The sequence below is a fragment of the Sparus aurata genome, chromosome 9 (assembly GCF_900880675.1).
Source record: "Sparus aurata chromosome 9, fSpaAur1.1, whole genome shotgun sequence".
In the NCBI taxonomy this organism is placed as follows: domain Eukaryota; kingdom Metazoa; phylum Chordata; class Actinopteri; order Spariformes; family Sparidae; genus Sparus; species Sparus aurata.
The window spans coordinates 19,354,040-19,415,072 of NC_044195.1; the positions used below are offsets into that span (position 1 = coordinate 19,354,040).

At 39.7% G+C, this 61,033-nt stretch overlaps 10 protein-coding genes across 20 annotated transcripts in view; 3 read left to right on the forward strand and 7 right to left on the reverse strand.

Moving 5' to 3' along the window:
* ubr3 (ubiquitin protein ligase E3 component n-recognin 3) overlaps positions 1 to 1,412 on the reverse strand; it is a 46,230-nt gene extending 44,818 nt beyond the window's left edge. For both annotated transcript variants that reach the window (XM_030428154.1, XM_030428153.1), the window contains exon 1: positions 772 to 1,412. In XM_030428154.1, the coding sequence (XP_030284014.1) occupies positions 772 to 1,205 (434 nt within the window). In that variant the 5' untranslated portion in view covers positions 1,206 to 1,412. The remainder of the gene's footprint in view (positions 1 to 771) is intronic.
* A 722-nt stretch (positions 1,413 to 2,134) lies between these two features.
* On the forward strand, positions 2,135 to 12,576 carry mettl5 (methyltransferase 5, N6-adenosine). 6 transcript variants are annotated; one of them, XR_003985284.1, is made up of 8 exons: positions 2,135 to 2,390; positions 2,476 to 2,590; positions 2,676 to 2,860; positions 3,449 to 3,531; positions 4,073 to 4,124; positions 4,417 to 4,466; positions 10,050 to 10,145; positions 12,393 to 12,576. XR_003985284.1 is itself a non-coding variant. In XM_030428607.1 (8 exons), exons 1-7 carry the CDS (start codon positions 2,291 to 2,293, stop codon positions 4,420 to 4,422), a joined length of 564 nt encoding a protein of 187 aa, XP_030284467.1. In that variant the 5' UTR covers positions 2,135 to 2,290; the 3' UTR covers positions 4,423 to 4,466; positions 4,879 to 4,985. The 6 variants fall into 6 exon arrangements, 3 of the variants coding, with proteins under 3 accessions (XP_030284467.1, XP_030284466.1, XP_030284465.1); XM_030428607.1 differs by lacking the exons at positions 10,050 to 10,145; positions 12,393 to 12,576 and adding exons at positions 4,267 to 4,289; positions 4,879 to 4,985; XR_003985286.1 differs by lacking the exon at positions 12,393 to 12,576 and having other exon boundaries at positions 4,267 to 4,466; positions 10,050 to 10,866.
* ssb (small RNA binding exonuclease protection factor La) lies at positions 4,548 to 12,058 on the reverse strand. Its single transcript, XM_030428604.1, has 12 exons — positions 11,909 to 12,058; positions 10,654 to 10,720; positions 10,464 to 10,567; positions 7,606 to 7,780; positions 6,955 to 7,062; positions 6,770 to 6,873; positions 6,093 to 6,164; positions 5,943 to 5,985; positions 5,716 to 5,856; positions 5,445 to 5,628; positions 5,177 to 5,323; positions 4,548 to 5,062 (listed from the first exon to the last, which is right to left on the reverse strand). Exons 2-12 carry the CDS (start codon positions 10,711 to 10,713, stop codon positions 5,022 to 5,024), a joined length of 1,179 nt encoding a protein of 392 aa, XP_030284464.1. The 5' UTR covers positions 10,714 to 10,720; positions 11,909 to 12,058; the 3' UTR covers positions 4,548 to 5,021.
* A 954-nt stretch (positions 12,577 to 13,530) lies between the features above and the next one.
* Positions 13,531 to 18,146, reverse strand: klhl23 (kelch-like family member 23). Its single transcript, XM_030428603.1, has 4 exons — positions 17,535 to 18,146; positions 16,168 to 17,391; positions 14,326 to 14,478; positions 13,531 to 14,247 (listed from the first exon to the last, which is right to left on the reverse strand). Exons 1-4 carry the CDS (start codon positions 17,539 to 17,541, stop codon positions 13,937 to 13,939), a joined length of 1,695 nt encoding a protein of 564 aa, XP_030284463.1. The 5' UTR covers positions 17,542 to 18,146; the 3' UTR covers positions 13,531 to 13,936.
* Positions 18,147 to 20,118: 1,972 nt separating this feature from the next.
* Positions 20,119 to 28,544, reverse strand: phgdh (phosphoglycerate dehydrogenase). The gene is made up of 12 exons (XM_030429440.1): positions 28,273 to 28,544; positions 25,162 to 25,313; positions 25,022 to 25,087; positions 24,862 to 24,916; positions 24,583 to 24,681; positions 23,710 to 23,842; positions 23,466 to 23,614; positions 23,194 to 23,346; positions 22,444 to 22,582; positions 21,950 to 22,074; positions 21,630 to 21,852; positions 20,119 to 20,545 (listed from the first exon to the last, which is right to left on the reverse strand). The coding sequence occupies exons 1-12, from the start codon at positions 28,408 to 28,410 to the stop codon at positions 20,391 to 20,393; spliced, it is 1,587 nt and encodes a 528-aa protein (XP_030285300.1). The 5' UTR covers positions 28,411 to 28,544; the 3' UTR covers positions 20,119 to 20,390.
* Positions 28,545 to 30,514: 1,970 nt separating this feature from the next.
* On the forward strand, positions 30,515 to 39,149 carry cfap210 (cilia and flagella associated protein 210). Of its 2 annotated transcripts, XM_030428357.1 has the most exons (11): positions 30,515 to 30,587; positions 30,660 to 30,726; positions 31,956 to 32,155; positions 32,252 to 32,425; positions 32,513 to 32,718; positions 32,973 to 33,129; positions 33,209 to 33,348; positions 33,437 to 33,629; positions 34,138 to 34,302; positions 34,400 to 34,662; positions 38,976 to 39,149. In XM_030428357.1, exons 2-11 carry the CDS (start codon positions 30,678 to 30,680, stop codon positions 38,986 to 38,988), a joined length of 1,560 nt encoding a protein of 519 aa, XP_030284217.1. In that variant the 5' UTR covers positions 30,515 to 30,587; positions 30,660 to 30,677; the 3' UTR covers positions 38,989 to 39,149. The 2 variants fall into 2 exon arrangements, with proteins under 2 accessions (XP_030284217.1, XP_030284216.1); XM_030428356.1 differs by lacking the exon at positions 38,976 to 39,149 and having other exon boundaries at positions 34,400 to 35,979.
* On the reverse strand, positions 35,969 to 42,445 carry ppig (peptidylprolyl isomerase G (cyclophilin G)). Its single transcript, XM_030428355.1, has 13 exons — positions 42,303 to 42,445; positions 41,576 to 41,659; positions 41,068 to 41,142; positions 40,868 to 40,975; positions 40,577 to 40,621; positions 40,401 to 40,488; positions 40,264 to 40,293; positions 40,014 to 40,153; positions 39,675 to 39,849; positions 39,406 to 39,591; positions 39,230 to 39,320; positions 38,958 to 39,097; positions 35,969 to 37,897 (listed from the first exon to the last, which is right to left on the reverse strand). The coding sequence occupies exons 2-13, from the start codon at positions 41,634 to 41,636 to the stop codon at positions 36,910 to 36,912; spliced, it is 2,127 nt and encodes a 708-aa protein (XP_030284215.1). The 5' UTR covers positions 41,637 to 41,659; positions 42,303 to 42,445; the 3' UTR covers positions 35,969 to 36,909.
* fastkd1 (FAST kinase domains 1) lies at positions 41,652 to 50,157 on the forward strand. 3 transcript variants are annotated; one of them, XM_030428354.1, is made up of 15 exons: positions 41,652 to 41,785; positions 43,438 to 43,949; positions 44,510 to 44,578; positions 45,201 to 45,326; positions 45,416 to 45,814; positions 45,900 to 46,010; positions 46,727 to 46,858; positions 46,943 to 47,429; positions 47,512 to 47,626; positions 47,705 to 47,833; positions 48,643 to 48,774; positions 48,887 to 49,000; positions 49,358 to 49,502; positions 49,602 to 49,716; positions 49,839 to 50,157. In XM_030428354.1, exons 2-15 carry the CDS (start codon positions 43,615 to 43,617, stop codon positions 49,932 to 49,934), a joined length of 2,505 nt encoding a protein of 834 aa, XP_030284214.1. In that variant the 5' UTR covers positions 41,652 to 41,785; positions 43,438 to 43,614; the 3' UTR covers positions 49,935 to 50,157. The 3 variants fall into 3 exon arrangements, with proteins under 3 accessions (XP_030284214.1, XP_030284212.1, XP_030284213.1); XM_030428352.1 differs by lacking the exon at positions 41,652 to 41,785 and adding an exon at positions 42,970 to 43,334; XM_030428353.1 differs by lacking the exon at positions 41,652 to 41,785 and adding an exon at positions 42,970 to 43,299.
* Positions 50,158 to 51,921: 1,764 nt separating this feature from the next.
* On the reverse strand, positions 51,922 to 54,828 carry klhl41a (kelch-like family member 41a). The gene is made up of 6 exons (XM_030427466.1): positions 53,652 to 54,828; positions 53,406 to 53,563; positions 53,213 to 53,320; positions 52,933 to 53,118; positions 52,581 to 52,727; positions 51,922 to 52,481 (listed from the first exon to the last, which is right to left on the reverse strand). Exons 1-6 carry the CDS (start codon positions 54,729 to 54,731, stop codon positions 52,370 to 52,372), a joined length of 1,791 nt encoding a protein of 596 aa, XP_030283326.1. The 5' UTR covers positions 54,732 to 54,828; the 3' UTR covers positions 51,922 to 52,369.
* A 1,201-nt stretch (positions 54,829 to 56,029) lies between these two features.
* bbs5 (Bardet-Biedl syndrome 5) lies at positions 56,030 to 60,539 on the reverse strand. 2 transcript variants are annotated; one of them, XM_030427419.1, is made up of 12 exons: positions 60,345 to 60,539; positions 59,942 to 60,024; positions 59,786 to 59,851; positions 59,387 to 59,436; positions 59,009 to 59,136; positions 58,779 to 58,914; positions 58,457 to 58,552; positions 57,324 to 57,386; positions 57,046 to 57,180; positions 56,741 to 56,824; positions 56,477 to 56,500; positions 56,030 to 56,374 (listed from the first exon to the last, which is right to left on the reverse strand). In XM_030427419.1, the coding sequence occupies exons 1-12, from the start codon at positions 60,404 to 60,406 to the stop codon at positions 56,276 to 56,278; spliced, it is 1,026 nt and encodes a 341-aa protein (XP_030283279.1). In that variant the 5' UTR covers positions 60,407 to 60,539; the 3' UTR covers positions 56,030 to 56,275. The 2 variants fall into 2 exon arrangements, with proteins under 2 accessions (XP_030283279.1, XP_030283278.1); XM_030427418.1 differs by having other exon boundaries at positions 56,030 to 56,377.
* Between the last annotated feature and the right edge of the window lie 494 nt (positions 60,540 to 61,033).

Sequence of the window (61,033 nt, forward strand, 5' to 3'; positions counted from 1 at the left end):
AGACTGTATACGAATGAGGCAAACCAGGGTGCAGCAAAGTGACTTTTAATGAAAGCACCAAAACTAAACTGTTAAGTTGGCCAATGCCATACTCTAACCTGCTAATACAGCTGCTTTACACCTACCAAATCTGATATCATTATGTTTTCTTTCACTCAAGGTAATAATAAAGGAATGCTTTGATAATAATGTGTGCATAAATTTTGACTCAGTCATTCAATATTTTATCTAGACTATGGTTGTGCATTAAGATTTCTGAGAGTAAAATATATCATGATGAATGGAGTAACTAACGATGGGCAATCAGACAGACACAAGACATAAGCATTCATCCCAGAGCAATTACATTAACATATAATTATAGCCATCACTCAACTGTAAATCAGTAATAAAAGAAGACACGTTTATATCACAATAATTATATTCCCGGACCACAGCTAAGCAGTCACATATCTTTATATAGATGCATAGAAATTACAGCTGCTGGTACGAGAAGGACTGTTATGGTTAGCAAGGCTGGCTAAGCCTCTGAGCAGAGCTGCTTAGTCCTATTAATAAATGACAGGAGCATCGTAATATTCAAAAGTGCGGCTGACTGTCGTATACATTTCTCAGACAGAATTAACTGGACACTGACACTGACCCTGACAACGTAGATCATGGTATTGCACAAGCTAACTTAGCTCATTTCCCACCAGGACCTGTCAAAACAATACTGGCTAACCCGTTAGTTAGCTTAGCCAGCTTAGCTAGCAGCTAGCTTGGACTTACCCACTCTCTCGCATGACATTACTGTCTCCACAGTCACAGGCCCCACCAGCCTGGCTCCTGAACATGTTGAAATCATGGCCCGTGTGGTCTCCGTTATTAAAACACTCAGCACACAGTGACATGCACGGAGAGATGCCACAGGTCCGGCATCGATATGCCACGAAATTGGCCGTCCAAACCAGTCCGCACAGAGTCGCGTTGTCATAGGACCGGACCGTTTTGCAGAACTCCTCGAAACCTTCGCCTCCTGCAATTAGACATTTACACCAGTCAAGAGCTTCTGTGTCCGCCGCTGGTTTTTCGGGATTTAGCACAGCGTCGAGCAGCTCCTGGAGTTGCCGGAGCCCAGAGCTATTGTCAGTCCGATTTAAGTCTGCCTTCAAGTGGGCGGCAGTGGCTTTCTTGTCCCGGCGCAGCAGCGACGCCGCCATCATGCACTCTGGCTTGTTGTCCACAAATTTATTTTTGTTGTCTTGTTTCCATGTTCTCGGGCTTTCTCGCGATAGCCGCCGTTACGTGGTTGCTGGCCAACGATTTCCAAATGTAATGCGCGCTGCGTGAGTGCAGTGAGTGAGCATAAATCAGGTGTGGGATTAGTGTTTGATCGAGCAGAGTCAGCGCCCTGCTTCCTGTTTAACCAGATCGGCACAGTCATAAATGCCGTACTTGTTTCAACGTAACAGATGGGACCGTATGGTATGGACCGTCCCCCCTACCATACCATACCTTTTTTTTTTTTTACTTTTTTTTTTATCAAAAACTGAAACAGTATGGCAAGGAAAACTAATTCTGCTTATGACACATTTCATATGGCTGACAATGCACAAGTGAAAACACGTATTAGTTTGTTTTGTTTTTTTAAACAAATGTTTCTAATTTGCCCCTATATTTAGTATTTTGTATGTAACGCTATCTCCTAGTAAAGACAGTTTTGTTGTGCATATGGTTAATCTACAAGTGTTATCTAAACGAAAACTTCTTTTAATATGCATGTATATATCTATTAAGTACCCATGAACTCATGATACATATGGTATAAATGTATATAGCATTGAGTAGTTATATTATAAGTCCAATTATCGAATTAAATTATTTATTTTTGTACACCTTTATTTTTATTTTCACGTTTTTAAAATGTATTATAATGTATTTAATCTTATAATTAAAACTTTAATTAAATTAAAAGATGTGATTTTATTCATGTCTTCGTATTGTTGTGAGTTGTATTGTTGTATTATATTGAATTAACCTATTCCACGAGAAGTGTTTGAAATTTTAAATTCAATAAATTATTTTCATAAAACCAACCAACTAACCAAAAATGTAAAGAGGAACTACTGTCACGCCCTTCGGAACCAAAGTCGGATTGTTTTGGTTGATGCGCACAATTCCGGAAGTCGTTTTCAACCATGCTCACTCCTCAAAGTATCAACTCACAGAGATTCTAGCTGAAAAATAACAATTAGAGAACGTTTATCGGGGTTGTCACCGAGAGTTTAGGACACCACAGTCGCTAGTAATGAAACTAAAGGAGTTAGAGAGCTGCCTGCAGCAGGTGGACGTGTTTGAAGAGCCAAAAATCCTTCTTGAACAATATCCAACCAGTCCTCATATTGCAGGTGAGGTGACAACATGTGATTATAAGAGAGGTAGTTTTTCATAGCGTTCATCTTTCTCGTTCACGTCCTGCCCTTTTCCCCTCAGCATGCATGCTTTATACGATCCAGAGTACGTTTGATGACATTGAGGGGAAACTGGTGGCTGATCTGGGATGTGGCTGTGGAGTCCTCAGCATCGGAGCTGCGATGCTCGATGCAGGGTAAGATCATTGACCAATCCATCCATCACGTTGTTTCATTCAGTCAAGTCAATATAACCAATTCCTTTATCTCTGTCTTATTCAGTTTGTGCGTCGGTTTCGACATTGACAACGACGCACTGGAGATTTTCAGGAGAAATGTGGAGGAATTTGAGATTTCCAACCTGGATCTGGTCCAGTGTGACCTGTGCTCTCTGGAGGAAAAGGCGTATGAGAAAAAGTTTGACACAGTAATAATGAACCCACCATTTGGGACGAAACACAATCAAGGTGAGCACTCAAGAGTAAATGGTGACTACTGTTGTTTCTACAAACGTGAGGGGCCACCAGAAGACAGATGTAACAGAAGACACAATTGACTCAGCAGAGGTCAAAATATATTTTTATAAGGGACAGAACAGAGGCTCTTTGGGGGGAAAACAATCCCAAGCACAATCCTAAATATCTGTAATGACATCATAAGGGGTTATCTTCATGTTGTTATGAGATGTTAAGGTAATATGGGACAGATTTTAGAGGTGGGAAAGATTACCCTGTTTACCACTTCGTGAGAAAACTTTAGACAGCTGCATCATCAAAGAATGTGGCTTTAAAAACAAAAAATAAAGCTCCACATACTGTCTTTTGACAAATTGGAGTTACACTGATTTTGACACAAAGTGTTTTAAGAAGTCAGAAACTGGTTTAATCCCTTATCGTCTGAATGTTGCTGTAGAAAGCTCTCCGAAGCCACAAGAGATTCAACAACAATTTTCGCGGGCTGTGCGTTTTTCCTTGTGACGTGTTTACTGATCTTAAGGTGTAAAAGTGTAGCCCAGTGAACTTGCATGTATTTTTACATTTGATTCTTTATTCAAGGCATGGACATGAGGTTCCTACGGACAGCTTTAACGATGGCAAAGACAGCCGTGTATTCACTCCATAAAACATCAACACGAGAGGTAAATTCAGTATCCTGATCTCTTACACCTACAGGAATTTGGTATAGGAGTCCAGATCTGATTCTAAGTCTTTAAGGTCTCTGGTTGCTTACCATTAAAATTACATTTGGGTATGTTCTGTTGAAAGCTTTTACCACTAAAAACTGTGCTTTTTCCATGAAAAGGCCAAAACCTGAGAAGAACACTTTTGCTTTCAAACCACAAATTATATAAATTCCGCAAAACTGGAGATCTAATTCGGATCTCAAGTCATTTCGTGTCTTTAAGTTAAATGTGTAGATCTGATATGGGGCCGTTGCGGTTGTGGATCAGGGGTAGAGCCGGCGTTTTGTTACTGGAGGGACGCTGGGTCGATTCCCCTATTTTGCATGTCAAAGTGTCCTTGGGCAAGATACTGAACACCGAACTGCTCAATATGCTGGTCGGCACCTTGCACGGCAGCCACCACCATCAGTGTATGAATGCATGTATGAATTACTGCAAGCATGTGCTAAATGTAAATGAGGAGGAGACTGAGAGCAGTGTACTCATCTGATTACAGCACATACAGAAGAAGGCTAATGACTGGGGAGTGAAGATGGAAGTAATAGCAGGTAAGAGGAACACAGTACATCTTAAATACGACAAGGTCTCTTACAGCTTTTTAATAGGAAAATTCAGGCACTTTCATACCCACAGCAATTCACGTATTTGTCACTTTTTTTTTCCTTTGACAACCAAATCGTTTAATTTCAGATATGATTTTTGGTTTACATGAGGTAAGTGTAGTTGAATTACCAGATAAACCTTGAAAAGTTGATGGTTAAAATGAGGCATTTTCTAAACTTTAAGACATTGTACAAACCCTATAAACATTTACACACACAGCATGTTCTCTTTTTACAGAACTGAGATACGACTTGCCAGCATCTTACAAGTTCCACAAAAAGAAATCGGTAAGCTCATGCACTGCATCATTCATACTTTCTCTGGGAACACGCTTTCGATCAGAAATTGAGAAAACCGTCAATCAGATCTCTACTTGTTTTTATAAATGTTTTATTTGCTATTCACATATGCAAACTTAAAAATAGCAAAGCAGATGATCTCATCAGTCAATGTAGGAAATCTACAGGGAAAACATAATGGCACACAGATTCTAGACATTACAGGTCTTACAAAATGCAACTAATCGTTCAGGTGAAATTAAATTAATGTCAGAGCGGATCTTTGTTGAATATGATAAAATCAAATACATGTTAAGAAGAGGGGGGGAAAAAAAAGGTACACAAATAATGTGAGAGGCACAATATACAGGGACTTAAAAAGGCTGAAAAGTAAAGCCAAGCTTTGCTGTTTGTTCTCTAGGTTGACATCCAGGTGGACTTCCTACGATTCTCCAACGCCTGACACTTTCAATGGAATGGATTTAAATTGCCTCTGCATTATTACTGTTTATAATAAACGTTTTCAAAAAAAAAAGAAAAAAAATCTGGGTGTGACGTTTTTGACTAAGATCCATTTTCTGTTTTGGCAACCTTTGCTGCGGGTTCTAGAGGAAAAAGAAGAGAAAAAAAAATAAAAATCACACAAAAGATACAATACGATTAAAAATGTCAATTGTTTAACGTCACCATAAAACCACATTTTGCAGCTCTGAACTTACCGTTGTCCTCATCGTCACTATCAAACTTTGTCTTTTTGCCCCTGAACTCGGTTCTGCCTCCATCTCTGCCACCTCTTCCCCTACGGCCTCCTCTTCCTCGTCCGCCTCCTCGTCCGCCACCTCGTCCACCTCCTCTTCCTCTGTTGCCTTTAAAGACACACAAGATACACCACCGAATCATTAATACTGCAAATAAATCATTGATGATCTAAAATAGTTGGATTTACATAGATTTTGATCAGCTGCCAGTTTAAAAAAAAAGTTTTACCTCTGCCTTTGGATCTGAACGTCTCTTGTTGAGCTTCAACTATCTTCTTCATCATCTCTTTCTCCTCATCTCCCTCGAGCAACTGCCATGTAACGCTGCTATCCTTGATGGTGAGTTCCCCTCCGTTTGCTTCCTTGGCCTTGTCGAATGCCTCCTTCGCATTCCCGTCGAAAAGGAGGGTGCCCTTGTTGTACACAAAGACACACAATTTTAACCAAAGCAGATCTTTTTACACTGAGTAGGACACTTGAGCGGTCAGAAGTTTACTCACCTCTTTGGCTCCTCGTGTAAAATCAACCCATTTTATCTTTCCGTGGCCAGAGAACAATTCATGGAAGTCCTCTCTTGAAACATCTTCAAGCCCTCCCGAAAACTTCAACAAACAGCCCGTCTGTTCATCCAAAAGCATTCCCTGCAAGACAAAAGACAATATTATAATTATTACTGTGACCAGGCCAGTTAGAAAACATCAGCTTGTAAGCTCTGAGGAAACCTTACCATTTCCTTCTCTTCTGCATTTTTCTGCTTTTGTTCCTTGTCCCTGGATAATATTTTTGGGGAAGGAGGGTCAGTATTTTTTTTTATTTTTACAAACTGTAAAGTATTTTTTTTAGAATAAAACAAAAAAAGCATTGCATGTGTACTCACTGTCTAGCTTTTGCTTTTGTCTCTGCTTTGAACTGTTTTCTTTCCTCTGCCTTCTTTGCATGATAGTCTTCTCTGAAAGCAAAACAGCAATTAAATGATTACCATATCCAGTGAAATTCAAAAGTTTGTACGGCCCTGGATGAATTAAACATGTTGATTTTTTCTTGATGAAAACTTCAACTTCAGACGTAAACTAACCCCATCAGAACATACCTTGTGAAAACACTACACACTTTGTTTCATGTAGACAGCCATTGAACGAGGCTGTGATCAGCTTGAATTCACATTGGTTTCCAAGTAAAATTCCAAGGCAGAGTAAAACTCAAAACATCTACCCCTGCTGTAGCATAAGTCATCTTTCTGCTGTCCGTTTGCATTGCTACTAATATCACTACTTCCATTATCTAGTTTCCCAGATGTGGTTAACAGTCAGCCCCCTGGAAAGTTCAAACAGTGAACAAATCTATAAAATTCAGAAAATATGGTAATCTGGTTTGGACAGACTAGAAGGGTGCAAAATGTACAGTTACTTTCTCCCTCTGAGTTGGTATCATTAAGCAGAGTATGTCACATTTTTTTGGCACCTGTTCAGATCTTGTGTGGACTTTATTTCTCAAGCAAAACACAGCATCTGTCCACTGTAGATAAATCTTAAATGAAGAAGCAGAACAACTTACCTCGCCAACACAAGCATCTCGTTGTCTTTGAACGATTTGATGTCTGAACGTTCTAGGAACTTCTTCGATGACTCCTCTGTGTCAAAACAGACAAACACTGATCCCTGTAAAGAAATTAATGTATTAGGACAAATCTCCTAAAATTCGCAGGGAAAACGATTGGAAATTAAATATATTCAACATACCTTGAACTGCCTTTGCAGGTTTCTCCTCATCTGGATGTTTTCTATGGCGCCTTTCCCATTCAGCCACTCCTGAATCTCATCAAGGGAGGTTTCGAGAGGAAAACCTTTCTGGATTAGAAGAGATATGAGAGTGTGAGATGACAATAATAGTATGCTCAAGGTTTAAGTCTGAATGTGCACAATTGAAATGTAAATTTAGCCCCAATACAGAGTGTCATGACACTGAGGAAATACCTGTATGGGAGAAAAAAAAAAAATACTTGCCTAGAGTATTCTTTTATATAAATACACACTCACACGTCAGTTTATTAGGCAACACCAATATAGTCTATACAACAATCCTGCCTTTTCTGAGGTTAAAGCATTCAGCTTTTATTGAAGCTGTGTAAGATAAGACATTTTGAGGGATGTAGGCTAAAAAACATACACAACTGTTGAACAGAACTATAAACTGCATCCTCCAGAAATTAAACATTATAACCTTCATGACTTACTAAGGAACATACATTTTAGACTGCATTAGCGATGGCAAAATGTACCGTATAAAGCTGCAACTGGGAATAAAGTTGCATACTAATTACCAAGATAAATGTATTGTAATGTAAATTCAAATTCTGAATTTGGGTGCAACCAAAAAAAACAAAAACTTACAATGTACACAGATTTGTGTTTGAGAGTGTCTTTGTATTCATCGTTCACTTCGGGTAAGGGCTTGTCTGGAGACCTTCTGACTTTGGTCTTGTCTTCGCTGATTTCCAAGAGGCCAGTCTTTGATTTCTGGAGAGCTGCAACGATGACGCTGGTTTCTGTAGTTAAAGATTTCAGTCTGGGGAAAAGAACACAGGTCTTAGTAAGTCCTCTACTCCTGACACAGAATAAAAAAGGTGGAGACAACGCACAGCATCTTATTTTAATCCGGCACCAAGATCAATCATCGCTGGTATTTTCCTGCCATCTATAGGGCTCAATTTTAAAGAATAAACTACAAAAATCTAATCACACTGGCAGCTGAATCACTACTGCACTCTTCTTTGGTGCAATTTGGCTTCATTAAAAGTAAAACAGCTGACTCACGCCGAAGTCCGTCTACACAAGACTCAAAATATGGGAGACTTTAACCAGCGGCATTTAGTCAAGCTGTCAATATGACTGCCTTCGAGTCTGATGGCCTTACATAAATACCTCTTCAGTCAGCATGATTGTGTTTTGTTAATGATGTCTTTTTTTGTGCGAGCATGCTGAGGCTAAATATAATCTGGCCGGTAACAAGTGCACTTCAGGGCAAGGGTGAGGGCTTTCACTAATCTTGTCATGAGTCACACAATGGGTACACAAAATAATCAGTCATCGCTCATCATTGTCTCTCTTCTAGCTCGGTCACACAACCTCAAACTGACCAACTTGTTTATAACTCTACATCTCACAATTACTTGGTGAACATTGCTTTAAGATGATTTTTGCCATCTTGTTTTTGAAACATCGGCATCTGATTTGATCAGCGAGGTCAAAGGAAATGTTTCCTCATCAGCTGTGAAATTTTGAAACTGCCTTTTTAGATGTTTACCATCATTTGGTGAGTATTTAAAAACATTGCTGAGATGTGACCTATTTTTATCAGCAATAACCAATGTAGATTACTTTTAGGACTGTGATCTCAGACACAGGTTGAGGGTGTGGTGGAAACAGCAGAAAGAGCCACCAAAACGATGCCATAACAGCAGTGTTGCTTCAGGTAAACACCAGGATTACCGACAGCCACACAATGAGCCACCACCTGTTATTTCAGGGACTCGCCTTCATCATTTAAAAAAAAAAAAACCTCCTGCACATGAATGTACCTACCTGCAAATGACAGCTACAGCCTTCCAGAGCAGCCATTCTTAGAGACTTGGTGCAAACCATAATTTATTTGGGTTGCCAAATAAGTTAGAATTTCTTCCATAGCCTTTTATTAAAAGAGTTAAGCCTGCAGTACATTTTTTGGCCACATAAGGAGAGCCTGTTGGTATTTCAAGTCCTTAATTTGTAAATCCAAACATCCAGGGAGACACAGAGGGTGCTGCCTCGGTGGGTTAGGGGGAGAGAGAAAGTCCTGGAATGAATGCCAGCTTTTAAAACTAAACAAAACTGTCATCACAAACAGCCTTGTTTAATAAGAATTATTAGTCACTATCAAACTTTGATTAGAGGATTCAAGATTACTGCTCTGAATCAGCAGAGGGAGGCACGTATAAACGACCGTTTGCATCTCTCTCACGCCCTAAAATTGTGTTTTCAATAAACTAAATCTGTGACATGACAGGTTTACTTATTTAAAACAATGTAAGGTGATGCAGAGACAGTAGGAACAATGGCCAGGAGCAGTTATTGGTGCACAAATTCCCTCATCATGATTATAAGGCCTACTGTCAATTGGGTTGTGATGGTCAATTTTAAAAAAGGGGATCCCCATAAAAATAAAAAGTTTGGGAAACACAGCCTAGATTGCCATTGAAGCAGACACAGATCTTTTCATATCAGTCAGCTTTCATTTTTTCAATTTGCTACAGCTATATTTCCTGTGTTAATATGTTGAGAAGCGAGATTTCACTGCAGGTGTCATACTGAGCAAAAACGTCAGTGTCAGAGCACCATATCAGAGAAATGGAAGATGAGACAGAACTTTATTCTTCCTAGGGGAAACTGTTGTGCTGCAGTTGCAGTGCAAAAATACTAATACTATGCAAATATATAAACATCATACATATATTTAGATGAATGATCAAGACAATAGATATGTCTGTGAAGGAGCATTAAGCTATATACGTACAAGCATTCATGACTCATGATAGTGTCTGAAACATTGCATCATTTACTTTCCCTTTACAGTTTTTATTATTCTTAGTTTATTCATTTATGATTGCTATTACTTTTAAATGAATGCTTTTATTAATTGTCTTTTTATTGGCTCCTGTTTTTATTGCTACTGTGAAGCACTTTATAAATGTGTTTTGTAAGGTGCCGAACAAATGGTTAGTCTTTATTTACTGTACTTTTACATATTATGTCCCATAAATCAGTTCATTAATCAGAGTTGTAATGGTTTTAATCCACAGGGAAACAGTGCGGAGATTAAATGAGAGATAAAAGGGCAGGCCGCCTCAGCACCTCGTGTCTCTGGTGTCCATCTGCTGTCCATCTCTCTGCACAAGGTAGATAAGTTGTCAATTTTGATAGCCAGAAGAAGAATTTGCTTGTGTGTTGTATGGGATTGTCTTGTGTTAGCGACAAAATTGTGAGCACAAAGAATTGCAAAAAACAGAGAAAGAACTCTGCTGTATTCTCCATTATTAGTAAAAAACCATTTAGATGATTTTATAACCGCCTTGCAGAATTTCCTCCCAGTTGATTTGAAACTCAACTCTTACACACAAGCATGAGTGAATGAATGGCTGAAATTGAGACAAAACATGAGTAGTAGGTGTTTCTCTGTAGTTAAACAGATAGTGATAGAGTGAAATATAACAAACCTGTTGAATTTGAGCATCGTCTCCAAAGTCACCCAGCCATCATCGAGCTGCAGCTGTTCTTTAAGAAACTTGTCCCTCGGAAGATTGTGATCCCCAAAGTAGTACTAGAGATGGAAATGTGAGACATTTTCAGAGCTGGATTTTGACTTGCCTTCTTCTAATATAAGCGTAGATTTAAAATCAGAATTACCTCTATCTGTCTTGCAACTTTCATCTCAATTGGAGACATCCCTTCTTGAGTTTCTGCCATGATTGTTCTGTATGTGGAAAACAGTAATACCAAAATTAGAGGAAAAAATTAATTAAAGAATTGACCCATAGTTGATTAAGCTACTGAAATGAACAAATCCACAACAATTTGCCAATTGAGTAGTCATTTTAGTATCTCTGATTTATATCACTGCAAACTAGATTTTTGGGGTTATCGGAAATAGGCTTTTTTTTTTTTTTTTTTTTACAATTCTTGATGAAAATAATTACTACTTGCCTTCCAGCTACATGTATATTCACCTAATTATCATGATATTGTCCACATTAGTTTAATCTATCAATTGTTTATCTTCCGTAGCTTTTGAGCACTGCTCTGATCCTGGAGGGTGCACAGAGTTGAGTGTTGAAGCTTTAACCATCAGAAAAATTCGCTACCCTGACAGTGTTGGGATTATTCAGTGTAACCTACACACTGTCAATGGCAAAAGCCTTTGGTGAGGAGTTGCTTACTTGATATTTTACTTTTATCCGCAAGTTATCTGCAGGGCAAGATACCATAGAATTCATTTTTTACTTTTTAATTTGTTGATATTCTAATGAACCAGCATTTCAGAGGTGTTCTGGAGCACTCTTGACCATTAACTGACACAGCACTCTCTCTTGTTTGGGGAGAATGGTGTGTGTTATTCTCTAATGAGTCATTTCCTATTTGTTGCAGTTTAATAACAAAAATTTAAAAAATAATAAAAACATCTGGCAGCTGATTATACATTTTCAGAAGCTTGACCCAGTAAATTCAATCCAAGAAGCCAACTAAAAATAACATGTGAAAATGAGTACATAATTGACATATGAAGTGAACAGTTTTCATTCATCCTGTTGTCATGCAGCCACTGCTGCTAGCTTGATAGCTAACCAGCAGCTAGCATAGCTTAGCTTAGATCTCGCAGCTGTGTCCGCACACTTTATGCCGAGTCACCATGCTTAATGAGTGCAGCCAAGTTTACAGGAGATGTTTTGATGGCAGCAGTTTTTAGTACGCCATAAATAACTGAGATGCGTAATGTTAAAATAATCATTTCGTCACACTGCGTAACTCCGATTTAGAAAAACCATGCTGTCCAAACATACAAGGACGACAATGTCTTCTTTTGTGAAGCTACAAAATATTTTCAAGGTGATAATTAAAGAAATCGTAAAAGCACCTTTACACCAACTTTCACAGTTACACTTACGGTACGATGAGTGGGTGCTAGTGGCAGTTTTAGCTCTTCAGAGCAGAAGTCCTCACTTTTCTGCTCGCACGTTGTGCCGTGGAACTGTGTGCTACGGAGCGCACCGAGGACCAAAAAGGGTTCGTCTCAGCGCATGCGCGACTGTAGCTCTCCAACGGCTTGAATCTGAGTAGCTATATTATCTGTGTGTGTGTGTGTGTGTGTGTGTGTGAGATGGAGGTCACAGCGGCCTCAGGGTGTCGCTATGACTCAACTGAAGGACATCAGTCAGACTGCAGCGATCCCCTCCCAACATGAGCTGTCAGTTATGATTTAGCTTTTGCTTGAATGTCATTTAAACAAATATAATTTTTGTCGTCCCTTTTTGTTTTATGTACATATTCATATTTTTTTCTTGTTTGTTTTTCTCATGCTTTTTATTGTACTTATTTGATTTCATATTTTTAGCTTTTTCAATGTTGTGTGTTTGTGTTCTTTCTCACAGGTTTGAGGGTGACGTTTTTCTTGTTTTTCCACTGATGGTGCCCTTTTAAGATAAAAGTGACAGCTGTAATATATTGTATACTTTGGTCAAGCCCTTTCCAAGCACTGCAGGAGTTTTGTCTGTCCGTTATTTGAAAATAAATTCAACAAAATGATCAGACACTCATTTTGTTATTTTCACACTGTGCCATCTTTTTATCTGGATTTGTTTCTGGGGAGACAAACACATGAGGCAGAGCAGCTAACTTAAATTCAGTGCAGAACAAGGCCACCTGTTTTCTGTTAAGATCGCAAATTTAAAGATGCAACATGTATAAATTGGCCACCTGGTGAAATAATGCTCATAGCAAACTGGGGGCTTCATAGTAACCACTAACTATAGCTGCTGTTAGCTAGTTAACCCGCTTAGGCTAGTTCTAGCTCTTGTGGTCCAGACTGTGAGCTCGTAGCACTAGAGGAGTGTATACACTACTAGCACAGGAGTTTGATGGAAAAAAACAGGACTATGTATTTCTTTTGTTCTATTCTTGAAATGTATCTGCAGTTCTGAATTGGGCATGCCTACTGTGCCACTAGTGGTCCAGACAAGGAACTCCAAGCACTGGGGAACTGTTTAGATTTGTTGGCCTCCACTAGCATAGGATCTTTGGACCAGGATGGGTCAGGGCTAGCTGGCTAGCATGCTAACTAAAGTGGATATCTCTGCAACACAATACATAGATTCATGACATGGCAAATCATGTTAATCAGTTTTTTTTATTGTTTTCAACTAGAATCTTACATATTGTAACTTTTAAATGTCTTGGTAGGCCTATTAGATGATTTTCTTTAGTTAATTTATATGGTCTGGTTTTATTCTTTTTACCTCAAATTTATGTTATCTTAATGGCATTGTAAGTCTAATGTATAGCCCTTTTAATGGCCTGGTTGAAAGTTACTCTACAAAGGAATTTGCCAAACACCAAATAAACTCTAACTCTTTACATTAAAGCTGACAGTCTTTACCTCTATATATAGTAAGAGAAGTAGTTGGCTGGAGCCAAACATAAATCTCAATTCAACTGTTTACATAAGATGTGATTAATCTTATTAAATACAATGTACCTTACATGGGATTCACTGAGACATTCAGGCAGGAATCAGATCATCAGAGCGGTGATTTATTTAATCAAGTAGCAGCCTAGTGGTACAGTTCTCTTTTTTTACAAAAAGAAAAAGAGGAAAACATTATTTGGAATGCTCTACTGCATAAATAGTCTGAGGTGGATTTTGCGTATATATAAAGTGGATTTTAATAATACTATAATATGGTCATCTCTCTCTTTTCAGTCTTTATATCTCTTAAAACAGGATAAACTAAAATTCTTACATGAGGCCCCTGAGTTTAAAGTGATATTGCTTGTTCTTCATTGTATTCACAGTTTGGCTTAGCTATCTAAAGGCAGTTATTCGGTCCAGAACATGGCGACATTTTGCCCTCTCTGACAGAACACAGTTGACCAATTGATCTATTTGGCACAAAATGACAACATTCGTGATAAGAAACTAAACAGTAAAAACACAAACACATCCGTGGGATCTGGCCGGGCTGGGCAGAGTCCCCACAATCTCCCAAGAGTCCAGCTGAGGGTCGTATCTCTCAATGCTCTGCAGGTAAGTCCCCTTTGAGTAGGAATATCCTCCTGTTACATAAATACAACCGTTTATCACCACAGCCCCGCACTCCATCCTCCTCTCCTTCATCACCGATATCGGCCTCCATTCGTCTCTCTCCATATTGTAGCAGTCGGCGATGGTCGTCTGTCCGCCCACTAAATACAGCATGTTGTCCAGAGAAACAGAACACAGCCCGTACTCTGAAAAACAGAGCATTTCAAATCAGAATACAGCACGTTCAGCATATTCTTTTTCCCGTCTCTTCCTCTGTCTCATACCTGGGTGGGGAGTCATTGTGATGATGCTCCACTCGTTGGCGTCTGGCCTGTAGACTTGGATTTTCTCATAAGTGCAGTTTCCTCTGTAACCGTAGTGACCTCCGCTCACGTAGATTTTATCTCCCACTACACAGGCTGTGGCATTTCCTACACCTTTAAAGGAAACAGAGGTAATGATTCGATCTGTCACTCATGTCAATAATGACTGACACACAGAAGCAAGCTGTAAACACAACACAGTTCTATCTTTCTCTCCACAACTCCCAAGAAATATATCTGTCTATTTAGCTGTTCAGTGCTCCACTATATACCATCATGGACATGCTTTATGTCTAAAGAGACTCCCCTCATGGGTCACGTTCTGCTTTAGATTTCCTGACTTTGGATTTTTCTTGGCTTTTTTTCTTGTTGTCACTTTGTTGTCTGTTCCCTTATCCTACGTTTACTGCTTGTGTTACTTGTGACATCCCTGTTTGTTTGTGTTCTTGCTTTTTAATTTGACAGCCTTTTTGTTCCCTGAATTTCAGCATTAAAGGTGCACTATGTAGTTTTAGGGAGGGAAGTTTGATCTGAAGAGGACGATCTTCTTTGACTGAGTTTGTATTATTACCTCTGTAATACTCTAAATACTGTAATACTGTAAATATAAAAATGCTCCATAGGTCTGAGCTTTCACATACGAGTGATCATGTGATCCTGTGTTAATACAAAGTGTTGATTGGTGCAGCTTTAAGTTGAAATAAAATATATTTTGGTTTGAACCCGTTTCGAGTACTTTCCCCCCCATTTCTCTCTGGGGTTTTTCAACAATATTTGCATTCTGGACACGATCCAGCTGTCATGACAACTGAGCCCACTCCAACCACAGACCTCATCTTAAAGGGATACTATGCCGGGATTGTCAGTTGGTTGCTGTTGGTAAACACAGGCATTCAAAGTTGAAAGATAGTTAGTAGTTGATGGTTGAGTTTCATTCTCAGGCCATCAAATACGGACACTGTGCTCAGGTGAAAGTGTCGGTATCTGAAGACATGGAAGTGGACCTCAACAATCAACCACCTTTCTCCAGAATCATGGACACCCAGTAGTGTCCTGAACACAGCAAAATATGATGTGAATACAGACAGAGGGCAGGTTCTCTTCAGACACAGTCATTGCAGCACACTTCTAGTGGTTCATAAATGATGATTTAGAGGGACTATTTTTGTCAAACTATGGTTGCCAAGGTAAAACATTAGCATACACCCTCTTTTTTCTACAATCAGGTAGATGAATCAACTCTCAGTAATCATCAGTAGCCTTGTAGACACAGACAAAAATGTATTTCAGAAAACCGTTTATGACTGTTTAGACCACAAGTTGCGTTAAGAAGCTGTTCAGGGGCGTTCCATCAAATCATATGATCTTTATCAGCAGGCGCTTAAGAACAAGCTAAGTCCACAAAACCTTTCTGGAGCTTCACAGTTAAACAGCGCTGCAGCATTCAATCTACTTGAGGAGTTTAGGAGAGTGCTGCAACGCTGTTTTTCTGTGACGCTCCAGAAAGGTTTTGTGGACAACAAAACTCCACTTGACTTTCCATTGTTTGGGTGGACTTGGGCGTAACATGATTAAAAGCTCCAGAAAAGCTACCACACTGACCCTGTAGTGGGGCTTTTCTCTTAACATAAACATGTTCTGTCCCTCTTCATCCTCAGGAACACATCACTCCACATTTAAGTTTGTGTTTGAATGCGTGTCAGTTTGTGTGTCTGTTTGCAGGCACGTATGTATGGATGGGTTTTGACTTGTGCACCTATTATTGTGCACTAAAGTTATTATTGTGGTTCATATTCGGTGTACCTTGTATCATTTTGGCCACGGGGAACCACTTCTTTTTCAAAGGATCATAAAACTCTGTCTCCTGCTCTGGAGCTCCTCCTCTGTAGCCTCCGATGGCATAAATACAGCCATGCAGAGCCACGGAGCAGTGATAGTATCTGGCTGTGGTCATGGGGCAGCCCTCGGTCCATTCATCATAGTCACAGTTATACACTGACACCGTGTCCAGGGCCTCCACTGTGTTTGTCCTGTAACCACCGGTCACATAGATGTTTGCCCCCAGTAAACTGATGCTGTAGCTCTCCCTGGCGGGATCAGGCATGTCTTTCCCCTGCACCCAGGTGTTGCTGACAGGATCCCAGATGTGGACTTCACACAGGGGGTGCCAGTAGTATCCTCCGATGGCATACATGCTGGAGGACATTTTTCTACTCACAGGCATCTCCTTACCATTAGACTTTATCGCTTGGAAGATCAGAGATTTAAACTTCCCCTCACTGTTCACTAAGCATTGTCTGTGCACCTCTAAAGTAGCCTTGAAGTAACTCTCATCCAGGTCTAAATGGATGGAGCGCAGCAGGACTGCAGCGTGCTGAACACGATTATCCCAGTCATGTGTTACCCACTTGACCACGGCTTCTATCAACACTTCGTCCCTCTGCGCGGAGAGGCTCACGGCCAAGAGAGCTCCCATCTTCTCCCGATCCAGCTCCAGGAACTCCTCCTGCTGCAGGACCTCCGTGAACCTGCTCAGCACCACCCTGCGGGCCTCCCTCTCCAGACCCGGACACAGGTGCAGCTGGGCGAAGGCGTGCATCCCGAGGCAGTTGTCCACATCCAGCAGGCGGACGAGGAACTCCTCGCACGCCTGCTTGACAGACACAAACTGGAGGAGATCCGCAGCCTCCAGTAAGCTCTGCACGTTGCTCTCGGTGATGCACACCTGAGCCGTGTAGACATAGTTCACCAGGGCGCCCAGCACCCCGCAGTCCACCCCCCTCAGCTTGATCACGCTGTTCGACTTCTCCCTCATGTCGGCTGTGAACATAACTTTGAAATAGGAGCTGCGGGCCGACAGCAGCGCCCTGTGGCAGCGGAACACCTGTCCGGAGTCGCCGCACTGCAGGGACACGTCGGTAAACAGGCCGCTGATGTAGAAGCGCCGGAGAGCATCCAGGAGCTCCGCTGCGTGGTCACCGTCACAGAAGTCGTGCGTGTAGATTCCTTGCATGTGTGTCATGGTGTCTGGAGGAAAGAAAAAAAAAAAAAAAAAGGCGTGGGGACATGTCCAATTACGCAGTCGGCTGCAGCAACATCGAGCTGTCACGGTCACATGTATTATTAATTGGACCACCGCGCAAATGTCCCCCTTTATTAATCAGCCTCACCTCTCATCCTATGTCCGTGAACGCCTCGCGCTGATCGACACTCCACGCCGTCCTCTCCCTTCAAAACACATGAGCCTCAATTTAGCTCATGCCGGACGGTCGCTGGCAGTCCTATCCTATTTTGGTATTTGTGCGCAGCAGCGGTCACCCCTCCTCCTCCTCTTCTCCTCCTCTTCTCCTCTCCACTATAGCAAGTCCTCGACAAAACCGAGCCAACCCATTCAAGAGGAATCGCCGCTATCTTCTCCTTCCCAGAGTCTAAATATAACCCACGCAGCCGTCCGCTTCAAGTCTCGTGACGCGCTGACTGACGGCGCATTAGTGGAGCCAGCAGGCGGAGGAGCATCCCCTCACACCGAATACAAATCTGTATACAAATGAGCGTCGCGTTCACTGCAGCCCCAGGAGCAGGAGGAGGAGGAGAAGAAGAAGAAGAAGAAGAAGGAGCCACCGTGCTGTTCTCCATTCATGTTCCCCCCCCATTCCTCCTCCATTCTTGTCGTTGCCATGGCATTTTGAACCCAGCTCCAGTGTGGCCAAGGCTTTACCTAATCCTAACAAGGATTAACAAGCACAGCGCACGGTATTCATTCCTGCGCAAGATCTGAGAGATATGACCGCAAGAGCTGCTCTGAACACAGGAGGGGAAAGAAAGTTTTGAAATACTGTCAATAATATTAAGGTCCATGGAAGCCCATCTGCCAATTAAAGCCTCCGAAAAAGAAAATGATGAAATTTTAGCTGTGATTGAAAAAATAAAATGTTTATGCGATAAAAAGTCACAATTCTTAGATTTAAGAGAAAATCCAAGCGATTAGAATTTTTATCTTAATTACAAATTTTACATTTTTTTTAAATCTCTATAATTATTGATTTTATCTCACGATTTCTCCTTTTACCTCGTAATTTAGATTTCATGATTATGATTTCTCATGGTAATATTTTCATTAAGCTTTCATCTTATTTATTTTTTACTTTAGCTGGCAGAAATGGCCGTCCATAATAACAAGGCAATCAAGACACAATATAACGAAATGCATCCGACAAGGAAGACGTTTGTAAAACATTTTTTTACTATAAGGGCCAGCTAGCCCGTCCCTGTCTAAAGCTCCTGTGCTAGCAAACATGAACACTTCCCCAGTGCTCCAAGCTCCTAGCAGTCCAGACCGCTAGCTGCACAGCCAACTTAGCTAACTAACTAACGGCAGCTATGGTTAGCAGCAGTTAGCAGTTACTCCAGTGATAACCCTATATTTGAATATGATTGAAACCTGCAGCCAATTCGTACATATTGCACCTTTAATTTCCACATGATTTTTATGATGCTCATTAGTTTGGTCAGATTAATATTTTAGCTCATCTATTGATATTTTGGTGATACTCAATTGGTTAGTCATGTATTTATAGGAAAGGCATAGCCCTATGATACACAGTTCAATCATAAGAATTTTTAATTCCATTTTACAATTGTTCCATATTGTTTTAACTCATTTAAATTTAGTAATTTGAATGCAAAATGTAGACACAGACTCACTTATTTGACCTTTGATTAGGTGAAATCACTGGAATACTTTGTCCTTCAAAATGAAGTAAAGGTTCATTTTTAAAAATAAAATATATTATAAATAAAACTATATATTTAATGTGAAATAAAAAATATACTCCATCTTTGTCTTCCATAGAAGCTAACCCTTTAGCATGTACCGAGAGATTATACTCAGTTCATTAGTGGCTGATTCATTAAAGGCCCCCCTTACAAGGTGAACAGTGTATGAATACAAGGTGCCTTTTGTTCGACTTGTTAGTCGAGCCACTATAATGTCTGGCCTTTTAATGATTTAGCCATTATAATTGGCTAAAGTACTTTTAATATTTTCTTTTCAATACATTTTCTTATATTCTTATGTTATTTTCTGGTTTTTGAAGTTCTCTTTTTCAAGTTTTTCAAGTGCCCCAAATCAAACACTGATCTCCTTTCCTTAACTTGATCCTTTAGTGTCACACAGTGAAAACTGGATTTAAGTATTAGTAAAATGTAATGAAATGTCAAAGAACATTCAAACTGAAGCATGACTGATCTTAGAAGGACTCATGTGTATGCAGTATTTTTTGCAAATTGGTGTTGTTGGTGGCCTATGTTCGACTATATCTTAGTTTTTCATACTGTTGTGTAGTTTTACTGGAGACAAGGGTTGGTAATGCCAGATTACATAATCTGATTACAAAAAAATATTAACTATAATCAGACCAGAAGAAAATGTGTACTAATTGGATAACAGTTACATTGTAACGTATCACTTGATTAAATTTTTGACAACATCTTATATGGCTGATTTTCTTTCTTTAAAACTGCATCCCACATGTTGTAGAATACAGAGTACACCTGTTTGCTCCAGTACTGTTCATCTGTTTGCAACAGCATTTGATTTTGAGGTAACCTAAAAGTAATCAAATTAGATTACACATTTTAGTAACCCAATGGATTATGTGACCAATTACCAAAATTTCCATGTGATTTGTCATTAGTAACTGATCAAACCCTGGTGGAGAGTAAATTTAGTGAATTAAAATGCTTGTTCTTACAGTGTTTTTAGTAAGTGTTCTTTATTTTACAAACTGAGCAGCATACAACACTGAAACATTTCATCCAGTTTTACTTCAACAAAGTGCATGTAAAGCATCTAAACAATGGAATGTTATCAAAAGGCTTTATTATTATCAAAAGCTTTAAACTGCCAGGGTTCAACTTCTAAACGAGTTGTTAGTTGTAAACACTAAGGACCAAGACGGATCGATTATGTTAGACACTCTTGGAGAATGTTGGGATCTTCTAGATAAGCTGCTGGCTGCTGTTCTTTAAACGGTGAGCTGTGCTGCCTCCTTAACCAAAGGCTTCAAGGCACCGAGGTCACGCAGGGGAGAGGACACCCCCACACAATACCACAGGTCTCCAGAGCGGTCTGCGGGAGCACTGAAAGACTCAATCTCCACTCCCTCTGTGGTCAGCAGTCCTGAACAGAGAACAATCGAAGAAAGAAAAATAGGTGTGATTTCAGACAAAGGCATAACTCAACACCAACTTTCAGCCAAATGTAAAGCCAAAAGAAAAAGCAGTGAAAAAAAAAGCTGGTGCCCTTTCCTTGGTGACAGAAATGTATGCTTTATTTTGACCAACAGTTACTGCAAAATGTATCTCACCATTAACAAGTCGTGCCCTGATTATCACCCATAGGGTCTGAATTAGTAGAAGACTGAGTCACTTGTACCTGACTGCAGAAATTATATATATATATATATATATATATATATATATATATATATATATATATATATATATATATATATATATATATATATATATATATATATATATATATATATATATATATATATATATATATATATATATATATATATATATATATATATATAGTTTCATTCCCTACCTACATGTCCCCTTCAGTTGCTTTAAAGTCATCAACATTACAACATCACATACAGCAACCCACATCTTTCTGTTCTACTGCTTCACTGAAGCTATGAATATAAATAAGTAGACTTCTATTCCAGTTTCAAGAAAATGTACATACCAAATATTTATGCCAAACTGAAGGACATACACGCATTTTAAACAAAAGAATCAGTCTAGAAGCCAAACACTTTAATTCCATAGTTGAGAGCAGGTATTCTTCTTACAGTATACATTTCTCAATCAAGTAGATTGGTGTATGGATGATAACTTTGCCTCAAACGCCTGGAAAAGAAGGGGAGATGGATCTAACAATTAAGCTAAATTACAAATTCTAAAAAAATAAATAAATAAAAAATTCTATTGACACTGTTGTTAGTGCCACATTTGGTCCTTGGCACACTGTGTGATACAGTTTTGCTACTTTATCTATGTAAAATTGTGAGTCTTGAAAGGAGGTTTTGATTGTTTGATTTTGCTAATTGATTTTTGATATATTGATATTTTGTTTTACATGGAAGAATTATTGCACCATTGTTTGCATGTCTGATCCATCCAGAGTGTTTTAACACAAAACACACTAGTTGTAGCTATCACTTATGGCCTTATGCTAACAAGCTTCTTACCAGCCACTGAAGACAGGAGCTGAGGGTTTACGGAGGCCTTGAAGAACAGCAGGTTTCCAGTGAGAGACACAGGCTGTCTGAACACACTGTCACTCAGCTCCAGCAGGACCGGAACGCCACCCTGAACTGAACCACTAGCTTTGTAGCGGCAGCCACTGGCCTCGATCTCCACCTTGCATACTCCGCTGGCTGCCCCGTCAGCTGCACAGTGGGTCTGGTTAACCTGAAGAGTCAGTTCCAATGTGTGAAAAGATTATTTTCCAAAAGAGACACACTAATCATTGTTATGTGCCGTTTATCAGTATGAGTCGGTGCTGTACCGTGATTCCAGACTCCTTGGCTAGGCTCAGAACATTGATCAGGTTCGGACAACAGGATTCATGATTCAACAGTCCGACCAGTACTGATGAGGTCATGTAAGCAGCGGAGGACTTCATGCAATCCCCTGGTTTGAAGGAAACAGAACAGGAAGTGTGATATTTCAAAGCAAAACTGCAGATTTTAGAATGTCTTTCTTTTATAATTCAATTTTGTGTGTATTTAATGGAGCAGTGCTGCATGCCATAGAGCAGGCACAGTACAGAACATGTACAAAAATCAACCATCATGACACAAAATAAAGCCCAGGAAGTGTGTCTTAATAATCAAATACAGCAGCTTGCGTACAACTTTATGGCTTCTATTAAACAGTGCATGTTTCAAGTCACACCACCAGAGGGAGCTAAACCCCACCATTACATATATCGTCTTCCTGTGTTATGATCCCTTCCTTCAGGTCCCTGGTAACACAAACAGGTTTGACCAGTAGATCTACCTTGAGTAGTGATTTGAACATGGCTGACTGGTCTCTTGGAGGTAGTGCACGACTGCAACACAGAGCCGACAGCTTCTCCGAGTTTGATCAGCTGGTGGGACTCCTGAGAGAATGTGCTCGCTAAAACCTGTGCGTTTACCTACAAAGTGGAGAAGACACGACGCTTTTGTGAACTGAATGTGATCAAACATTTTTAAAACAGATTCTTCACATCAACATCTCTGCCTGTGAGCTGTTGGTTCTTGTGCATTTTGTAATGCTGAAGAACTTGGCTCACCTTAAATGCGAAAATACATTCTACCAAACTTGGTTATGTTGTCATTACAGTAAAGCAAATTTAGGTGATCCTTCAGATCCAAATGTGAGTCTTAATCTCCCTGCATAAAGTACTGCATCTTGAGGTTCTGTTGCAAAACTCAGATTGAGAAACATGAGCACTTTTTAAGCACTTTCAAGGTACTTAAATGAACAATTTAGAGACTCAAAGCCTTGCGCATCAAATCTAAATAAAAAAAAAAAAAAAAAGTTTACGGGATTCCTTTACACCCACAGCACTAAACGTATTTGGTGACTTTGTTTATTTGACCAGCTGTTGATTGTATGTTTTGACCATGATTATTTTATGCTCACCAACTTCGCTGCCAGGAAAGAAAAAAAAATATGACAACCAGATCTTTTCATTTACTCATATAGAGGAATGCTTAATAGTTATTTGTTTAGAAATCCTTCACAACACTGAATAGAACTTACTGCTCCGACCAGCTTGTTGCCCTTCACCATGTCCACAATCTGCAGAGCAATATCCTCACCACAACGAGCCTGAGCCTCCTTCGTGCTGGCTCCCAGGTGAGGACAGCTGACCACGTTAGGATGCTCAATCAATGATCGGTTTTTAGGAGGCTCCTGCAACCAAACATAAACACAAAATAAAATCTAGGCTTCAGCCTCTCTTCTATTAGACAGATGAGTGATTAATGACACAATCTGATTATTTGTATAAGGTAATGCTTCATTAGTCTTGCCTCAACAAAGACGTCGAGCCCTGCTCCTCCACACTGTCCGGACTCCAGAGCTCTGAGGAGAGCATCCTCGTCGATGATTCCTCCTCGTGCACAGTTCACAACCTTTACTCCTTTCTTGCATTTTGCAAATGATGCATCATTGAGCAGACCTACAGCAAAAAAAGGGATTGAAAAAGAAATTTCATTATTTTGAAATATAAGTTATGATGACTAATTTACTCAGGAGAAACTTAGTAAAGCTCACCGACAGTAGAGGGCATTAGAGGAGTGTGGACAGTGATGTAGTCACACTGGGGCCAAAGCAGCTCCAGAGACATCGGCTCCACCCCCCAGCTGGCCGCCACCTCAGGTGGAGTGATTGGATCATAGCCGATAGTCTGAAAAGCGTAAAACAAAGAAAAACCTCTTATCTTTCCATGTTTGTTTCATCAATTAATTGATTTGCTGTAGAAACAGAGCCTGATTGTCGGATCAAATATTCAGCATTTTCTTTGATTACTAGAATAGGAACTGTAATAGGTATTTCCTGCTCGACTGCCCATTAAATAAATTAGTTTAAAAATGCGCTAGTTTGGCTGTGAGGTAACTGGCCACATCATTATCTGACTGGTTGCACACTGGTTCACAAATGGTATGCCGAGGCTCACTGGCAAGTCCAGGTGTGCCATGGGATTTTGTTACAATTATACATTAATACGGCACTATACAAAAAGTAATGAATGAGTTTTCATTTACTCACGGGCCAAATTCTCTGCCACAAAAAAAAGAAATCCTTTGAAAACTTTCAAGGGAAACTCAGTATTTTGAGTGTGACACATCACAGGTGCCTTTTTTGTGTGCAGCATTACTAATTGTTGTGACTGTCTGGTTTAAATGCCTGTGTTGCTGCATTTATGTAATTCTACAGAAGGTTTGAAGACCACTCAGTTACACGTCAACAGTAGAGGCCTATCAACACTAAATAAACTGTATCTGCAAAGTAACTAATATTAAGTAAATAAAAATGTCAGTTATCATGCTCTTTGATCACTATGAAAAAAAGTGAAAATAATCATTAGTTGCAGCCCTGGAGTGATGTGAGCACACAGTACTGTCAGGCATAAATCTCCTTACTTACTCTCATGCCAAAAGACTGCATTCTGGAGGCAACTTCCTTTCCTATTCTTCCGAGTCCAACTATTCCGAGTACCTTTCCATACAGCTCCGCACCCATGAACTGTAAAATCAGAAAATAAACAATGACCCAAAAAAATGAACGGATCCACGTGTCACCTCTGATTAGTGAAGACCAGCTGGACAATGGAGTCAACCATGCAAGAGTAATGGCTTTGTGTGCCCATTGCAAACACAGTCGCTCAAAAACAGCAACCGGGAGCAAACTAAACTCTCTCCTCACCTTCTTGCGATCCCAGTTGCCTTGCTTCATCGACATTGCAGCTTGAGGCACGTTTCTGAAAATGTAATGATAAAACGATTTCACTCACGCTACTTCAATTCATACAAAAAAGAAGACTGAGCTAGTTCACAATTGCTCATAAAAACATGACTCGTCTTGCCTTGAAAGGCTCATCAGCAGGGCACAAGTCAGCTCAGCAGCACTGATCGTGTTACCGCTTGGAGTGCTGGAGAAAAAGGTCCACAGTTAATGGACAGTACGTTATAGTGAAACAAATCTGTGCAAACACCGGAGACTTACTTCATGACAATAATACCCTTTTTGGTGGCAGCATCAACATCTACATTGTCCACACCAGTCCCAGCTCTTCCAATGATTTTGAGCTTGTCAGCAGCATTGATGACATCAGCCGTTACCTTCGTTGCAGAACGAACCACAAGGCCGTCGTAGTTCTAGGATGGAGAGAAAAGCATACAGATCATCTTATAATGGTTTGTTGTTAACGCACTGGAGGATAGATTACAAACCGTTCAAATGGACAAATTGCCCAGTGGCCCGACTTCAATGCAAAGTTTCAAGAATTTTTATCAATACAGCCACATTTAAACTAACATAATAAGTCTAAAAACAATCATTATTGCCTCATTTTAAGTCTTCTAGAGGAGAATATTGTCAAAAATTTAGTTTTATACTTTGTTTGTTTTAGTAAAAGGGTACATTACACAGTGAAATAAATGTGTGTCAACTCATGTAAGACATGTTAAAGCAAGGGTGTTTTCACGCCTTACTAGTTTGGTGCAGTTAAAAATAACTCTGGTAAATGAAAACGCTCTTAACTGTGGTGCAGCATGAACAACCAAACCAAATCTATCTGCAGAGGACAGTCTTGGTCCTCTTCTCTGTGGATTGTGTTGTGAACAGACAGACGAACCCAAAGGCCTTTGTAATAGCGGATATGATTTTGGCATAAATTCAATAGCTTATCTACAGCTGATCACCAACTGTTAACAAAGCTATCTCTTGATGTGTGTCTTCTTATAAAGGCTACTTATACAAGATCATTTTAACCATGCTAATAATATGTATATAAATCTGTTCGCAAGTGTGAAGATGTAAAAGTTTTCTTTGTCCAAACCAAATAAACAAAACTACTGGTGAGAAAGACCTGTGACTGACACACTAACAATGGAGCAGTTAGGAGCAGTGTGTAGTTTCCAGAGGTGGAAGAAATGATTCAATTGTTTAATCAAAAGTAGTGTTAAAAGTAGCCAAAGTGTAGAAATACTCTGCTGCATTTCAAATTTTACTTGGGCATAAGTTCTATAATATGAGCATTAAAATTATACTTTAAATACCAAAAGTACATATTCTATATTATAGGATTACTATAACCATCGATGCATTGGTATGTACATCACTTTGATGTTTCAGCTGGTATGTCGGAGCCAATTACTTCATATGTACATTGCTACGTTTTTCTTGGTAAGGCAATACTGCACAAATTGCCTCCTTAAGTGCATTCTTTACTGACCGACCGCTAAAACTATCAGCAGCTGCAACCTTAGTTCATCAGAAATCATTCATAAACTTTATTATCTGATAACTATGGCGGATAACAAAAACAGGATTAACGACTTTTTGACCACTGATGCACAAAGCCTCTTACGGAACACTGGTAAATCCATTGTCTTGATGTAATATGCTGCTTGTTAAGTTAAGTTTTGAATTTTTGTTTCTTTGACATGAAATATTATGTTGTTTATTTAAAATCTCTTTCATTTAAAACTTCTTATGCTGCTGTCTAAGCCAGGATGGCCTTGTAAAAAGATTTTGAATTTCAATGGGAATATTCCAGGTAAAATTAAGGTTAAATAAAAAATTAATTAAAAAATACATACTTCATCTGCTGGGCAGCTTCTTAATATCCCCTCGGAGATCAATACATTTTCATCTTAACCCATGATTTTACATCATAATTAATTTGCTGAGCATATTTTGCAGAGTGCCAGGCAGTGGGGGTTCTAGACCAGTTTTAATAGGGGGGCCAGGTTGGGGCCGGCTTTTTTGTTAGGGGGCACATACAACCCGGAAAAAAAGATAAATCCCTCATTCAGACAAAACAGTGTTTACAATTTCAGCAATTTTGATTGGGTAGTAAACTGCTGAGACACTTTATTTCTGCCTTCCCCTTTAGAACAAAATCACTGCAAGAAATCTGTCATTGTATTATTGATGCAGACTCCCTGTCGGGGGGGCCACGGGGGGGTCCAGACTCGGAGTTACGGGGGCACTGGCCCCTGTTGGCCCCCCCCCTAGAACCGCCCCTGGCGCCAGGCTAACTTTTTTTTACACTGGTTGCACTGGTGAGCCTTTCTTTTTAATTCAGGGTGCACCAGCACATGAATTAGGCTAAGTGCACCCAATGATTACATTTTAACAAATGGTGTAAAGGATTGCAAACAAATAGAACTGTTCAAGGGCAGCAGTCTGCACAACAAGTTGAGACTGTTTGACCTGCTGAATGTCAGGGGCACCAGTGTGACCAAATAAAATGTCGCCATCACCCTCGAGCCCTGGTTTGTATTATCAGTCTGGATCTGCAAAATAAGTGGAATGGATTTATCAAAGAAATGTAGTGTAACAAAAATATTTGTCTCCAAAATATGGTGGAGTAGAGCTTTAAAGTAGGACATAATGTACAAGTGCAAATGGGCGGCAGTGGTCGATAAAAGGCAGTCCTGCAACTGTCAAAGTAACACTGGTTTTCTGGCACTTAATGGTTAAAAAGGGGCCCTCAGCTCAGTTTTGCCTCAGGGTCCAACAAAGACGGGTACAACCTCTGACTCGCCTGCAGAGCACTCCCATTCACTTTATATGGGACCAGTTCTATCGTTTCTAATCTGACAAATCTAATCCAAACAAAGAGGCAAATCTGTGTTTCTACTGCATGCACATCCTCTGCGGTAATGAGCAGATAAGAGCCGCCGATGATCTGCAGCATGTGGCGAAAGTGATGATGGGAGAAAACTGGCAAAGTGAGGGATGAGTTGCATCAGCCTCCCGTGGGGCGGTACTAGCTCAACAATCAGACCTCACACACTCACACACACCTTGTCCCGGCAAACACAACGTGTCGGGCTCGCGGTAACGTTTGCTCCGAAATGAACGTGCACAGACCTGTTATTTAACTTTGAATGTGAATATTCACAGGTGCTGCTTTTTTCTTTCTTTCTTTCTTTTTTTTTTTTTTTTACTTTCTCGGTCGAAAACACGAGCTTTAAAAAGATGCTAGCTTAGAGCGACTAAACTTTTTTTTAACGTGATGGGGTTAAAAACGGTTGCGAAGAAACAAGGAACTACAGCCGGTGCATGTGGAGGTGATTATATAACACAGGAGAGAGCCAAGCTTACCTTTATCTCCCCGATTAATTCATCCTTCTTCATGTTCTGTTTCTCCGTGACTCGGATGCCATTTTCCTCCAGAATCTTCTTGCACCGAGGGTCCACACTTTCACTGATTAAAACGGTCTTGATGGAGACAGGGGCCATCTTTGAGCTCTCTAGTAGTTGGTAGTTAGTGGGCTACTAGTGTTGAATGGCTGCTGGCTCCGTGAAGTGATGGACACAGGAAGGCTTTTTTTTCCTTTTTTTTTTCTTTCCCTCCTCGGTTTTGAATGGTTATCACGAATTAAAGACAGCCCCTTTTAAATGAAACCCGCCTCTCCTGCGTCGCCTGTTCTGACGTAACGTAAAGTAGTCCGTCCTGACTGGAGACCAGTTCACACAAACCCCGACACCAGTGTGTGATGTGCTGCACAAGGAGGTGTGGAGGTATCATGAGCATAGAGTTATAAAAATATATATATATATAATAAAAGTACTCTTTGTGTATAATTATTATGAACTATAATATATCAATGTACTGTACACAGTTTAATAGTCTATCTTGTACTTAACACAGTAACAGTCTATCATTATACTTTATGTAGTAACAGTATTTCATTATACTTTATACAATCTATTATTATACTGTATAAAGTAACAATATATCATTATACTTTATACAATAACAATCTATTATTATACTGTATAAAGTAACAATATATCATTATACTTTATATACTAACAATATATCATTTTACTTTATATAGTAACAATATATCATTTTACTTTATATAGTAACAATATATCATTATACTTTATATAGTTGCAGTCTATCATTTTACTTTATATAATAACAATATATTATTATGGTGTGTATAGTAAAACATCTATTATTATACTGTATATAGTAATCTATCATTATATTGTTTATAGTAACAATCTATTATCATACTGCTCATTTTACTGTAAGTAAAAATATATCACTATATTCAGCAGAGTGACAATATATCATAATACTCTATAGACAGTATTTACAATTATTTGTTTTTGTGTTTTTGTTGAAACATTTTAATGCCTAAAGTAAAATCAATCTTGTTCCTATCTTGTCTATGTCTTGTCTTTAACAGAAGGTCAGGCGAGTTCATTTTCCAGTCCAAATTGTACAGACGCTGCTCATCACCTGACTCATTACACTGCACATGACGGGCCCTTAATCTCTGTGTCAGCTCAGTTTTGAGATATGCCAATCACAGCCAAACCATTTTATCTTCTTTGACGTTGAGATTTTACAACACATTTCATTTGTTTTTGTCGGCAGAATCAATTTTGTATATCTGCGTCAGTCAGTTGGGCTTGTTTCCCTTCCTCCAAACAGGAATCTGCTGTAATCATGTCACTTAGTTCACATAATGACTGTGCAGTTTGGTCATATGAGTCTGGATTAACCTGCTAGAGTGCCATATTAACCCCCATATTCCTCCCACTCTCTACCCAACCAAAAAGCACAACTGCATTGTAACACTGTTGAAGATATGATGTTAAATCAAGTAATAATGTTCAGCTCTTTCATTTGACACAGTGAGGATGGAGCTTTTGTGGCCCCCTACTGGGGCCGGCACAGGAAAAACCCATGTTTCTGACACTGTGCTCTAGAATTTATTGGTAACTGATTTTATGCTGCAGTTTCTAGATTATTGCACATAATGCCAGAAGTAATGAACCCACCAAAAACTGTAAAGGGCATTTAATCACACTTCCCCAGTCTAGTGACATTAACAATATTTGTCACCTTTACCTCAGTATCTTACTCAAGGAGGCTTCATCACGCAAGCACGATAGCCAGGGAGTCAAACCAGTGACCCTCCATTTACTAGGCGAGCCACTCTACCTCCTCAACCACAGCTGCCCTTTGTCCTCCACACAAGTCCTTTTGTTGTTTTATGTGACAAAAACATAGAGATGATGTACTTTCATGAAAATGGTATTCTAATAATCTCATACTTCTAATCAAATTGTATTTGTAGACGCCTGTGATTCACTACAGGGGAGTTTAATTACAAATTAAACACTGGAATATTGTGACCTGCACTAGACCTCAAATACATAAAATACATAGGATTTTTGTTTGGTATAAAATGTATTCATTTATTCATTGATTAGTTAATTGTTCCACAGCAAAGCAAAGAACTACTTTGTATATAAAAGCAGATTCTTTGGAACTGATGTGTGTGGAATATGTTCAAGGACACACAGCGTCACCTGTCGTCAATCAGCAGAAAGGCTCCGGATTGGTTGACGTGTTGCCTGGATACAGGGCAACAGATGCGGACCTTCAGAAAGCTGTGAGTAATTTGTGAAGAGTTAACACTAGCTAGCTTTATTTCGCAGTAAATATTTGTTTCTTTATTTACTAGATAATATATCGAATCCTAATGGCATCAGTGGTTCAGTACGGCCGACGAAGAGGCTCCAGTAAGAGAGGTGAGAGCTACAGGAACAGAGTTTTAGGTTAACCCCACTGAAGGGAAGCTAGCTGGTATAAGCTAGCTTAGTTTTCAATAGTAACAGCAGCGGTCTTGAAACTCTGTAACGTAACATTGAATTTTATTTAGTAAGAGTGGCTTTGAAAAACACCAGGTTATTTCAGTATTATGCATCCGTCTGTTGTCAAGAGCAAACCTGTAACCATTTTAAAAACAACAACAAAAAACCAATACTGTGCAGAATTACTTCTGCATATATTTTAGCCAGGATTTTAGAAATACTGAATCCAAATCCCCCAGTGCAACCTCACCCCATGATGAAACTTTTGATTATACCAAAAACTCATGATAGCATTTGTGATTTAAAAAAAAAAAAAAAAAAAAAAGTAAAGTGCCCCTTCAACAAAACAGAGGACATTATGTTAGTGTTCTCCACGGCAGCTACAGCCCTGCTCATATAAACACATATCAACAAACTGATCAGGAAGGCTGGCTCTGTGATTGGCTGCAAACAGGACACTCTGGAGGCTGTGGTGGAGAGGAGGACACTGAAAAAACTGTTATCCATCATGGATAATCCTCTCCACCCTCTCCAACTCACACTGGTCAGACAGCGGAGCACCTTCTCTGGAAGACTGCTTCAGCTTCGCTGTCGTAGCAACAGATACAGGAAATCTTTCCTGCCACAAGCCATCACTTTATACATCAACTCTCTCACCTCTGCCTGACAGAGAAATCTGGTCTCTCTACTGTTCTGTTGTATATATTATTATTGTTATAGTATATTTTGCATATTTTGTTTTGTTGTATATATTATTACTGTTTATTGCTTATAGCACACTGCACTGTATATATACACTATGTATATATTGGATTCTATTTATGTTATGTACGAAGTGTTTTATTTGTAGACCCACTGCTGCTGTAACAAAATAATTTCCCAGTCTGGCATCATTAAAGTAATTCTATCTATCTATCTATCTATCTATCTATCTATCTATCTATCTATCTATCTATCTATCTATATCTGCCTTTGTTTGGCACACATCGACTACTGTACCTTCCATCATGGAAAAGATAAATATGCATACCATGACATTCTTGAAAAAAGCATTATTAATTCAGACATTTTCAGGCCCCTTTAAAATATTCATATAAATCAAATACACATCTAAATAAATATTCTAGATGTAGTGTCTGACTGACAGTCTCCTTCCTTGTCTTCAGCTGAGGAGGCCAGCAGAATGATCCAGCCACCGGACCTCCGCCAAATCACTGTTTTAACCAAGGCTGAATGGCTAAGAATTCAGGATGAACTGAACAAGGTTCATAAAGAAGAGGAGAGTGTGAGAGAGGCGGCAAAACAGAGAGAGGCCCTGCACTTGCAATCTAAGGAGGTGGTGAAACTGTGGCCCAATACCCTCGCAGTAAGTTGTCTCTACAGGGATTTTCTCAGATTGAATCGGCTTTATTACATTTAGATGTGCTTGTGAGCTGACATACTCTGTTTACATTTATCAAAGGGTCAAAGGCAAAAAAAGCTTGAGGCAAAGAAGATTCGGGACGAGCTTGAGGAGGAGAAAAAGAAAGGGATTGATAGAGAAGAGGCCAAATATCAGGAGCAGAAGCGGAAAGAGGCCATTGAGAAGGCCAATACTCAGTTGTTTTATCAAAACGACCGTGTTAGAGGATTACATGTTGGTACCACTTGGAATTACTGTCTCATTTTTACATATTAGGCTATTTGTTGAAGTTTTGAGATTAAAAAATATATACCTTCACAGAGTGGGCTCCTGCTGACAGAGGTGCTGAAGGAGAGGGAGACTCAGATTGAGCTAAAGCAAAGAATGAAGAGTGCATCTAAAGACGTGGACAAGGACTTCTGTAAAATCGTGAAGACCCAGGTGGATGAAGCCTTGTCACAGGAGAAGGAGAAAGCGCTTCAGAAAAAGCTTGAGAGACAGGCTGTTGTTGAGGACCTGAAGCAACAGTAAGTCTTAAATCATACCCGAGAGCCTGTTGCAGATACAAAGAAATGTCATGGTTTTTCACTGAGTTGTGTACATGATGGTGCTCTCTGTTTTAAAGGTATTAAATCACTGTTTTATTTTTGTCTAAAATGTAGTAAAATTGCATTAGAATTTGAATCCTATTTTAAAGTGAAGATGAATTTTAAGAAACAGGAAAGACGGTCTGAGTAAAAATGTCTCGCTTAATAAGAAGCATATAATTCCTCTTCTTTAGGATCAAGGAAAACGAGCAAGTGAGAGAGCAATTGAAGGTCGAGGACAAAAATGACGGAGTGGAAACCCAACGTCTGCTAGAGCTCTATCTGTGGGAGCAACGGATAAAGAAAGAAAGACAGGCAAAAGAGAAGAAAGACCTTATGGAAGCTCACCTGGTAGGGTCACAGATTATCTACTATTGGTGTTCTTTATCAATAAAACATACGTTTATGATTGTTTTCTCTGTATTTACAGGGACGTCTAAGCAACAGGGACCATGTGAGGGCAACAGACGCACAAAAACAGGAGGCTGAGGAGAAGCAAAGGAAATGTTTTCTGGCTGCAAAACAGAAAATGATGAAGTTACGGAACGACCGAAAAAAAGAATTGCTCAGGTAATAATCAAGCGGACAAGGAATACATCTCAAGCATACAGTGGCAGTGTGTCCCTGGTTATCACCAATGCATTGTTTCACTCTGCAGAGAGGCTGAGGAGAACGGGGAGAAGATCATGAACAAACTGACAGTCAGACAGCAGCAGCAGACCGACGATGAGGAGCAGAGGGTCGCAAAGGCTGTCGCTGAGCTGGACGCAAAACAGGCACAACGGCAGTGGGAGGAGGAGGAAAAGAGGGCCGCTATGTTGAAGTCCATCACTGCACACAGAGAAAAGATGGTAACGCATGTTCAGCTGCAAAACCAAAGTTACTTAAACGTATTTCAAGGAACTTTTAACTGGTTATGAAACAGTCTCAGTTTAATACTGATGTCTCTATATGATTTCTATATAAAAGCAAACAAGACCATCAGTGAGTAGACTGGCTATTTCTATATAGTTCTCATAGTTGCTCTAAAATCTCATTTAAGCCCTCTTTATGAATGAGAATAGATACCTCCATCTCAGATGATGTAACCGTACCTCCTCACATACTTCTATGCATTCTTTACATTGGCATGGATGAAGCAAAACATGTACTAGGGCACAGTTCATAGTCAAGGAAGAAAACAAACATGGCGATCGATTTAGCATTTAGTTTTTGTCCACAGGGGGTGCCAGAACACAATTTAAGGTTCTTTGTAGCTGCTTTAAAAGCTTCTTGGTCATTTATGTGGGGTTTAAAAAATGTTTTGTTAATCAAGCTGCCGGCAACAAATCACAGCTGTAATAAAAACTGTTTCATCAGAGACAAGAAAAGGAGCAGAGGGACAAAGAAGGGAAACAGAACAACCAAGAGTCACTTCAGGCCAAGAGAGAGTCTGACAGGATCTTTTCTGAGAAACAACAACTGAAGGCTCAGCAGATCAAAGATGATTTGAAAAAGCTCGAAGACTTCAACACCAGACAAATGGTAACGTGGAAACCACTTCCACCACATTTACAAAGTTCAACAATTATAGTTGTGGTCTTAAACTTGCTTGTCATTGATCTTTTTCTCTCAAATATAGGCAGAGCAAAGTGCCAGGAAACAGCAGCTGAGAAGAGAGGAAGATGAGTTTCAAGAAAAGATGGCAGAACTAATGGCTGAAGAGGAGAGGCAGTTTCAGCAGTATTCACAGCAACTCATCAATGCAGCAACGGAGGCGAAGCGAAACGTGTTTCCACTCCGCAGAGCTGCGAGGGAGGGGATCGGTGGAAGCTTTGGTCCCGTTTCTAGCGGAGTCAGGCCCATCTACCTTGTTCAGGACCGAACCGGTGCTCAGATGCCCAAGTATGTCTCTGGCACTACGCAGGACATTAAAAAGCGTCACGAGGTTGTAGATATTCAAGAAGCAAAGAAGCGAATTGGATTTACATGGTAATAGGTCGCTCGCAGCTTATTGGTTATTCCCCTAAATTTAATGATTTAGTCGTATCCTTAAAATATTTTGACAAAGGCTGTATCTGAATTCTCTCCACTACTCACTAAAATAATGAATAGATTGCGTTTTTGGACACTTGAAACTGTCCTGCGTCATGGCTTACAGGTGTAGTGTTGTGACCATGTTGCTACATGTTTAAGGCAGCGACCTCAACTGAAACAATCTTGATTTATGTGCACCCCTCCGACTTGTCAATGAATGCTCTCTCACTCTCCATGACACCACTATTCTATCCCTATGATGACATTTTTGAGGGCACTTTGTACACTGTGCATAATGTTCACTGTACATTATATAATCTATATAGTAAATAGGGATTGATTTTGGAAAGAAAAACATGTGCAGGGATGTTTTACACAGTGTTGGTTAAATACATGATGTTAAGTAGCTTAACACAACATTCGCGTTATCATTAAGTCAGAATGCTCTACTGCTTATTACACATTGTTATCATTTATACATTTTGTAATGAAGTTCAACTTGTGGTGAACACCCAAAGAAACATTCTGAGTTTTTGTTTGAAAATAGTTGCCCTACTACACCAAAAAAATATTAAAAACAAATGTAGGCATTTTATGATATGAAACATAGTTGATATTTGTTTTTAAATTGTTTCTGTATTTTTTTGGTTCCATTAATTAATCCATGTTTTTACGAGTTTTTGTTTTTTCATTATTTAATTGATGTACCAATTTACATATTTATGTATTGTAGAATGCAAAGGGGAAAAGAATACAGATCTAAATACAGAAATAACTAATTTGTGAAATTGAAAATATACATTCATAAAATGGTAAATTCAATGAAGTAAATAGAGGTATTCAAGACACAAAAGCCAATTTAAAAAAATGATTTTAAAAAGTATATATTTAGTATTTTATGCCTACATTTAGTTTAAATATCAACTTGGTGTTTATTTAATTGCATAGAATTTATTTGAGCCATTTATATATTTTTATTTTAATTTGGCAGTTTCAGAACTGGACTTCTCACCACAGCAGGTGTTTGAACCTGACAGTGGATGTTAACAGTACTGTGCAAATTTCCTTTTATCACCGCTTTTATTATAACTCTGTTTTTGGATGCTAATGTTTGAGCCTCAAACAGATATGATTGTATGTTGTGACGGCAATTACAAAATATTAAAACAACTGATTAAAATCAAAGTTGAGCCTTTTAATTCATTATGTGCTAGTCATTACACTACATGGCAGTCGAGTTCTTAAAACCAACTTGCACAAAACACAATTTATACAAATTGATTTTATGTTGTACTTACAGCATGACATTGACACTTTGTCCATTCCAAAAAAACCAAAAACAAACCAGAGGTATCTCAAAACTGGTTAACAAATAAGATTACAGTAAAAGGTTGTGGATGTACATTAAAAAAAGTACATCATTTATCTAATTATGGCAGGGATCAGCATGCAAGAAATTATGAATGTTCACTTTCAGTTTGATTGCTGTAGTAAAAATAGGTAGACAGGTAATCATCAGACATTTGCCAAACTCGAACACGGTCCTTCCAACTGTGTTTAATAACATCAAATCAAATTTCAGGAGAAAATGTCCTTGTGGGGAAAATAAAGACACTTGAATTAGCTTTGTTGCAGTAAAACCTTGGATCTGCTTTTTACAAACAGTCTGAAAAGTTAACTTTTGTGAAGCCAAAATTTAATTTACAAAAGAATCAACAAGAAACAAACAAAAAAAATCCATCAAAGCCTTCGACTTCCTCTTTCTCTTGTCGTCTACAGTTAAAAGAAAGTCTTCTCCTTTTTTCTAAACCGACCATGCAGCCTCAGCTCCCCATCAGCAGTGTAACGCACTTAAAAGGGGGACAAATCCACAGCTTCCATTCAGTGACAAATCGAATTTTAGCCAAAGCTCACATCACGCTACAAGTCTGTCACTGCAGCTTTTTCTCTTCTGTAGCATCTGTTGCAATTTCAGTTTTTTTCACTTCACGTTAGCTTTGGCCGAGTTTTTTTGCACTGAATGAGAAATGTGAATAAGTCCTTCTTTATATGGAAAGCTGGTGTTGCACACAATATGTATAGTGGGTATAAAATAGGGACTTAAAAGCTCCCTTATCAGTCGCTGTCAGAGCTGGAGCTAGAGCTCGATTTATTCCTCTTGCTGTCATTTCTGTCTCTGCCTTTCGTACTATCTGGTCTTGGTTTAGATGGACTTCGTCTGTCTTTGGACCTGGAGGTACTATTCCCTCTGTTCCGTCTGGAATCTGGGCTCTTCTGACTCTTCCTCTTCTTGTCTCTATCGCTCTCTGAGCTGCTGCTGCGTCTTCTCCTTTGGTTGGCAGCGTCTCTGTCTCTGTCCTTCCTATGAGACGACCGATCTTTGCTGTGGTCTCTCTTGTTACTCTTGCTTCTGGAGCGCCTGCTTCTGTGCGAGTCTCTCGGCTTGTTTCTGTCTGGACTTCTTGTTCGGTGGTCCTTATCCCTGGATGTTCCTCGTTTCTTATTCTCCCTTTCACTGTTGTGTCGTCTGTCCTGACTCCTGCTGCGCTCTCTGCCCCTCTCTTTGTCTTTTTCTCGTCTTTCTTCTTTGTCTTTTGACGCCGCAGGTCTACTCCTATCCCTGTTCCTGCTATCAGATCTGTGCCCGTCTTTTGTGGTCGTTCTTTCCTTGCTTCGCGACTTTGTCCTAGTTCTCTCGCCATTTCTTCCTTTGGCGTCTTCCCTATGCTTTTTATCAGACTCCTGACCTTTATTTCTATCTTTACTATGATCAGATTCAGCCTCCTTCTCTTTCTTTTTAGCATCTCGATCTTTGCTCTTTGAGCGACCTCTTCTGTCATCACTTTTATGCTTGTGATCCTTCTCTCGGCTTTTTGACCTCCTCCTCCTGTCTCTGCTTTTGCTGCGGCTTTGAGATTTATCTCTTTTCTTTGCCTTGTGTTTACTTTGCTTCTCATCCTTCTCGGCAGTGTCCTCTTCTTTGCTTTTGGATCTATGTGACCGAGTTTTCTTTTCCTTTTTACCCTCAGCTGGGTTTTCAGAGGTGCGCCTCTCTCTTCTCGGAGCTTTAGCAGCCTCACCCTTGTCGTCATTCATGTCACCTCTGTGAAATTAAGTGCAGAGTAAATATCACCAGCAGACGATAACAACTGACACCAGGAAACATTATGAAGCTACATGACTGCTACAGAAGACCACAAATGTCACACAACTAGTCATTAACAAAAATGTAATTAACTAATAACTAAATTGTACTTTTGGGATGTAACATGCTCTATTTACATCCCATGGTTACTTGGTATTGTTAAACCTCTCACAGAAATGCTAAAAGGAGAGGCTAAATTAACAAAACTGCCCAGAAGCTCTAAACGATCAAGTGTCAAACATCCTTTCCTCAGATCGTGATAAAGAGTTCAATTTTACAAATTTTCTCAAGATCACAAGTTATTTAGGTCATTATCGCAGTGTAACTAATGTTATTTTAACAAGATAACCTATAACTGTTCAGGGCTCCCATACCTTTCAATAAAAATCTTTACTTTTTATTACTATAAAAAAACTTTATTACTAATTCTGAATCAAGATATTTAAAATTCTTGCTTGAAAATTACATTTTCATTTGTTTATTATTTATCTTTAATTTCTCATGTCTTTGTAAAACACTTTGCAACCCGTTTTTGAAAAGTGCTGTATAAATAATTTATAAATGTAATTGTTATTTTCAAACATATTTGTTTAAATTCCATTATTTCTTTGTGGATACATTAATATATTTTCAATCTATGTACTAGTTGAGTGTTTTAACTTGCTTTTGTAAATCCCCTTTTAAATTTGAATTATTTATTAATTCTCTTTTTATTGCCAGAAAAATAATGACTTGCTTTTCCATTGAGTCCATTTCTTAGAGTCATAAATTGATTTGTTAACAAATGTACCCATTTTCATTGATAATTTTTTTCAGACAGTTGTGGTCTTCCAACAATGTTTTTTAGGCAATACATTTGTTTAGTCCGTCTACATCATGCCTGTTCTTGAAATATTATCACATTTTAATATAAGCTATGTGATGTTAAAGTATCACATTGGCACATGGTCAGTGGACATGGTAAGAACTAGTTTAGCCACATTGACTAGAAACAGTGTCTTTAATGGGGTTATCTTACTTGTCACCCTTAATCCAGCGCTCTCCAGTGACTGCCCTCATCCTCTGACGGTGCATCTCCTGACGCCAGCGTGGAGGAGTTTCACTACGCCGGAAGCGATCTCTGGATCTTGAACGAGAGCGTGACGGAGTCCGGTACCACTGGATGAGAGAAACGACAAAGAGCCATAAAGTCTGCAATGTGTTTAAATGTTACAGTTTAATTTTATGTGTCCCCGCTTTATAAGAGCAACTTCACGTACTCCAGTCTAATCAAACACAATGTGCACCTACCCTTGGACCCCTGCCTTTTATCTTCCTCCCAGATCGTGTCATCACCAGTCTTCTGTGATATGATGACTGAGAATTATATGTAGAGCCAGTACTAAAGAGAAAAAACAAACAATGCATGAAAATCGACAGAAATGTTTGGATGTTTGACATGACAGCTGTTTTTCTTTTAAACTAACCTCTCTCTTGGCCTTTCCTCTTTATTTCGCTGATCCTTGTCAGCATCCTCGTTTGACTTCTGGACTGCCTGGGGGCTCCTCCTCATGAGGAATCGATTCTCTGGGATGGGTGGGATTTCTTCAGGACGTACAGTAGATGTAACCACCTCCTCTTGTTCTTTTTCTTCGGCACTTTCAGCCTCTGACCTAAGGAAGCATAGCAGCTCAGATTAAGAGACTAGGTTCTGCATATGCTGTAGGTGGGTTGAGAGTGAAAATAAATTAGGTACCTTTTCTTTTCCTTCTTCTTTTTCTTCTTCAGCTTTTTTGCCTTCTTTTTCTTCTTCTTTGATTCCTTCTCTGATTCTTCAGAATCAGAGGAGGACTCAGATGAGCTCTCAGAGTCACTGGAGCTGCTGCTGGACCTGGAAGATGCTCGCTCTCTCTTTTTTTCCTCTTTCTTTGCTGCAAACATTTAAGAGTCTGTCAGATGCACCAAACATAAAATCTAAAATCTGTATCTACTCAAAAAACAGAGGCAGAAAAAACAAAAGTTGAAGTTTAAACCTACTTAAAACTTTTTTTTTTTTTTTTTTAAAAGGACTGAAAATGCTTCCACACAAACAAACCTTTAGATTTAGGGACAAGCTCTCCACAGTTCATAACTTTCACGTCAGCATACGGCCTGCTGTTAGGGTCTGTTTTCTGGCTCTCCATAGTCTGAACGACCTCTTGGCCAGAAATCACATGACCAAAAACCACATGGACACTGAGAAAAAAGACGCAATTAGCTTTATCCATGTTGACTCAGGCCAAGCAAAATGTATTGTGTGTACATTAAATCAATAAGAATTTCAGATGCAATCAAGCAGCACTTACCCATCCAGATGGGGCGAGGGCTTTGTGGTTCTGAAGTGTCACAGCAGAAAAGATAATAATGAATATTTGTACAGCTACAAAAATTATCTAATGATAGCATCAAATCAATAATATACAGAAATAAACGTAGTGCTTACATGAAAAACTGTGATCCATTTGTATCTTTGCCCCGATTGGCCATAGACAGCAGGTACTCCTTGTTGTGTTTAATTGCAAAGCTTTCATCTGGGGGAAAAGGAGAAGATTGTACTGCCATCTTGAAGCCAACGTCGGTTTGGATAACAAGTGACAGCTCTGACAGTCGCCTCTTTACCTTCAAAAAAGCCTCCATAGACGGATTCGCCTCCTCTTCCATTTCCTACGATGTCAGAGAATAAATAAAACATAAGCAAGGAGGAAAGATATATTTATGGTGATATAAAACACCTGTTGATTAGTGGTTATTTAAATAGATCAGGTCGGATTGATATTACACTTTTCACGCACAGACAGACTCACAGTGAGAAACTTTATCCTCTCCTTCTTTGAATTGACCATATTTGGACGTAACTACCAGTAATAAGCTATGTCAATCATTCACAACAGTTAAGTTTTATGAACTCACCTTCACTGAAGTCTCCTCCTTGAATCATGAAGTCTTTCACAATCCGATGGAAGAGACATCCTTTGTAGTGCAGGGGTTTCTGAGTTCCTTTGCCGATGCCTTTCTCGCCTGAATAAAACCAAAGGACGAATCAGTGTTGAAAAACCATGAGAACCATGCAAAGTTCTGACATGTTCTTGTGGAGAAAATAGAGTTTTCACCTGTGCAGAGACATCTGAAGTTTTCACAAGTTTTGGGGCATATATCTGAGAAGAGCTCCACCACGACTCTGCCGACTGAAGAAAGAGCATTGTTAATTAATTTTCTTTCTTGTTATAATAAATTACCTTCACTCGTCAGTTCATTGGGTATGTCTAGATAAAATCAGTGCGGTCTGATACAACATCCTTGCAAGGTGTCGTACTGAAACCCTACAAGAGTGGTGTGTGATGCAAATAAAGTGTATTGCATTAAACCAAGTGTTTCTAATATTCTGACCACCCAATTTACATCAGTCAGGGTTGACTTTATATTGTATTATAATACAACAGCAGCACAAATCATATCCTCTGAAAATGACTTTGCAGTTTAATCAACACCTTTCTAAAATGGTTTCAACGAAAAAGAGTCTGTATAACACTAATTGATGGCATTTGTAGTATTTGATTTGAGAAATAACAACATAATAAAGTAACAACTGAGTGAAAGCATCCGAGGTTTCTGTCTTACCGAGCACATTACTGATTCCGATGTCAAGGAAGCAGCGAGTACGCTGAACCTTGATCCCCATGATCACCGCTACTGATCAAACACCTGAAGGAGAGAGACACAGATAACACACAGATGAACGTCAAGAAAGCTACTGATGACTTGATGCCAGCAGGATGTAATTTCGAATATCCTGCACACCTACATGGTATGACCAGTTCAACGATGTCTGTAAGTGTTATTCATAACTGGATATTGCAACATAATTAATAAACATGTTTACTTCAAAAGTTTTCAGATCACTGACAGGTTATTACATTGATAAGATGAAGGTCACTGTCTGGGTAAACGCAGCTGGGTTGTATGTAAATTAGACTGGCTAACGCTAATGTTCGTTTGTTTTATGACTCGCAAGCTAGCATTAGCCAACTAGCTACGCGTTCCCACTTGACCTGTAGAGCCAACTGCGAAGACAAGTTTCATGTGTAAGTTAATAAACACAAAAGCCCCTCTTCACACACCCGCCGGTCTGGATTGTATCGTTACGGTTTCACGCAGATACACGGTCACCTAAAGCATCTACCTAACGCTAGGCCTGCTCGCTAATGGTTAGCATTAGCAAGTTCATCCTCGGGCAGACAACATGCAGCGTTTGGAGGGGCTTATTCTACATCACGTAAAACACACAATTTCAAATTAACTGCGCACGTAATATCGTTAAGACATGCTTAATGCCGAATCACATCACCTGGATACCCAAGGATATCACTCCATACAACGAGCAGGTCTCTCAAACGACGAAAATGTAAGTTTCATTCAGTACTGGACTGACTGTTTTCTAAAGATGGCGCGGCGGGGACGTCAATGTATTTCTAGAACCGTGCGCCAGTCAACGCAGCGGGGCGCGCAGCGGAGAAACAATCATGTTATTTGTGCCCTGAATTCGGCCTGTCAGGCTGCTTAAAATCACCCACATTATACATTGTTGATTTATATCCGGTTAATGATTCAATAAGGTGTTCATCTATTTTGATTAAAATCCAAGTGGTGAACTGGAATTACTCGGTTTGACCTCACATGCCAATTTTGCCACATTTGTGACCTCACTAATGTAGAATAGTATGACCGTATATTTGCCTGTTTTTGAAATTGTGCTGTCTGTCTACAGTAGGTAGATGTAGTAGTATGTAATGTCAGTGGAGTTGTGCCGCAGACGGTCCTAGGTGGACCAAAGGGCAAAGTCATTGTGATTTATATTGTCTATGAGAAATGTAGAGGGGTAGATGGATAATAGAATAAAAAAATAAAATTCACTCCAGGTAAACATTTAAACATTTAAAATACCCATGGTATTGTATTCCCTGCGCATGAACTGCTGCCTGACAGTCGAAACCCAGGGTTTCAAACCTCCCAACTTTATTACATCACTGGCTACGGAAGTGGAACATTATAACACACATGCAGGCTAATTTTGACTTTGAATGGGAGATTTTAATGACAGTATTGTATTTGTACAAGCTTTATATAGTTTGAGTCGCTATAATCTGCAGAAGTCTAGCTACGAATCGAGTTACCATGTGTAATCCGGGGATGTCAGACATTTTAGGTGATTGTTTCTCTATCCACGTGAGCACCGCGTTAGCATTCTGAACCTAGCCACTGTTAGCTTCCTTCAGGTGCACTGAAGGAAAGTCATGAAATCTCTGAAAGCCGCCGTCTGAGAGATGAAACCATCTGAACCTGAGGTCAGCATGTCATAACTTCATCACCTCACTGTCATGTGAGTGTTTTTTCTATATGCAGTTTAAAACTGAACTTGATTTAATAAAGACGTTGTCATTCAGGTTGGAATAATGTGTTTGGTTTTTGTGCTTCTTGTTCAGTTGACAGGTGTCCCTCATTCAACACCAAACATTTACCACCACCCAGATTGCAGCTTAGTGGATGTGATCTCAGCAGACTGAGCCTAACTGTTGCTTTGACATTGAGATGGACAGTGGACACTGCTGGAACAATGAAGGTCCCATTATATACTTAATTTGAGCTGAGGATCTGTGGAGATGTTTCGGCTCCGGTGTGTCACCACCTCTCTACGGAGGCTCCTGCACAGGGGCACGGTGAACCGAGACCAGGTCCTGGACCAGCTGAGGGTCTGCTCAGTTGAAGACCAGCTTTTTGACGTGGTGGGCAAAAACAAGGCCAAGCTCACAGTGAACCATGTCAGCTGTGCCGTGGGAATGTTGTGGCAGTTTCAGAAAGAGAAGCCACAACTGCTCCGGACTGTCGATCTCATCAAGAGCCACCCGCAGTTCTTGACTCTGCGGGTTTTGGCGGAGAACAAAATTGCTCTCATGGATGATTTTGTGTTGGTCGACATGCTTTACAGTTTCCTCAGGTACATCAAGATACAGACACAATCAGTTTAAAGACTAACTCCACCAATTTTACACATTAAAGTGTTTTCACAGGTCTTGGGGAGTTCTACTGCATATGTGAAAAAAGTAGTATAAAGAGTTTTATAGCTCCAGAGGAAGCTGCATGTAATCCTGATGTATTGCTTCCAGTGATGTCACCTATTTGCTAAATTGCATTGTGGGTAATTTAGGCGCAATGTTTTGAAGAGGAAGACGAGGAGTGAAAAAAGCAACTTCTCTCGATCTACTGCATTGACTTTCATCATTTGTTGATAGGAGTGCAATGCAGACCATTGGACTGCTTTTCAAAACCTGTCGCTTACTTTACCCACAATGCAACTAAGTCACTGAGTGACATCACTGGAGGCAATTCATCAGATTACACGCAGCTTCCTCTGGAGCCGCAAAAGGCGTCATACCACTTTTATATATGCTGTCCTATTCCCCAGACCTGTAAAGACACTTTAATGTGTGGTGGATCCTTTAAGTGTTATCTGATTGAATTTAAGCCATGATAACATTCTGTGTTATTGTCTGTTAGGTTGAATGTGGATCCACATGACAGTCTTGTTCAGCACCTGGTTTCAGAAGCATGGCTCAGATTAGACAGGTATGATCGCACTACACTGTTTTGTTTTTTCAGTTTGTTGATGACATGAAGGGTAACAATTCCTTTTTCATTTTGATTAATCTGTTAGTCATGTCTTGATTAATCAATTACTTGTTTGGAATATAAATGTCACAAAAAATCAAAATGGATCAATCAGTGTTTTCCAGAGATGACTTCCTCAAATTTCTAGTTTCTTCTGCAGCCCAAAGATATTTACAGTCAAAGTGGTGTAAAGAAACCAGAAAACATTCACATTTAAGAAGCTGGAGTCACAGAATTTGGACATTTTCTTCCCTACAAAAAACCAAAATGGTGGCAATCAATTCAGTAGCTGACAGTTAATCGATTGTTTGTTGCAGCTCTAAGTGACCTCTGGCGCTGCAACTATGATTGTGATTATTTAGTAATCAGGAAGTTATTTTTTCAATTTATTGTTAAATGTTAAAAATAAATAGTAGGTGATACCCTCAACTGTCTTGTTCCATCCATCATTCCTAAACCAAAAAAATAAAGTTTAATGACACTGACATCATAATCTTTGTTACATTTGCTGTCGATTTCTGGATTGATCGCTTTATTGTTTTTTCACTAATGAGCGGTTACGAATGTGGATTTTTTGCAGATTTTCAATGGCCTCCCTTTCCAAGTTGGCCAACTGTCTAAGTGATCAGCAGCTTCATCACAGTCCTCTAATGGGCCACATCACCAATATTGTTGATCAGAAGCTTTCAACTATTGATGACGCCAGGTTGGTCATGAGTCACATAAGATCAAATGCCTTCACATATAAGTACTTCTTACTGTATATTTTAATCTCCGACTCGACTGTTTTCCCAGGATCCTGACTACACTGATGCTCGGTGTGTCGTCCCTGGCGTCTCCCCGGCTCCGGGATGCCCTCATTAACAGGGCGGACCTTCTCCTGGACAACACGGATGCCTCAAATTACAACACCCCGCGGAGAGTGGTGCAGTTCCTGCGCAACATAAGGCAAAGTCACCGTCCTCTGCTGGAGAAGTGCAACAAGATCCTGCTGTGCAACATTCCCACGCTGGATGCAGAAAATATCGGCATCATCATGGGGCTGTATCAGGCCCTGCAGTTCAACAACTGTGACTTCAGGCTGGCTGTTAAACAAAGACTCACAGAACTGCTCGATTCAAGCAACGATCCTTTCTCCTTCACTAGACTGTTTTTCTGTCTGGCTCCGATGGCCAGTCAGGAGGTCAGAGAAAGGTGTGTAACATAGCCAGTGGAGGTCTAACCCTTCACAGCTATTCTTTAGTCTCACGGGTCTCCGATGTGGTTTCATCCCTCTTAGGTTGCAGAACACTGCCCTCCTGTTGGTGGATGAGCTCAATGCACAGCAGGCTCTGGCTGTAGCTGAAGCTCTCGAGGACATTCAGAGCAGGAACTTGAGCTTACTGAACAAGTGAGTTCATATCTTTGTTTTAAACAGGAGATCTGCAAGTAAGTTTCACAAATATTAGTCCTCCAAAGTAATTCAATTTGAATTTCTGAGTAAATTGCCACAAACATCGAAACTTATATAATTTATCAGTCTTTTCATTTCTTTTTGTCAAAACAAGGCAAGGTCTTCTGCATAGAAGTCCATATTTCTGGGGTAACAAATCTTGAAAACTACTACTGAACTTAATACGGTCTTATTACTTTATACTGGCACTCAGCTTTTAGCAAAACATGGATAAACCTTACTCCGTTTCATAACCACATTCCGACATAAGATCTGCAATGGACCATATATGTACAATGTTTGAAAAAGAAAAATACTTTTATTCTGAAAAGGTCTTACTAAGCATTACATGTTAGTGTCTTGACTTCAGACACCATGTCATAGCAACTGCATAGCTTAAGAAATGCAGCCAATACAGCAGCCAATAATTTCTCACAGTTCAAGCTCAAGATTACTACATGCGTCATCTGAAAAGTGGCTAAAAAGATGTTGATGAACAGATTGTATTATTTTTGTTTACCTCTCCTTTAAAACATCTAACTTATAAGGGGATCCTTTTCATAACGTTACATATATTTTGTATTGATCTCTCCTCCTTCTTTAAGCCTCTGCTGATACATTTAAATGTCTACTATAATTTTGTAAAATGTTTTTATTACTAAACAATTTTCCAGAATTGCATCAGTAATCCAAAGACACCTTCATGTCTATAAGCCAGTGGAGGTGGCCAGAATCACCCAAGCCCTTCTCCTGCTGCAATACCAGAACCCCGAACTCTTCACCAAACTAAGAACTATTCTGCTCAAGTAAGTGTTTATTTGAGATGGAGGCAATTCTGCTTCACACTTGTGATTTAAAAAAAGCATAAACTGATCACTCTGTGTTTGCAGCTTTCTGGAGCGCAGCGTCTTCCCCTACGAAGTGACCATGTTGACCCGTGTTCTGTCCATGCTCCCCTGCTCGCGGATTGAGGAGTGTGTGATCTCGCGGGTAGATGCAGTGGTGACCCAGTGCAGTCTCAGCGACCTCAGCACCATTTCTTTTGCCGTCGCCAAGTGGGTGCGGAACGATCCCTCCTACCGCCACAACACTCCCAGTAGGTACGTCCGTCTGCTGCAGACCATGAACCGCTGCGGACACGAGAGGCTGCAGACAGCTGACCGGCTGGACTTGTTGCTGGATGAGCTCAAGTACATTTCGGGAGAGTGGTTCGAGGAAATACTGGTTGAAGACACAATGGGGACACTGCAGAGGATGATCAACCAAATAAACTGGACAAATGTGCCTGACTTGACCCTCCTCTTAACCAGGATAGGTCACCTCTGCCCTCCCCTGATGGACCACATCGCCAGTGTGGTCATTAAAGACATTGACAAGGTGCTTTAAGAAACATCACAGTATGGTAAGTCTGCAGTAACTCAACATATATTAACTGTATTCTTCCTGTATGACTTTAAAGATTCACCACTCGGCAATATATGCCATCCTGCTGCCCTTCTCAGTCCTGAACTATGATCCCGTACAAGCGGACGAGCTGTATGATGTTTGTATCCAGCGCGTCATTCCTCATATCAGTAAGTGGATCAGTTTACACATTTTCTTTTCTTAGTTTAAGCTTACACTTACTCCAAAGTGTGTCTTTGTGTTTGTAGGCTCCCTTGACCCACATCTGCTGGTTTTCCTGGCATACTGCTTGGCTTTGGCTGACTGTTTCCCTGGCGAAATCATCAAGGAAATCTTCACTATAGACTTCCTGGGAAAGCTGGATGCCCAACTAGACAGTATGTCCCCACTTGGCTTATAATCGTAGGAGTTGTTGGTTTACTGTTTGTAAGCACACCAAAAAAGTCGGCTACTCGTCCAGCAGATCAAAGAGTAAAAAAAGAGAGAGAGAGAGCAGCTGTGGTCGAGTAAATGAAAAGATGCAAGAACAAAGCACAAGCTTTCTTTTCTTGATTGTTTCACAGCGCTTACGTTCTTATCCAAATTGTGGGAGGTGCAATTTTTTTTTGATAAAGATGAAATGTTTTCACAACATACCAGAATGCACAACCCTGCATGAATGTGCCTCATATCAGAATTTTGTGTGAACGCAGCCGGAGCACAGGCTCCATCCTGTCCACGCTGCTCTCTGCTCTGTGTGCTGGTGTAGCTCAGCCCCGCCCTCAGTCAAACAGACACAGTTCCCTATATACATGACACAGACTGAGAGCAGAGAAGAGAGATAGCGATGTAACTAGCTTTGCTACACAAAAAATCCTGACCTTGCACCGTTATTGGCAGTGTACACACCACTGCCTAATAGGTTGATGCCTAGAAACATCCGAACAAAATTATTAAGACAAAATGGTCATAGAGCTGGGTTGGTGGGGATACAGACACCACCACATATTTCTAGTGGGTCATTACTTACTTTTGTGTAGTCTATATGTAATGTGTAGAGTCTATACATTGCTTTTTTTTTTTGTTAGGAAAATCCTTATAGTATACTATTTAAATATAATTGTTTCTATTCATCAGCAGCAAAGTATTCAAGCAGTTTCTACTTGCTTAATAGGACTTATGTAACTCTTCCCCTTACTTCTTAAAGCCCTCCCTGATGTCCTCAACATGCGCACCAGACTGCGCCTCATGGACCTCAATCGGGCTGTGTGTCTCCAGTGTCCTGAGTTCCAGGTGCCTTGGTTTCATGATCGCTACTGCCAGCAGTTGCAAAAGAAAGGTATGTAGATCAACAGAGAAACAGTTTTCTAGTTCAAGTGGGTTTTTAAAAATGGCAGATATATGTAATTCATTTAAATGATTTAATTTTCCTGTTTTAAATGTTTTTTTAGGGGGTGGTTCAGGCAGTTCTGCTCAGCAGCAAATCCACAAAATGCTGGGTGACATTCTCGATGGCATGAACCGTGTTCGAGTGGCAGTTGTCACCCCATATTTTTACACCATAGGTGAGTCATATTGGGTAGTAATCCATCTTGGCATTATTTACTGATTTGATGGTATTTTTTCACATTTTCCTCTTCTACAAAAGTCTTAAAAATAAAGCAATCACAGAGTAAAAACAGTGTGTGAGTGTTATTCTACAGTTTGCTGTCCGGTAGTGTGATGATGTACTAAATAAAACATGCTATAGAAGTACAGAAGTGTCACATCCATTGGGTCAAAGATAAACAAAACTTGGCTCACACAGAAACAGATAACACAGGATCAAATTTGTCCGTCATATTGGCTTCAGGAGAAGTGAATAGCAAACAGTGAATATTCGTGGGGCAGAAGTCTAATGTGTCTTTATTTTGTCTTCTCAGACTTTGAATGCATCCTGGACAGAAACTTGCAGCCGTTGCCTTACAGCGAGCCGAGCGCACTCCAGATGTCAGACGGGGAAAAGGTTCACTGGGGAGGGGGCTCCGTGGAGAACATCAGGGAGGCGCTCCCCCCTGGAGCTCAGCGGTACGGATATATCTAAAAACACCCAGAATACTAAAGAGGAATACTGAGACCACTCGGGAATGAAATATGTTTGACGCTCTGTTTCTCCTCATCCCGCAGAGTTGCTGTGGACTTCCTTGATTCAAAGACCTTCTGCAAGAATTCTCACCGCATGAAAGGTGAAGCTCTGATGAGAAAAAGACACCTTGAAATTCTGGGATACCGCGTGGTTCAGGTGAGGAAACATAAAGATTTCACATGGTGTTCACGTGGTGTCTAACACTGAATACTTTTAAACATCAGTGATATTATAGAAGACTCTCAGGGGGTGAAAGAATTGATTTGTATTATTTACAGGTCCCTCACTATGAATGGAACTCTATGGAGCTCTCGACACAGGACGCCTGGAAGGAATATCTGAGGAAGAAAATATTTAAAGAGGGTTCTTCCTGACGGACTTATTTATTGAACAATGAAAGTCATGTTACATTCAGCACTGAGCTTTGAGTTTGGTTTGGAGAATTTCGAGGTTGAACGACTGAACAGAGATTTTAAAAACATTAAGTGCTCCTTATTTTTAGTTATTGAGCAAAAGTTGACATGGATCTACCTCATTCATGTTGAGTGAGATTGTATATTATGTGCTTTCGTATTAAAATGAGCAATTTAAAGAAAATTGTAAGGCTTGAGTCTCTTTCGTATATCGAACATTAATGGGGTTTTATCAGTGTTGCTTAACAAAAAGATTGATGTTTTAGGTAACTTATTACAACTAAAGATTAAGGGCCTGCCATTATACTTATTTGGAAGAATACATTTACTCAAGTAGTACAAATTTCTATTTGAGCAGTAATTTTAATCTCAAAACACAAGATGTAATAGTGAAACACTGACAGGAAACAATTTATTGCAGAGTGAGTATTTTTACTTGATACTATATATTCTAATGATAATACTTAGATTAACTGAAGTCAGGCTTTGAATGTACAACTTTTGTCATGGTGTATTTTCAGGGTTATACTACTACATCTAAGGATCTGAATACCGCTTCACCACTGGCCGTTAAAGAGATGTTATGCTCATTTTCAGGTTCATAATGGGTTGCTAGTACTAATACACTTGGGTTACTAAAAAAAAAAACAAAGATTAAAAAAAAAACACACTCCTGAATACCCAGTCTCCTCTGTCAGCTGAGCCAGTATTGCTAAGAAAAACAGCAACAGAAGAGCTGTGCCAAATAAATTCATATGTACCAAACAAGTTGCTAAGCATAAAATATGTAAGGGGCTGTCCACACGGACGAAAACGATCTTTTTTTCCTCCGTCTTCCTCGGCATCGTTTCAAGAATATTTGCATCCAGACGGATCCACTGAAAATGACCGAAAACACTGTGGTTCATATCCAGGAATCCAGGCCTATAGGTGGCGCTTGACATTCACCAAAAACGGAGAGAGAGAAGGAGCATGCGCATTAAGCTTGCGCGCGGTAAACAAACAGAGAGTAGACGGAGAAACCGAACACAACAAGAAGAAGATGAAAATGGCTCGTGCGAGGAAACCAGAATCGTTCGTGTACCATTAATGAGGCCGAACTGCTGCTGCGACTCACTCTGACTACAAGGTGAGTAAGTTGCAAGAAAGGCTTAATATCTTCTGTGGCACAAACACGATTATGTAGTCTGCCATTGTTGTTGTTGTTGTTATGAGACGTCACAGGGTTCAGAGGTCGAAGGCAAGAGGTCGAGGGGTGGGGCGATAGCGTCATCGTTTCGGAAAGTATGCGGATTTGCCGTCCACGCGAAAATGGGAGGGCTGTGTTTTCTGATTTTTCCACCCTGAGACCCGTTTTCAAAAAAGTGCCTTTCCAGGATCTGTGTGGACGGTCGGCCAAAACGATGCAATACATGTGCGTTTTTGCAAAAGAGCGTTCTCTTCTGGACGGCCCCTAAATGTGTAACATGGTGACATATTGTGATGTCACAAAGTCACAGAATTAAAGGTGGGACTACTGATGAAGTGTTTCAGGAGCAGGGTTTTCTGTGGGAGAAGGGAGCTTCTTTTGGAGTGAACTTTAATCTTTTTCACTTTCAAGACCTTTTACATGCACAACGGCATTTCGAAAACATTGAAGGAAAGGTAAACAAAGAAGCATAACAGGTCTCTTTTGTGGAAGTCAACATGATGACCCTCAGCATGAACAGGGTTCAAAATAAACACCAGCTGATATATCTAGCCTCTCATCTGCAGACATTTTCTAAAGACTAAACATTGATTCCAACCTATAATGACTAATGAAAAATTACTTGATACTTTTCTGATATAAAAACAAACAACAGCAGTATTGAAATGTTTACAATTAAATTTCTCATCAGTATGCACCGGGAGAAAGAATCTCCACCCTTGTACTGTGTACAAGAATAAAATGTAATCAAATCTGTCAAATAGACACATTGAGTCTGTGGAAGATATTTTAATATTGAATAGTTTTGAGTTACACGTTGTAACTGACTGTAATAACAGAGGAATCTCTACAGTATGCAAGCCTTTACCAGTTAACAGCAATAAAACTCACATTAATGGGTCAATGGAAGTCAGGTGGTGGGGAATCCGTCAATGAGTGATATGTTTTTGAAGGTCAGTAACAACAATGATGTCTGGTCCAAACAACAGCAACTGTTCAGTGTTAGACTTCAATGACTTCCTGTATGAGAAATAAAGAACGCATAGAACAGCCAAAAGAGACGTGTGCCTTGTATGTTAAAATGTCAAAGGAGCCACTAATCAAGAGCATGTGCGTAATATTCTTGCCTACAGCAGTAAAGTGAAAGTCCCTCTTATGTCAAAGTCCCTCGTATCAAAGTCCTTGCTCGTATGTCCCTGGACTGTTGTTACAGTTTGGGCATTCTGGCTGCATTCAGACACATCGACACAACGGAGGCTCCGGCTGCATAACGCATCTCTCTAATCATGCCAGTCCACTGTTTCTTGTCCTCTTCATACCTGGTAAGATAGTGAAAACAAGTTACCATCATACAGTGTCTTAGGGGGGTCATCACTGCAAAAGTGAACAAGAAGAAATATATTGTATCATCTACGTACTGCCAAATGTCAATGATTTCGCTGGGTGCACACTCTTTGTTCTCGTTCTCCACCATGGCGAAGCCTCCTACAGCATACAACAAGCCTCCACAGCTGACCAGGTTCACTGAGCTCCTCTCCTGGGAAAACTCTGGGAAGGGTGACCACCTGCAACAAGGTGCATTCAGTTGTATCAATGTGACATCTCCATTTTGTTGTGTTTTAGTTGTCCTTAAATATCTCAGAGAGTTTCTTTTGACTTTTTTCTTTATATGGATTTAAAGCAGTTACTTAATCAAATTGGTATCAGAGTAAAACAACAACCACCCTTTGCACTTTGAGGGGCCTATGCTTATTGTTATAATAAACGTACTTGTTGGTTCCAAAGTCGTAGGCTTCACATGAACCTGTGAGGCCGTCTTCAGTAACTCCTCCAGCGACAACAATCTTCCCATTGTGGATAACTGCACCGAACATCGACCTGGCTGTCTTCATTGAGGCCACCTCCTTCCACTCGGACTTCTTGTGATTGTATGCAAACATCTTATTGGTGGCTTTACTTTACCAGAGAGAAATGAAAAATTATTCCCAACAAAATTAATGTAAAACCTGATTTTGGCTTCATATACAATCTAATGGGGTTGCAGTCTTACTTGTCATCTGTTTTGCCTCCGATACAGTACACTAGACCGTTCTCAGAGACCACACAGTGGCCGTGGATTTTCAAAGGCAACTTCTTAGTGTCAGTCCACTTCATTTTTCTACAAAAAAAATGGCAGATAAAGTCAAATGTGTTCAACAGTAAAAACAGAGAACGTATCCAAATGGTTGGTGTGCTGGACTTACTCAGTGTCATAGCACAGAACAGTGTCATGAGACTCATTGGACTCTAAATCTTTCCCTGCCACAGCAAAGATGAGATTTTCAAACTCCCCCATCGCAAACAGACACCTGGGGGAAGGCATGGGTGGCAGAGCAGTCCAGTCCGCAGCCAGACTGTCCAACTGAAAAACACATTTGAGGATTTTTTTGAAAAAACAATTTACTTCTGATGTGTTCGGTGCATCTGCGATGTTAATGAGATGTCTATACCTGGTAGAGGTAACACTGCAACGGGTTTTCTTTGTTCTCCTCATCTACAAACAGTCCCCCCACCACGTACAGATTGTTCTTCTTCGATGTCAGACTGACGTGGTTTCGTGGGACCTGCTCTGCCATGGCAGCAAGAAAACATTCGTTCTCCTGGACGTCATAGGCCACAGCAGCAGTGTCGCTGATCATAAGGATCACGTCTTTGGCGTACATACCGTATCTGCGGTTATTGTTCAGATAGCCAGGCAGCTTTCCCTCCTCTCCTTCCTCCTCTCCTTTTTCACTCTTAGGAAGCTTCCCCGCAAACGCCTCCTTTATGACTTTGACTTTTTTGAGAAGTTCAGGATTGGCCTTAATGAGGTCGTCCTTCTCCACCTTTTCCTTGAAGTACTTCTCCGGGAGTAAACGAAAACGAATGTAATCAAAGGCATCTTCTAAAGATTTCTCGCGCTTCTCTTTGTCTTTCCTGATCCACCTCATGAGGGTCTCGAACACCAACTCCTCTTTCTCTACATTGAGTGCATCTGCTCCAATCACAGCAAAAAGTTCAGCTGGAGCAAGGTCGAGGAAGTCCTCATCCACGGCTACGCTCGTGAACCGATCTGCGATGTAATCTCGCGCTGCCATCGCCAGTCTGGCACAGTTCAGCATCAGTCCCAGCCTGTAGATGGCGAGACAGTTTTTCTTTGACAGCTTCTTCTGGAGAAAATTCACACAAACCGTGAACACTGAGGGGATCTGGAAGCGGTTGGCGACAGTCAGAATATCCTGCACATTGTTGTCGTTGATGTCAATCTCTGCTGAGTACATGTAGTTTACAATCCCCTCCATGATACCAGGGTCCAGGTTCTCCAGAACTACCTCCTTTTTGTCCATGTCTTTGTCGTCCGCTGAGAAGAATATCTCCCGGAAATAAGGACTACAAGCTGCCAGAATGAGCTGATGGCAGGGGATGCTCCTATCTCCGACTTTTAGGACACAGTCGATCAACTTGTTCTCATTCAGGAGCTCTTTGAGTCCATCCTGCAGCAAAGTGGTTTGAAACAGACGGAGATCTTCCCTCAAGCCTTGGGGATCCATTCTGAACAGACAGGAAGTTGATGGAAGAAGTGGGGCAGTTCACAACAGACTGACCTAGCTGGTGGAGACAGAGAACTATAGGCAGCCAGGTCTGAAGCCACTTCAATATAACCGTGCCCCTCTAAATATAGCCAAGCATCCCATCTGTGAGGAATTCAGGTTGGCCAAACCAGAGAGCTCACACAGCTGTCATAGAGTAAAAACGACTGTGGAGCCTCGTCACCCTGGTGATTAGTAACAACATTGTTGTGTGGCCACACGAAAATAACCTGTGATCTCTCATGTCATTTACTTTTGTCTGTTTAAGAGGATGGAAACAAGGAAAACAGCAAATGAGAATTCTAAGGCACCAAATGCACAATGGCAGGAGCATTTGTTACAGTACTTTATGTGTTGACAGATATGGATGGCATTTACTACAATCATGTGTATTCTAGGGCAGAGGTGTGACCAACTCATGTTTTTGGTTAGTCACAAGTAGGGCTAAAATCTTTGCACTCAAAGAACTTTAGTTCTACTGAAGTTATCATGCCAACACTTTGTCCTCAAACTCCCGGTCCAGACGGAAGCTGCGTGGCTTACTGAGCTAGCTAACTTTAGCAGTTATTCTGGTGATATACTGTCCCCCTGTCTGTTTAGAGTATTCATTTGACAGGTGGTTGATTATCACACATATTGCACCTTTAAAATATATTTTGAGATGATTGTACTTCCATTATCTGTTTCTTTATAATTCCACTCCACTACATATTGGAGACATATATTGTACTTTTTTTTTACTTCACTACTGGTTTGATAACTGTAGTTACTAGTTAGTTTCCATATTGCATGCTGTATCAGAGCCAAAGTAGCACATAGTAGCCATAGTACACAGTATTTACAAAGTAAATATATTTTTAATTTACTTTAACTTGTACTTTTTATACTTAAGTACATTTAATATCTGATACTTTCAAGACTTTTACTCAAGTAATATAGTAATATTTGTACTTGCGACTTTCACCTCAACCATGGTGGGGTGAATCACAGTTCACTGATAGTTATGACCACTGGACTCCACTGTGATTCAGTGTGAGTGTGAGACGTCCTCAGGGGAGTTATCTAACCAGCAGACAGGGTCAGTGAGCAGCTGCTGCCACAGGTGGTGACGGTTCATCCTGTCTTTAGATTTTTAAAATACTTTAGTGCATTGTGCTGTTATGTATTTAGCTTGAGATCATTGTGTTCTTTCCACATACAAATGAACAAATACAAACCTGCTACATTCATCCATGAAACATAAAAATTACTCTTCAATATCTATTTAAATACATTTATTACATTTACATAATACAAAGAACATTAGATTTTACATTCTAATCACTACAAGAAAATATGTTTTATACAAATATCCCAACAATAAATATGTCACACATGTATTTCCTTTTTTATGAAAAAGTACCTATGCACAAAGTGTACAATTTTCCACCTGGCCTATAAATAAATATACTGCTGCCTTAATTATCACAATATCTACATAGAGTAAATACATGTTTTATATTATTTCAGCCCATGACTTCCCACAGTCCTTGAAGTGTGAAGCCTTCCTTCAGCTTTTCAACAGCGAGGCCGAGCTCGTCAGAGAACACTGGCTCTCGGTCTTGCTGCTTTGGAACAAAAAGTAACTCAAAATGTTAGCACACAACATACTACAAAACATATACTTCAATAAAAGCTGGTGATAGGAAAAAACTGTGAGTATGTACCTTATTTCCATCAGCAAAGTAAGCCTGTTGGCAAACAACACACAATTCACACATTTAATCCAACCAACAGGGCCAAGTTGGCTGTGATATTAACAGATTATTGTTGTTTGATGGAACACCACTCCATACAAACATGAGCACTAGGCAACATAAATTCATGTTCGTTCATCATGCTGAGGAACATGAGCAGACAGCTATTCTGAGAGTATGAAAACTAAACCCCTGACTGACTACCGGAGGAGTGATTATGAGTGTAACACTCACGGTGAAAGCATCAGTCTGCTCATCAGGCTCAATCTCCACATCATCAGCAGGCTGTTCCACTGTGAGTTCTTCCAGCGGCTGTGGCTGAAATCATATGGACAACAAAAACAGAGCTATGACAACAAGATCAGGTGAACTGGTGAAAAAAAACACAGCAAAAAAACAGCCACAAAACATTTGTAGGAATATAGAGTAAAAAAGATGCAGAAATTAGAGTAAATCGGAGTCAGTTTGTGACATGTTTTAATGTTTCACTATTAAGGTGTTAGGGATTAGTCATTGTTATGTTGTGCACAGCTGCTTACCTTTTCTTCCATTTCATATTCCACTCCAAATATTGGGTTGGCAGAGTACACCTTATGCAATGAGTTGATTTCCTTAAGCGCATCCTGAAGCTTATCCACAGGATCGATCTTAAACCCGAGCACATATCCACCACTCTGCAAACAAAAAGGACAAGGACAGAAGGAGTGTATTTGTAAATTAAAAGAAACAAAAGCAGAGAGGAAACTCGTAATAATATCAGATCTTTACATTGTAATCTGTCAATCAAACTGCAAGAAAAAAAAAAAAAACAGGTTACCTGGCGTGAACTCTCAATCACCAAAGCCAAACCGAACTTTGAGTCTCTTATCCTGATGGACCACTTTGTTGAAAAAAAGATTTTAAAAATGTATAAATAAAATGCATTCATTGTCTGACAGTGAAAGAGTAAAAATACATGGTTTTATTACACAAACAGGATAATCAGTAACAGCTCATGTGCTTTAGTGGCACAGTGCTGGTGAAATGAATAACTCAACAAATATAACAACTCATGCCTCTAGCTATGTGGATATACAGAACTCGTGAAGGTGGCTCACTCTGTAAATGTGTCTCTTTTATTGTAGTTTTTGGGATACTATATATTAAAAAGGTGCAATATGTAAGAACTGGCCACCTGTCTAAGTGACTGCAAACAAATAGGGGCGGCATATCAGCAGAGTAACTGCTAACTTTTGCTCACTGTAGCTGTACCACTGTAGAGTGGTATCATGAGACATAACAGTCTTGGGCTAGCTGTTTAACATGCTAACTTCAGTAAATATCTTTGCAAAACAGTACACAGACCCCTTAGACATATCGTCAACACTGTTGTTTCTGTTGAATGTGATTGTTCACTTGAATGTTTTAAACCAAAATTCTTACAGACGAGCCCTTTAAGTGTTTTTTGTAATTTACACACTCTTGCACATTGTAAAAAATACCAAAAAGGGGTACTAACCAGCCAAATAACAACCACACGGATTGCACATAATAGATGGAGTATGTATGTTTGTTATGATACTATTTCACATATTACTATCTACATTACAGTATCTGTTAACTGTACTAATTGCCATATTGTAAGGTTTAGTTTAGTAACATTTTGAGCCACAAATTAGCAACACAAAAAAGGAAACAGGAGAATCCTGTAAATTTTAACCAATCAAAATGGAGTTGGAAAAAAAGGCAACAGGAGTTGTAAGTCAAAACCCATTTAGACCAAAACTCTTCTGCCTTTTCTTTTTGTTATCTTAAATGTATTAATACATTCAATACTGTATATGCTGTTAAGAATATCCATCCATTGTTTCTTTAAGAAGCCAGCATCTTGTTATTGCCCTATTAATGCTCATTTTGCCCATTTACTTGACAAGTGAGAGAGAAAGTGAGAACTGGATAGATGTTACTTACAATCTGAAGGTAAGGAATGCTGACGTTGAAGCTCTCGTTCATGTTGGCGTGCCACACAATCCTGACATTGGTGATAAAGAAGGTTCCGAGATTACCCTAAAAGAAAGAAAACATCAATCCAGGTAATAGTACTAAGTGACATACAAACAACGTAATTAATTGAGAAAAATCACGTCACATTGTTAAAAAACATTTCCATGCAACTGCACTCCTTATTAAACTTTATTAAAAACTCTAAATACATTGTAGTATGTTAAGCACACTGAAAAAGAAAGCAAGTTAAAGAATTTATTGAAACAGGCACATATTCAAGGTCCATTACCTGATCACTGGATAGATTCCAAACTCCATTAATTTTATCATACACTTGCTCACGGGGCAACAGTCTAAGCTGCTTATTTTGAATGAGAGCAGCTCGCAATTTCAGGTCCCTGTACATTTTAGACGTCTCGTAGGCCCTGTGACAAAACAATACATTTGAAGATTTTGAGCTGCACATACATTTTGTGTCAAATGCAATCAGAGAAACAAACATTTCCATCAGTGTTTTACCTGTGGACGGCAATGACAGAAGTAAAGAGCCGTGGACTCCCTGGAACCACATTTGTGAAGATGAACTCAAATCTTGTGTTGTTGGACTTTGTTAAGATGTAGAGTGCTTCGGTTTGGCCTCTAAGTTTCTAGAAAATAATATTTAGATTCATAAAGCAGCATGTTTACATGTCATTTATTATATACATGATTTATTATTTGCTACATTAGGATGTTAAAACAATGCTGCCGCGATTAGCTTTATCCTTGATAGATTAGACTGAATAATATAAACAGTATATGGGATAAGTGTGAGAAAATGTAAAAAGATAATATAGAAATAACCGGACAATAATAAAATGTTTAATAGTAACAGAAATCTGAGAAAGCTGTACTCACTGAGTTCGCTGTCCTCGTTGTGATGTTGATGATGGAGTTGTAACCCACAGCTGAAAAGAATTACAGATGTTAGGTCTGCTTGATTTCTTTACATGGTTTAACCCACTTTGCTTCTTCCAGTTATCAGTTAATTTTTTGTGAATTATATTTTCATAAACTGGTGGCAATGGTCACTCAAAAAATCTTAAGATTTAGATTAAGTTTTCTAAATGTATGCTGCACAGAAAAGCCACTAAATATGTAATATATATACTATATGTTCATATGGTAGCATTTAATGAGGCCAATTTATGCTGTGCATTTCCAAGAGAGGGCAGAAGTATTCAGATGATGTGTTGTTGGTGAGACAGACTCAAACAGTACAAGTAAATGCATTTTTAACCCAGCAGCTGTACTCACACAAATTGACTCTTGGCAGAGCTATAGAGTGCCAAATGATTCTCAGGTTTGTCACCAACAGTCGACCTGCAAAAAGGTGAACATCGTTAGTTATTAGGTGGCTAACCACACACTGCCCAGATAGTTTTAACCCTCAGGATAGCTAACTAACATTACCTCGATCGCCGTTGTTTCCTTTCGTGTCTTCTATGGAGTCCAGGCAGTCTATTAGTGCTTCTCCTGGACGTGTTTTCATCTGTCTGCGTGCAGGACAGATTGATTAGTGATAGCTGTAGCCCTGACACTTCACATAGCTAACTGTCTTACAGCTGGTCACAGCAATGCTAGCACTAAGCTAACCTACGACAACCCGTGACATACAGCAGCCGTTAAACTTTTTTTCCCCAATACAAAATGTGAAGCTAAACACAATTATCAGGAAAGCCTTGAGCTAGTAGTATTCACAGCATGCGAATAACCTTTTTATCTGACGTTACCTTGGTTAGCTAATTAACGTAGATGAGCTAACAACGAAGGTGGAGTTGTACCAAAATATTTCAGTGAAGAAACGTTAACTTACTGTGCCGTTATGTCGAATCTAACATCTCTGTCTTCCCAGAGAGCATCTAAAACAGACGACATGACCGCTGGTTGTCACTCCTCCTGGTTAGTTTAGTAACGTTTACTCATTAACACCGTAGGTTCACTGGCTAGCTAAACGTTGGCTGGCTAATCTGAAAAAGCTTCTGTAGCGTCATAATCACCGTGGCAACAGACGGCAAGCCAAGCGGACATTATTGTGGCTTCGAATCGCGTTTCAAAAGTTGTGGGGAACAAACAATCGATTTATTGCTCACATTTAAATACTAATCACTCTTTTGCCATTGAGTACGATGTCATTAGTCTAAATATTAATTATTGCCATAACAAAACAGGGAAAAACTGTTTGTATAGGCTAACAAAGTCATATCTGTGGCCCTCAATAGGTTGGAAATGGTCCAGTATTCAGGCATAAGTGTTCAATAAGCTCTTAACTGCCATTGATGTCAAATCCCAGTGTCAGTGAATACTTGGAGCAATTAAAAGTATTTTAATCATATAAAAAGTACCAAAATATAACCTTACTAAACTATTCTTACTGTCTCATATAAATTAAGTGCACCTGTTTTTTTCTCTACCATGTGTTTCTAACATCTTAATTGGCAGTTTTTTTCTAGCACACCTGTCTTTAATAAAGCACTAATTCACAGTCCCTTTCAGATTTAATAG

Coding starts and splice junctions, on each gene's coding strand:
- mettl5 (XM_030428605.1), top strand. CDS start 2,291: ATGAAACTAAAGGAGTTAGAGAGCTGCCTGCAGCAGGTGGACGTGTTT. Junction 3,532..4,072: donor ATAAAACATCAACACGAGAG/GTAAATTCAGTA, acceptor ATCTGATTACAG/CACATACAGAAGAAGGCTAA. Junction 4,125..4,416: donor GAAGATGGAAGTAATAGCAG/GTAAGAGGAACA, acceptor CTCTTTTTACAG/AACTGAGATACGACTTGCCA.
- ssb (XM_030428604.1), bottom strand. CDS start 10,713: ATGGCAGAAACTCAAGAAGGGATGTCTCCAATTGAGATGAAAGTTGCA. Junction 7,781..10,463: donor ACGATGCTCAAATTCAACAG/GTTTGTTATATT, acceptor TCTTTTCCCCAG/ACTGAAATCTTTAACTACAG. Junction 7,063..7,605: donor AACACAAATCTGTGTACATT/GTAAGTTTTTGT, acceptor CTTCTAATCCAG/AAAGGTTTTCCTCTCGAAAC.
- klhl23 (XM_030428603.1), bottom strand. Junction 14,479..16,167: donor CGTGGCCAAAATGATACAAG/GTACACCGAATA, acceptor TTTCCTTTAAAG/GTGTAGGAAATGCCACAGCC. Junction 14,248..14,325: donor CACAATGACTCCCCACCCAG/GTATGAGACAGA, acceptor TCTGTTTTTCAG/AGTACGGGCTGTGTTCTGTT.
- phgdh (XM_030429440.1), bottom strand. CDS start 28,410: ATGGCCCCTGTCTCCATCAAGACCGTTTTAATCAGTGAAAGTGTGGAC. Junction 22,583..23,193: donor GCAACAAGCTGGTCGGAGCA/GTAAGTTCTATT, acceptor TCCACTTTGTAG/GTAAACGCACAGGTTTTAGC. Junction 22,075..22,443: donor TGTTCAAATCACTACTCAAG/GTAGATCTACTG, acceptor CCTTCAAACCAG/GGGATTGCATGAAGTCCTCC.
- cfap210 (XM_030428356.1), top strand. CDS start 30,678: ATGGCATCAGTGGTTCAGTACGGCCGACGAAGAGGCTCCAGTAAGAGA. Junction 33,130..33,208: donor ACCTTATGGAAGCTCACCTG/GTAGGGTCACAG, acceptor CTGTATTTACAG/GGACGTCTAAGCAACAGGGA. Junction 33,630..34,137: donor CTGCACACAGAGAAAAGATG/GTAACGCATGTT, acceptor CTGTTTCATCAG/AGACAAGAAAAGGAGCAGAG.
- ppig (XM_030428355.1), bottom strand. CDS start 41,636: ATGGGGATCAAGGTTCAGCGTACTCGCTGCTTCCTTGACATCGGAATC. Junction 40,489..40,576: donor CTATGGAGGCTTTTTTGAAG/GTAAAGAGGCGA, acceptor CTTTTCCCCCAG/ATGAAAGCTTTGCAATTAAA. Junction 39,098..39,229: donor TAAAAGGCAGGGGTCCAAGG/GTAGGTGCACAT, acceptor TCTCTCATCCAG/TGGTACCGGACTCCGTCACG.
- fastkd1 (XM_030428354.1), top strand. CDS start 43,615: ATGTTTCGGCTCCGGTGTGTCACCACCTCTCTACGGAGGCTCCTGCAC. Junction 46,859..46,942: donor CTAAGAACTATTCTGCTCAA/GTAAGTGTTTAT, acceptor CTGTGTTTGCAG/CTTTCTGGAGCGCAGCGTCT. Junction 47,430..47,511: donor TCATTAAAGACATTGACAAG/GTGCTTTAAGAA, acceptor ATGACTTTAAAG/ATTCACCACTCGGCAATATA.
- klhl41a (XM_030427466.1), bottom strand. CDS start 54,731: ATGGATCCCCAAGGCTTGAGGGAAGATCTCCGTCTGTTTCAAACCACT. Junction 53,119..53,212: donor GGAGGCAAAACAGATGACAA/GTAAGACTGCAA, acceptor TCTCTGGTAAAG/TAAAGCCACCAATAAGATGT. Junction 52,728..52,932: donor TACGACTTTGGAACCAACAA/GTACGTTTATTA, acceptor ACCTTGTTGCAG/GTGGTCACCCTTCCCAGAGT.
- bbs5 (XM_030427418.1), bottom strand. CDS start 60,406: ATGTCGTCTGTTTTAGATGCTCTCTGGGAAGACAGAGATGTTAGATTC. Junction 59,137..59,386: donor CAACGAGGACAGCGAACTCA/GTGAGTACAGCT, acceptor ATTATTTTCTAG/AAACTTAGAGGCCAAACCGA. Junction 56,825..57,045: donor AATATGAAATGGAAGAAAAG/GTAAGCAGCTGT, acceptor ATATGATTTCAG/CCACAGCCGCTGGAAGAACT.